The 72,089-nt window shown below is 40.5% G+C and overlaps 1 pseudogene; it reads left to right on the top strand.

Moving 5' to 3' along the window:
* The first annotated feature begins 26,382 nt into the window (after positions 1-26,382).
* Positions 26,383-27,263, top strand: LOC118906164 (annotated as a pseudogene).
* Positions 27,264-72,089: the final 44,826 nt, after the last annotated feature.

The following is a 72,089-nucleotide window of genomic DNA, read 5'->3' on the forward strand; positions in this document are numbered from 1 at the left end:
AGAAAATAAAAATTGAACATTATCCCATTACCCAGAGTCAAACACTGTTAACAGTTTTGTATATATTTTTATAATATAGATTTATCTATTTAAAGTAAATTTATATATATATAAAAAGTAATGTACATATGTGCACACACACATGTATACACATGGTGGTTTTTTAATTGTTAAACATGCTGCTGCATAATGTATTTTTCTTCATTAATAAATCATGAATATCTTCTGATGTTGATAAATATTTATCTACAATACCTTTTTAATAGCCTTGTAGCATTCCGTTTTATGTACATACATAATTGATTCAGTAAATCCCCTTTTGTTGGACTTCTAAGTTGATTCCCATTTGTATCTGTTATCAGCAATGCTGCCACCATGGTACACAGCCTCCACAATTTCCTTAGGACATATCCTGATGGTTGTAATTTACACCAGAGAGGAGCTACCAGCTCTGCTCTTTCTGGTTCTTAAAAGGGCCATTGAGGCTGCAAGATGGATGTTGGGATGGAGCACGGCAAACTCTGCTAGTCCCGTGCTAAGCGCAGAGGCAGATCTGTAACTTTTTCTCTAATTATCCACAAAACGGAACATGAGCCCTATTATCCAAGTACTCTGAGTTCTTGAAATAGATCTTTCTTAGGTATGCATCTATGAAATACTTAATACAATCTCAGCAAACTCAGTACCATCCCTATTCTGATCACTTAATACTTCTTGAATTCCCTCCCACTGGGTGTTAATGGCATTTCCACTGTATGAGTGTTTTGTGGCTCTGTCCTCAAGAAACATGTGTAATTGAAGCGGACATTTGTCATTTTCTTGGCTACATAGCATCTCAGCCCCTTTCCTATGCCCCATGAGTCCCTCATCTGGCCTCTCCAGACACTCACTATGCCAGCTCTCCAAACAGCTAAGGTGTGGCAGCACCTAGGCATGACCAGGAAGATGTGCTTGCCTGGATCCACACCTGTTGCCAGCAGAGAATTCTTGCTTGGTGGCAGCCAGCGGTGGTCTTGACAGATGATTCTGTAGCATGACTCATACAGTGATTCTGAACATAGAACCTCCTTGCTCTCCTGCTCATTTCCTGAGCCTCACGGCAACTCTGTTAGCTACAAATAGTCTTCCAATGAATTCCTTGTTGCAAGAGTCCATCTTTGCAGTTTGCAACTTAGAAGCCTGACTGAAATGCCTAAAATGATAGACAATTTGTGCCATAACTGTGCAATACGAAGGCCTCAGAGCAAGGTGGCCCATTCCCAAACTCATGCTTCCCAATATCTTGGTATTTTGTATGATTGGTGAGAGAAAACCAAGGCGACAGTTTAACCTACCAGCAACATAGTTAAAGTGTATTTTCTCTTAGTGCACTAATCATGATATTTATTAAATATAGAAGAGTTATTTCCTCTCTGTGACAAGTCTGGTCTTCAGTAGACACACTAGTAAAGGAAATCTCTGATGCTCATTGTGTGAACTGACCTACATATTATACATTAAAGAACTTGAGAGATCATCTAGTCCAGGGGTCTGCAAACGTTTTCTGTAAAGAGCCAGGTAGTAAATATTTTAGATTTTGTGGGCCACAAACTCTCTCTGTCATGTATTCTTCTTTTCTAAAAAAATATCCTTTAAAAATCACTGGAGGCCTCACATTCCTCACTTCAGAACTTATTTACAGAGCTACAGTAATCAAAAAAATATGATACTAACTGGACAGCCATATGTAAAACAATGAGATTAGAATACTTCCTCAGACCATATACAAAAATAAACTCAAAATGGACTAAAGACCTAAATGTAAGACCCAAAACCATAAAACTCCTAGAAGACAACACAGGCAGAACAGTCTTTGACATAAATCGTAGCAATATTTTTTTGGATCTGTCTCCTAAGGCAAAAAGAAAGATAAAAGTAAACAAATAGGACCTAATTAAACTTAAAAGCTTTTGCACAGCAAAGGAAACCATCAACAAAACGAAAAGACAACCTACAGAATGGGAGAAAATATCTGCAAATGAATGACCAACAAGGGGTTAATATCCAAAAATATATAAACTGTCATACAACTCAATGTCGAAAATGCAAAACTCAATCAAAAAAATGGAAAGAAGACCTAAACAGACATTTTTCCAAAGAAGACATACAGATGGCTAACAAGTACGTGAAAAGATACTCAGCATCACTAATTACAGGAGAAATGCAAATCAAAACTACAACGAGGTATCACCTCACACCTGTCAAAAGTCTACAAATAACAAATGCTGGCAAGGATGTGAAGAAAAGTGAACCCTTGTACACTGCTGGTGGGAATGTAAATTGGTGCAGCTACTAGGGAAAACAGTATGGAGGTTCCTCAGAAAACTAAAAATAGAATTACCATATGATACAGCAATTCCACTCCTGGGTATATATCCGGAAAAAATGAAAACACTAATTTGAAATGATATATGCACCCACAGCAGCACTATTTACAACAACCAAGATATGGAAACAACCCAAATGTCCATCAACAAATGAATGGATTATAAATATATTTGTGTGTGTGTGTGTGTGTGTGTATATATATATATATATATATTTACATAGACATATATACAATGGAATATTACTCATTAAAAAATGAAATTCTGCCATTTGCAGCAAAATGGATGGACCGACAGAATATTATGCTTAGTGAAATAAGTCAGACAAAGACAAATACTGTATGATATCACTTATATGTGGAATCTAAAAAATCCAAATTCATAGAAACAGAGACTAAAATGGCAGTTACCAGGTATTGGCCATTGGGGGAAATGGAGAGATACTGGTCAAAGGGTACAAACTTCCAGGTAAAAGATGAATAAGTTCTGGTGATCTAATGTACAGCATGGTGATTACAGTTAATATGTTGTATTATATACTTGAAAATTGCTAGGAGAGTAGATCTTAAATGTTCTCATCACAAAAAAGAAATGGTAATTATGTGACATGATGGAGGTGTTATCTAATGCTATGGTGATAACCATACTGCAGTATTTAAGTATATCAAATCAACATGTTGTACATCTTAAACTTACACAATATTATACATCAATTATATCTCAATAAAGTTTGAAACAATTATAAAAAAGAAAACAAGTTCTCAAAGAGATATTTGCACACCCATGTTCCTAGCAGCATTACTGACAATAGTCGAAAGGTAGAAGCAACCCAAGTTTCCACCAACAGATAAAAGGATAAACAAAATATGGTAAATATATATAATGGATTATTTTTCAGCCTTAAAAAGAAAGGAAATTCTGACACACACCGTTAAGATGAAGCTTAAAGACATCATGCTAAGTGAAATAAGCCAGTGACAAAAAGAAAAATTCTGTATGATTCCACTTATATGAGATACCCAGAAGAGTCAAATTTATAGACAAAGAAAGTAGAATGGGGGTTGCCAAGGGCTGGTCGGAGAGGGACTGGGGAGTTTCACTGAAAAGAGTTCAGGAGGTGAGTGGTGGTGATGGCTGCACAAAAATGTGGATGTACTTATGCCACTGAACCGTACACTTAAAAATGGTTAAGACAGTAAATTTTATGTTATGTGTGTTTTACCACAATGAAAAATTAGATAAATAGATACATAGATACACACATACATATATATACATATATAACTCTTGGTTCACAGACCGAACAAAAACAGTCCTCAGACCTGATTTAGCCTACGGGCTACCATTAGCTGACACCTGATCTAGTCCAATGATCTCCAAACAGTGTTCCAAGGTACCCTGGAAAGAAGCTGTACCCCTGGAGGTCTGTACGGAGGGCTCCAGGTTCCCCACCCTTGCTTCCATCAGGGCAGCTCCTCTCTTACCTGGAGTTCCACAGGCTTGACTTGAAGAAACCTCTCTACTGCTTGAAGGTTTAGAAATCCACTGCCTAATCCACCTTCCTTGTGTTACAGAAGATAAAACAAAGGACAGAGATGGTAAGTAAGGTGTCCAGCAGAGTCAGGAACAGAACCTAAGTCCTCAGACAGTGAGCTCAGTGCCCATCCATGACACCACCCACCTCCCCCTGAGGAAGGCCACTCCCCACTAACACAGTGGACTCTGGCTTCCACTCAGCTGATCCCCTCAGACAGAAACTGAGATCCCAATAAATTTAAGTGACTTATCCAGCACTTCTATGTGCCCAGAAAGCAAGAGAAAAGTCCAAGTCAGGATGCTGCTCTGGGGTAGGCAGAATAATAGCCCGCCAAGGATCTCCTACTCCTAGTCCCTGGAACCTATAAGTATGTTACATTACATGGCAAAAGACACTTTCCAGATGTTATTAATGTTAAAGACCTTGACACAGAGAGATTATCCTGGAGTTTACAGACGAGCCCAGTGTAATCAGGTGGATTCACAATCCTCAGAAACAAAGAAATATTCCCAGCTACAGTAAGTCAGAGGGCAGTGTGACTACTGAAGAGTGTCGGAGGTGGAACGCTGCTGGCTTGGAAGACGGAGGCAGGGGGCCGCAAACCAAGAGACGCGGACAGTCTCTAGAAGTCAGAACAGCAAGGAGACAGCTTCTCCCTTAGAGCCTCCAGAAAGAACCACGGCCTCACCACACCTTAATTTCAGCCCCGGGAGACCCATGTCAAACTGCTAACTTACAGCACTGTAACATAATAAATCTGTGCGGTTTTCAGCCACAAAGCGTGCGGTAGTTTCTTAGGACAGCCATAGGAAACTAATACGCACTCTCAAATACACATGGAACAGCTTACTTATCCTGCAGTCTGTGGTTGTAAGGAGCATCTGCTCACCTGGCCCTTCTCCACTAATGAGCACAGTGGCCTCCTGAATACCCAGCCCTGCACCGAAGACCTGGAAATCAAACATGAGCCAAGCTGGAGATTTCCCAGGGCAAAAAGTAGTAACAGAATTTAAAAATTCAAACTACCTCTGTAAATAACAAGTCATTGAGCTTGACGAGTATTTCAAAAGCTGAAAGAAAAAAAACCCATCAATGCAGGATTTCTGTCCCCACATTCTGGACACTTGATTGACAAGGTCAAAGTCACGGTCATAATAATGCAAAAAACATGGTCTGAAGGAGAAAGGAGAGGGGAGGGATAAATTAGGAGTTTGGGATTAACAGACACCCACTACTATATATAAAACGGACAAACCACAAGCACAGGGAACTATATTCAATATCTTGTAATACCCTATAATGGAAAAGAATCTGAAAAAGAACAGATATATAATGTATAACTGAATCACTTTGCTGTACACCTGAAACTAACGAAACATAGTAAATCAACTATACTTCAATTTTTTAAAAAAATGGTCTGGTCTATGTATGCAGAAAGTGTGTGAGTGTGTATGAGAGAGTGTGTGTGTGAGTGTGTATGACAGACAGAGTGTGTGTGTGTGTGTGTGTTAGGCAGACACGGGATAGAGGGATCAGTTCAGCCAGTTCTTTTACTACACTGACTTGGTACTTCTCTCCAGATCAGAGGTCAAAAAACTACCACCCTCAGGCCAAATTGAGCCCGCTGCCTGGTTTTGTAAATAAAGTTTTATTGGAATATGGGCCCATTCATTCATTTATGTATTATATGGCTGCTCCCCATTACAATGGCAGAGTACTTGTGACAGACATCATAAGGCCCAAAAAGCCGAAAATATTTATTATTTGGCTCTTTATAGAAAAAGCCTTCTGACCCCTGAAGATTGGCTGGATCAGCTTTAAGTAAACTAGAGAAAAAGGATCTCTGAGGAACAAGAGTTCACAAGCTCACAAGAGCCTCCATCCGCCCTGTGCCGCCATGATATGAGGGGCTGTGTTTGTCTTTCTTCCCGCAGTTGGTTTTGTGACTCACATCTGCTGACCCTGTTCAGTAAGGCTGAGAAACGCAACCACACATCCCAAGGAAATCCAGCTGTGGCAATCCAGCTACATTTTCCTTTGACTCAGCCGCCCCAGCATGCAAGCAGCCTCATTTGATCCATTTCTTCTAATCCATAAGTCCCCAACCCTTTCTACCATATTTTTTTTAATATTACACTAATGTATTTTTCATTACCCATAAATCATGTTGCCCCACAGCTCTCCACCCACAGAATCAATGGCCTTTGTTGTTTCAGGGTAAGAGGAGGCAAAACCTTGAAGCAAGAAATCCTGTTTTGTTTTGTTTTTTTGCTGTGTTTTATATAAGAATTCTCAAGCTAGAGAAAAACTACTATCTTAGAAAGCACTTCTGTTGAAAGAGAAAAACGTATTATTTGTATTCAAAAATCATCTTTGTACATATTAAGAACAAAGCTCAGGGGACTAAGCATAGAGTTTTTGCATGAGCCACAGAATAGAGAGCACATAGGGCAGGATGTAAGGCAATTCCTGCCAGACAGAAGGAGCAGGAGGTAAACTTTCCACACATCTCATCACCTACCAGGGGTTGGCCCTGGAAGACGGGGGAGAGTGAGGTGGCAAAAATCCAGATGGATAGATAAGCAAATCCAAAAATATTTAGGCCAATGATTTAATCAATCATACCTACATAATGAATCTTCCATAAGAATCCTAAATGATGGGCTTCAGAGTTTCCAGATCGATGAACACACGGAGGTGCTGGGAGGGTGGTGCACCTGGAGAGGGCATGGAAGCTCCACACCCTTTCCCACATACCTTGCCTGTGCACCTCTTCCATCTAGCTGTTCACCTGTATCCTTTACTATATCCTTTATAATAACCTGGTAAATGCAAAATAAAACTTAGGGTGGTGCTTTCATTTCTCCCTCCTTCCACTGCTCCCCCAACATGTACATGTACACACATACACACACACAAACACACACACACTTGGTCCATGCAGTTCAGAAGCAGTAGAATATCATCAGCTGAGGGAAATGCCCAAGTAGTTGGGCCGGAGTTAATATTCTCATTTCCCCACTACACCTCACATGGGGATGTCTTGAAGTTCCCCATGGGCTAGACACGGGAGAAGGTAGCTAAGAATTAAGAGAGTGTTTCCTGAAGGCTGCCTGGTGTGTGGCAAGAGAATCCTAAAGCAGAAGCTGAAAAGTAGGCCGCCTAAAGCCAGCTCTGATGGGAGTTCCTGGCTAAGCCTCGGAGGGTCTATAGCAGTGAGAGGCAAAGTGGAAGATACTAATCCTAGGGGGTACTATCATGCACTGCTTGGGCCCAGCCAGACCATCATGAGACACACCAACCAAAGACACCTACCACTGACAATCTACTACTAAGCAGAAACTAACTCCCAAGTAGAGATAAAATCAGCAACCTTGAAGGGAGGTCAACAGAAGCCAGCAAAAAACGACAACAAGTGTACAACAAACACATCCTGCCCCTACCCTCAATGTTGACAATGTTATATAAGCCTTTTCCTGTGCCCAGATGTCACTCAAGGTAAAGGAGAAGAGGGAATGAGAGAAGGAGAAAGCCTGAAAGAAAAAGCTGAAGCCCATAGACTCTGAGCTTACCCGGAAAATACTGTTCCAAAGTAGAAGAACCCAGTTTTACTCAAGTGGGCAAATTTAACTTCTTTTTGGTGAGTCTGTACAAATAGGGGCTTTGAACAAGATTATCAATTACAAACAATAGTCTCCATGGTTACAGATGTTAACTAGACTTATTATGGTGATCATTTCACAATATAAACAAATACTGAATCGCTATGTTATACACTTGAAGCTAATGTTATATGTCAATTAAATACATTGCAATAAAAAATAAACGGTCTCCATATTTTGAGCACTATTTGAGCATGGTGGGTAGGTTTCCAGATACCCCACCCTCACTTCTTACCCGATCCTCTGCCTTCACACACATGCTTCACTCCACTTTAACACCAGGAAGGAAAGACATCGCCCCACCCCGCCAGGCAGAGACGAGGAAGGGAATGCTGATGTATTAACACACAAGAGAACAGCAAGCCATCCTCACCCCAGTGCTTGGCTCTGACTGCCCTGGATGACTGCCCTGGAAGCAAGGAAGTGAGTCAAAGGCTCTGGACAACATTCCTGCCTACAGAGCCAGCAGCAAAGCAATGGTGGGGGGGCGGGGCGGGGAGGTCCTGTTTCCTCTCAATGAGGCTCACTGCTCACGTGAGTTTTCCAAGCCCAGTGGCCACTTCTATGGGTTCCATGATTCCAGATGAAATCAGCACTCCCCTTCTCCACAGGGCCCACTCTTCGGCCTTGCCATATAACCACATCATGTCAGTGCCCCCTCAGAAGCCACTGACTGCAGCATTAGGCCCCTCCCTAAGAAGATACACAAAGCAGGGTGCAGGACGGAGGTGTGTGGCTGCATAGCTACAGTACTTCCCCCAAAACTGGAATTAATTATCGCTACTTGCTCCTCTGTCCCTCTTAGATCTGCAAAGCATGGGTCACAGTGACTTTGTTTTTATTGGCCTACCACATATTGAAACCATTCCCGCATATTGATACTGAATATCTTAGCCAAAATCTTGTGAAAATCACTTACTGTGCAGCACAACAGAATGACTTTCTGAAGTTAAACGTCCTGGGACATTTTATCTTTTCAAGTACATACCAAAAGCAATTAAGTTCAAACTATGGAACACAGTCTTCGCCAGTTTCCATTCTTGACACATATGCGTCTGCGTTTCTAAGTTCAAAGACCTCTTACAGGATCAAATCTCTAGCTTTAATTTTCTCTTTGCAAGTGAAAACCAGTCCTGCATCCTTCCTTAAATCATCTGCAAGAAAGTCCATGGCATGAGGCCTCTACCCCAGACACCCCAGACGTGCCCCAAAAGGGTGGAACAGGGACCCACCGCTGTCCTCCCCTCTCCTGCAGCCCATAGCAGGTAGCACAACTGGTTGAAAAGTAAAATAATTCACTCAGAGGGCTCTAAGCAGAAAAGAGGTATAGCAGCCCTCTGCCGAAGAACAAGTCTGTCTGAGCTTTTACTGCATTGACCCAAATCACATGGTGGTTCTACCATTCACGGCAGCCTCATTCTTCCTGCTCCTTTTCCTCATGCCTGTTCTACGTCTTCATACTCAGTCACCCTGATTCCAGAGAATTCTCCCATTACTCTCATGTCCCCACTTCCTGGATTCTTGGGGCCTGACACCATGCCTTCATTTTCTCCTTACTACTCTGGGGGCCACACTTCCTCTCTTCCTCCTTCTCCCCCTCCAACCTGAAGGCACACCTTCACCAATGGGTTCAGCACAGGTAGCTGCTGAGTGATACGTCCTGAACGTTCTGAAAAACTCCAGAAAACCTGTTCCAATTCTGCACCCCACCCCTCACCCCAAGATTATCTTTCAACACTGGTTTTCAAATTATAATCAATCTTCATTAACAGATTCTATATCTGCAAACTCACTTAACTCACTAAAATTTATTTGTAACCCTCAAATCAATATTCACAGGCACCTCTGCAGTCATTCACAGACACATGCAGAACAACAAAAAATCCAACACACACATCCCAGCTGAGTTGAACAGGATGACACTTTGCCTCCTTATTTCAGCTCTCACACTGCAAACAACAGTTTTTTGTAGTTTCTTTAAGTGCCACTTTCTTATATAATTTTTTATTTTTCTTGGTGATTTTGCTGTTGAAAATGGCTGCCAAGCACAGTGCCAAAGTGCTGTCTAGCGTTCCTGAGCACCAGAAGGCTGTGATGTACACTATGGAGAAAATACGTAAGTTGAAAAGCTTCATTCGGGCATGACTTATGGTGCTGTTGGCCATGAGTCCAAAGTTAATGAAGCAACAGTATATATTAAACAAGGGGTCTTTAAACAGAAACACACATACAAGGTTAGGTCTTAATCGGTTGGGACAGAGGTTCACAGGAACCTAACCCTGTATTTCCCTTAAGAGCAACGATTCAGGATTTGCTAATGCAGTGTTCACAGTGACTTTATAAAACATAATAACCACAAATAACAAGAGTGGACTGTAGTCTAGGCGATCATTTTGTAATGTATAGAAATACTGAATCACTATGTTGTACACCAGGAACTAACATAGTGTTGTGGGTCAATGGATACTTCAAAAACAACAAACGAACAAACTCATAGAAAAAAGATCAGATTTGTGGTTCTAAGAGGCAGGGGGGAGGGGGAGGGGGGACTGGATGAAAGTGACCAAAAGGCAGAAATGTCCAGTTATAAGTAAGTACTAGGGATGTAATGTACAACATGATTAATATATTAACACTGCTATATGTTACATATGAAAGTTGTTGAGAGTAAATCCTGAGTTCTCGTCACAAGAATAAAATATTTTTTCCTTTTAAATTTTTATCTATATGAGATGATGGATGTTCACTAAGCTTACTGTGGTAATCATGATGTATGTAAGTCAAATCATTATGCTGTACACCTTAAACTTAATACAAGACGAATCACAAGTACTGAAATTGACACTGTGATTAAAAATCTTCCAAGAAACAAAAGCCCAGGACCAGATGGCTTCACAGGCGAACTCCATGAAACATTTAGAGAAGAGCTAACACCTATCCTTCTCAAACTCTTCCAAAATATACTAGAGGGAGGCACACACCCAAACTCATTCTACAGGGCCACCATCACCCTGATACCAAAACCAGACAAAGATGCCATAAAAAAAGAAAATTACAGGCCAATATCACTGATGAACATAGATGCAAAAATCCCAAACAAAATACTAGTAAACAGAAGCGAACTGCACATTAAAAGGATGATATAACATGATCAGGTGGGGCTTATCCCAGGAATGCAAGGATTCTTAAATATACGCAAATCAATCAATGTGATACACCACATTAACAATTGAAGGAGAAAAACCATATGATCATCTCAATAGATGCAGAGAAAGCTTTTGACAAAATTCAACACCCATTTATGATAAAAACCCTCCAGAAAGTAGGCATAGAGGGAACTTACCTCAACATAATAAAGACCATATATGACAAGCCCACACCCAACATCGTTCTCAATGGTGAAAAACTGAAACCATTTCCACTAAGATCAGGAACAAGACAAGGTTGCCCACTCTCACCACTATTATTCCACATAGTTTTGGAAGTTTTAGCCACAACAATCAGAGAAGAAAAAGAAATAAAAGGAATCCAAATCAGAAAAGAAGTAAAACTGTCACTGTTTGCAGATGACATGATACTATACGTAGAGAATCTTAAAGATGCTACCAGAAAAATACTAGACCTAATCAATGAATCTGGTAAAGTAGCAGGATACAAAATTAATGCACAGAAATCTCTTGCATTCCTATACATTACTGACGAAATATCTGAAATAGAAATTAAGGAAACACTCCCATTTACCACTGCAACAAAAAGAATAAAATATGTAGGAATAAACCTACCTAAGGAGACAAAAGACCTGTATGCAGAAAACTATAAGACACTGATGAAAGAAATTAAAGATGATACAAACAGATGGAGAGATATACCATGTTCTTGGATTGGAAGAATCAACATTGTGAAAATGACTATACTACCCAAAGCAATCTACAGATTCAATGCAATCCCTATCAAACTACCAATGGCATTTTTCACAGAAGTAGAACAAAAAATTTCCCAACTTGTATGGAAACACAAAAGACCCCAACTAGCCAAAGCAATCTTGAGAAAGAAAAACGGAGTTGGAGGAATCAGGCTTCCTGACTTCAGACTATACTACAAAGCTACCATAATCATGACAGTATGGTACTGGCACAAAAACAGAAATATAGATCAATGGAACAGGATACAAAGCCCAGAGATAAATCCACGCACATATGTTCATTTTATCTTTGATAAAGGAGACAAGAATATACAATGGAGAAAAGGCAGCCTCTTCCATAAGTGGTGCTGGGAAAACTGGACAGCTACATGTAAAAGAATGAAATTAGAACACTCCCTAACACTATACACAAAAATAAACTCAAAATGGATTAAAGACCTAAATGTAAGGCCAGACGCTCTAAAACTCTTAGAGAAAAACATAGGCAGAACACTCCATGACATAAATGAAAGCAAGATCCTTTTTGACCCACCTCCTAGAGAAATGGAAATAAAAACAAGAATAAACAAATGGGACCTAATGAAACTTAAAAGCTTTTGCACAGCAAAGGAAAATATAAACAAGACGAAAAGACAACCCTCAGAATGGGAGAAAATATTTGCAAACGAAGCAACTGACAAAGGATTAACCTCCAAAATCTACAAGCAGCTCATGCAGCTCAATATCAAAAAAACAAACAACCCAATCCAAAAATGGGCAGAACACCTAAACAAACATTTCTCCAAAGAAGATATACAGATTGCCAACAAACACATGAAAGAATGCTAAACATCACTAATCATTAGAGAAATGCAAATCAAAAGTACAATGAGGTATCACCTCACACTGGTCAGAATGGCCAATATCAAAAACTCTACAAACAATAAATGCTATGGAGAGGGTGTGGAGAAAAGGGAACCCTCTTGCACTGTTGGTGGGAATGTAAATTGATACAGCCACTATGGAGAACAGTATGGAGATTCCTCAAAAAACTAAAGACAGAGCTACCATACAACACAGCAATACCACTACTGGGCATATACCCTAAGAAAACCATAATTCAAAAAGAGTCATGTACCACAATGTTCACTGCAGCTCTATTTACAATAGCCAGGACATGGAAGCAACCTTAGTGTCCATCGACAGATGAATGGACAAAGAAGATGCGGCACATATAAACAATGGAATATTACTCAGCCATAAAAAGTAACAAAATTGAGTTATTTGTAGTGAGTTGGATGGACCTAGAGTCTGTCATAGAGACTGAGGTCAGAAAGAGAAAAACAAATACCATATGCTATCACATATATATGGAATCTAAAAAAAAATTTTTTAAATGGTTCTGACGAACCTAGGGGCAGGACAGGAATAAAGACGCAGACGTAGAGAATGGACTTGAGGACACAGGGAGGGGGAAGGGTAAGCTGGGACGAAGTGAGAGAGTAGCATGGACATCTATACACTACCAAATGTAAAATAGATTGCTAGTGGGAAGCAGTTGCATTGCACAGGGAGATTAGCTCGGTGCTTTGCGACCACCTAGAGGTGTGGGATAGGGAGGCTGGGAGGGAGACACAAGAGGAAGGGGATATGGGGATATATGTATACATATAGCTGATTCACTTTGTTATACAGCAGAAACGAACACAACATTGTAAAGCAATTTTATTTCAATAAAGATGTTTAAAAAAACAAGCACCTACTGTACAGCACAGGGAACTCTACTGAAATTCTGTAATAACCTATCTGGGAAAGAATCTGAAAAAAAGAAAAAATATGGGATTGTTTCCTTACTTTCTCTGATACTTCACTGTTAGTGTATAGGAATGCCAGAGATTTGTGTGCATTAATTTTGTATCCTGCAACCTTACCAAATTCATTGATTAGTTCTAGTAGTTTTCTGGTGGCATCTTTAGGGTTTTCTATGTATAGTATCATGTTAGCTGCAAACACTGACAGTTTTACTTCTTTTCCAATTTGGATTCCTTTTATTCCTCTTTCTTTTCTGATTGCCATGGCTAGGACTTCCAAAACTATGTCGAATAAGAGTGGTGATAGTGTACGTCCTTGTCTTGTTCCTGATCTTGGTGGAAATGCTTTCAGTTTTTCACCATTGAGTATGATGTTTGCTGTGGGTTTGTCATATATGGCCTTGATTATGTTGAGGTAGGTTCCCTCTATGCCCATTTTAGGGAGGGTTTTTATCATAAATGGTGTTGAATTTTGTCAAAAGCTTTTCTGGCATCTATTGAGATGATCATATGGTTTTTATTCCTTAATTTGTTAATATGGTGTATCACATTGATTGATTTGCACATACTGAAGAATCCTTGCATTCCTCAGATAAATTCCACTTGATCATGGTGTGTGATCCTTTTAAAGTGTTGTTGGATTTTGTTTGTCAGTATTTTGTTCAGGATTTTTGCATCTATGTTCATCAGTGATATTGCTCTGTAATTTTCATTTTTTGTGATATCTTTTTCTGGGTTTGATATCAGGGTGATGGTGGCTTCGTAGAAGGAATTTGGGAGTGTTCCTCCCTCTGCAATTTTTTGGAAGAGTTTGAGAAGGATAGGTGTTAGCTCTTCTCTAAATGTTTGAGAGAATTCGCCTGTGAAGCCATCTGGTCCTGGACTTTTGTTTGTTGGTAGATTTTTAATTACAATTTCAATTTCATTACTTGTGATAGGTCTGTTTATATTTTCTAATTCTTCCTGGTTTAGTCTTGGAAAATTGTACCTTTCCAAGAATTTGTCCATTTTTTCGTGGTTGTCCATTTTATTGGCATATAGTTGTTTGCAGTGGTCTCTTATAATCCTTCGTATTTCTGTGGTGTCAGTTGTGCTTTCTCCTTTTTCATTTCTAATTTTATTGATTTGTGTCCTCTCCCTTTTTTTTCTTGATGAGTCTGGCTAAAGGTTTGTCACTTTGTTTATCTTCTCAAAGAACCAACTTTTAGTTTTAGTGATCTTTGCTATTGTTTTGTTTTTATTTCATTTATTTCTGCTCTGATATTTATGATTTCTTTCCTTCTACTGACTTTGGGTTTTCTTTGTTCTTCTTTCTCTAGTTGTTTAGGGTGTAAGATTAGATTTTTTAAGTGAGATTTTTGTTTCTTGAGGTGAGACTGAATTGCTATAATCTTCCCTTTCGAATTGCTTTTGCTGTGTCCCATAGGTTTTGGGTCATCATGTATTTATTGTCATTTGTTTCTGTGTATTTTTTTATTTCTTCTTTGATTTCTTCAGTGATCTCTTGGTTATTTAGTAGTGCACTGCTTAGCCTGCATGTATTTGTGTTTTTAACAGTTTTTTTTCCTGTAATTGATTTCCAATCTCATAGCGTTGTGGTCAGAAAAGATGCTTGATACTATTTCAATTTTCTTAAATTTTCTGAGGCTTGATTTGTGACCCAAGATGTGATCTATCATGCAGAATGTTCAGTGTGCACTTGAAAAGAAAGTGTATTCTGCCACTTTTGGGTAGAATGTCCTATAAGTATCAATTAAATGCCTGGTCTATTGTGTCATTTAAACCTTGTTTTTCCTTGTTTATTTTCAGTTTGGATGACCTGTCCATTGGTGTAAGTGGTGTGTTAAAGTCCCCTACTATTATTATGTTACTGTTGATTTCCCCTTTTGTTTGTTAGCATTTGCCTTATGTATTGAGGTGTTCCTATGTTGGGTGCATAAATATTTATAATTGTTATATCTTCTTCTTCGATTGATCCCTTGATCATTACGTGTCCTTCTTTGTCTCGTCATAGTCTTTTTTTAAAGTCTATTTTATCTGATATGAGTATTGCTACTCCAGCTTTCTTTTGATTTCCATTTGCATGGAATATCTTTTTCCATCCCCTCACTTTCAGTCTGTATGTGTCCCTAGGTCTGAAGTGTGTCTCTCGCAGACAGCAAATATACGGGTCTTGTTTTTGTATCCATTCAGCCAGTCTATGTCTTTTGTTTGGGGCATTTAATCCATTTACATTCAAGGTTATTATCAATATGTATGTTCCTATTACCATTTTCTTAATTGTTTTGGTTTTGTTTTCGTGGGTCTTTTACTTCCCTTGTGTTTCCCGCCTAGAGAAGTTCCTTTAGCATTTGTCGTAAAGCTAGTTTGTTGGTGCTGAATTCTCTTAGCTTTTGCTTTTCTGAAAAGCTTTTGATTTCTCCATCAAATCTGAATGAGATGCTTGCTAGGTAGAGTAATCTTGTTTGTAGGTTTTTCTCTTTCATCACTTTAAGTATATCCTGCCACACTCCCTTCTGGCCTGCAGAGTTTCTGCTGAAAAATCAGCTGATAACCTTATGGGAATTCCTTTGTATGTTATTTTTCACTTTTCCCTTTCTGCTTTTAATATTTTTTTTAATACTTCTTCTTTGAATTTAATTTTTGTTAGTTTTATTAATATGTGTCTTGGTTGTTTATCCTAGGGTTTATCCTGTGTGGGACTCTCTGTGCTTCCTGAACTTGGGTGACTATTTCCTTTCCCATGTTTAGGGAAGTTTCCTACTATAATCTCTTCAAATATTTTCTCAAATCCTTTTTCTCTTCTTCTTCTGGGACCCCTATAATTCAAATGTTGGTGCGTTTAGTGTTGTCCCAGACGTCTCTGAGATTGTCTTCAATTCTTTTCATTCTTTTTTCTTTATGCTGCTCCTCAGCAGTTACTTCCACCATTCTGTTTTCCAGCTCACTTATTCCTTCTTCTGCCTCAGTTATTCTGTTATTGATTCCTTCTAGTGTATTTTTCATATCAGTTATTGTGTTGCTCATCTCTGTTTGTTTGTTCTTTAATTCTTCTATATCTTTGTTAAACATTTCTTGTATTTTCTCAATTCGTGCCTCCATTCTTTTTATGAGATTCTGGATCATCTTTACTATCATTACTCTGAATTCTTTTTCAGGTAGGTTGCCTATTTACTCTTCATTTATTTGGTCTTGTAGGTTTTTACCTTGCTCCTTCATCTGTGACATTTTTGCCATCTCATTTTTTTTTTTTTTCTGATGAGTGTGATTGTGTTCCTGTCTTACTGATTGTTTGGCCTGCGGCTTCCAGCACTGGAGTTTGTAGGCTGTTGGGTAGAGCTGGGTCTTGGTGCCAAGATGAGGACCTCCTGGAGACCTCACTCCAATGAACATTCCCTGGGATCTGAGGTTCTCTGTTAGTCCAGTGGTTCAGACTCAGAGCTCCCACAACAGGAGCTCTGGCCCAACCCCTGGCTCATGAACCAAGATCCCACAAGCTATGTGGGGCAGCAAAAAAAAAAAAAAAAAAAGACAAAAGACAAGGAGGAGCAGAACAGTAATGGAGTAAAACATAAAGTAAGATTAGATGGGCTTCCCTGGTGGCGCAGTGGTTGAGGGTCTGCCTGCTAATGCGGGGAACACGGGTTCGGGCCCTGGTCTGGGAAGATCCCACGTGCCGCGGACCAGCTGGGCCCGTGAGCCACAATTGCTGAGCCTGCGTGTCTGGAGCCTGTGCTCCGCAACGGGAGAGGCCGCGATGGTGAGAGGCCTGCGCACCGCGGTGAAGAGTGGCCCCCGCTTGCCGCGATTGGAGGAGGCCCTTGCGCAGAGGCGAAGACCCAACACAGCCTAAATAAATAAATAAACTTAAAAAAAAAAAAAAGATTAGAAAATTACCACATATGTTAGAAAGAATAAAACAAAAAAATATAGATGAAACAACAACCAGAAGGTAAAACAGAACCACAATAGTCCAAACAGGCTTTTAAATCTCAGCTCTTCCAGCAAACACTTGAAGAAGGATGTGCCTTAGTCCATTCAAGCCACTATAACAGAATACTACAGACTGGGTGGTTTATAAACAGAAATTTATTTCTCACATTTCTGGAGGCTGGAAGTTGAGATCAGAGTGCCAACATGGTCAGGTTCTGGTGAGAGCTTGCTTCCTGGTTCACAGACAGCTGTCTTCATTGTGTCCTCACATGGCAGAAGAAAAAAAGGCAAGAGAGCTCTCTGGGGTGTCTTTTATAAGAGCACTAATCTCATTCACGAGGGCTCCACTCTCATGACCTGATCACCTCCCAAAAGCCCCATCTCCTAATACCATCACAAATATTGAGGGGTTAGGATTTCAACATATGAACTTTGAGAGGACACAAACATTCAGTCCATAACAGTACTATAAAATCACCACTGTGTGACCCCTAGGAATTAAAGCAACCATGAATTGGGCATCATTGGCTGCTACATCACACAGAGAAAGAGAACCTCATAATGGAAGAGTACAAGACCATTTATGAAGTATTCTTACCCAAAAAAAATCACATCTGAATGGAACCAAACCTATGATTCCAACTTCTATTACAGGAAATACAGAGAAACATGTCAAACCACATCATGGAGACGCATCTAGCAAGATCCAGACTATGGGAGACTCCACAGATCAAATAACTTGATTTCTTCGAGAGTTCAATCAGAAAGAGGAAAAATGAGATGGAGGGAGAACTAAGATTTAAACAAGAATTAAAATATAACCAACTGCAATGTGTGGACCTGAATCTTTATTTGAATCTTCATTCAAATAAATTGTAAAAAAAAATTATATTTATGAGATAACTGGAAAATTAAACACTACCTGAATATTTAATGATATTAAGCAAGGATTATTAAATATTTTAGGTACAATGGCATTGTAATTAATTTTAAAAGAAAACAGAACTTACGTCGTGGAGATTCATACTGAAATATTTATGGATGAAGTGATATAAATGGTGGGGAATTCACTTCAAAATAATTGATGGAGAAAGTGGATGGGGGTGAGTGGAAAATTAGCAAGATGCTGTTGGTTGGAGCTAAGTGCAGGTACAGGGGGCATTCATTATGCCATTCTGTCTACTTTTGTGTTATGTTCAAAATTCTCCATAATGAAAAAGATAAAAATGGGCATAGATAATGCCAGCTCTGTACTTACTAGCTGTGCAATATTTTGCCTAGTTCCTGAACCTCTCTGAGCCTCAGTTTCCTCAGCAAAATGGCCTGCGTGTTACCCTGGGAATTAAGATGGGTGAAGCACAAGATATATATCAAGTTAATAAAAAATACTCCATCTTTCTTCAAGTATCTTTCAAATCTTTATCACCAGTCCTAATTGCTTATCTGCAACACGAGGCTCTTATTTCCAAAAACTAAGAGATTCTTTCCCAAAGCCGGCAATTTTAAGCAGAAGGACTGTCTGCCTACTCAAAAACCATCTGCACTTTCTTCTCTGCTGTCAGTCTCAATTTCATTTCCAATATCTCCTGGTCCCCTTTTATCTTTGCTGGTGATTGTGGTTGATTCAAGGGTTGACCTCCAACCCACTTCTGGCCACTGAGACATAAGAAGTCTGCTGAGGGTTTCTGGAATAGGATCTTTTGCCCTTTAAAAAAAGATGCACAAGGAAGAAAGAATTTTCTTCTGCCATAGTTACCTCTGCATGTGATGCCTGGAACTGCAACAGCCATCTTGTGACCATAAGTGGAGCCAGCCTGGGAGGAACTTGCTAAGGATGGCAGAGTAGAAAGACATAAAGACTCTGGGTTCTCAATGACATCATTGAGCCACTGAGTTGGCCCATCCTGAATTTCTTGTCATACATCATAAAAAGCACCATTATTGTTTAAGCCATTTTGAGTAGGGTATTCTGTTACTTGGAACTGAAGTCCCCTAAATGAAACAGGCTCAGCAGAATCACCTGCAGAAGGAGGGACAGATACACATCTCCCCCTCACCTTCCACATTCTGCTATTTCTCCACTGAGGGCACATTCCCTCTTCCACACCCCTACTCCTTTCTCATACCCTATCATCCCCACTCCCACAGGTGTATGTTACTGGGACCAAAAAATATGGTGAGAACCACTGCAAATGAGCTGAAGATGGCAACAGACATGTTCTATCTTCTTACCTTGGTTCCTGGGACAGGGCCTGGCAAAGTTAATACAGATTTGAGTGCAAGGGGGAAAAAATGAATCCATAAATTAATGCCCTGCCATCTCAAAACTTAAGTTTCAAAGTTAGACTCAACTTCCCCCCAAAACTTCACAAATATTTGTGCATCATCTCTTGCCTGAACTACAGTGGCTTCCAGTTGGCCTCCCTGTCTCCAGCCTTCCGCATTGCATGGTAAACACAGGTACCTCCTAAATCGTGGCTCATTCTCTACCTTCCTTAAATATCTCTGGGAACTCAGAATTAGCAAGAGGACCAAGTCCAAATTCCTTTCATGGAATAAGGCCCTTCTTCTTTTGACCACAACCTAACTTTGCTGCTAAATCGCCTACTTCCCTCCTCTCTCCTGCTCCTCCAACCCATTCTATGTTCCAGCCATACCAGCCCCTGGTAGAATCCTGAATCAGTCTCATTATTCTTACTTTTTTTTTTCTTTCCACCCCACCTAGCTAGCTTAACAAACTCCTGATCATCCTTCACGACCTCGCTCAGATGTCAACTTGTTTCCACTTCCAGACAGAGTTGGTCACACCTCCTCAGTTTTCTCATAGTCCTTTGACCACACCTCCACAATAACACCTGTCAGATCAAATTAGAATTTTTGTTTAAACATACATCCCTCTACTAAACTAAAAAGTATTCCAGAGACAGAGCTACATCCTTACTCCCTACAATATCTGTTACTGGATAAAAGGTTTTGAATTATGGAAAAGAAGGAAGAAAAGTACTGGCATTTTTCCAGTTGCTAAGTCTAGAAACCTGGAAGTTATGAATTCCCAGAGCAGAAAGGAATGTTACAGATCATCGTGGAAAAACCTTTACTTTAAAGATAAATAAATTGACTCTTCTTTCATCCCCTTTACACAATTTGTCACCAAATCCGTTTGTCATATTCTCCTTCAAAATATCTACCAGATTTCCCCCTGCCTCTCCATCCCTACTGACCCCCATCTAGTCCATCTCACTTACTCACTCTGGGATTGCTGAAAAGGCCCTCAAAGAGGGTCTCCTCTCCCCTCTCCTTTCTGAGCCATCATGTACACAACTGACAGAAGAAACTTTCTAAACTAGTGCTTTTAACATGCCACCCCAACCGCCCCCAAAGAAGTCTTTCCCATTTCCTAATGGCCTTATTTTTTTAAGCCAAGCTCTCACTCCACCCATACCAGCCTGGCTTTCTAGAGCTCGGTTATCTGGGCCATCCTTTTAGTCCAACTCTTCCCCACAGTCCCAGACACACATGCCATGCCCCAGGTGTCTTGCAGTGTCAGAAAATATGGCAGCGCTCACTTCTGCCTCTGGCTTTCTGCTTAGACCCAATACCCTACGTGGATGTCCTCCTGCTCACCTCTGCCCTCCTTCAAGGTCCCCCATTACACCTTCCCTCTCTCCCTGCCACAGATTAGACTAATTCTTCCCTTTCCCTGAACTCCCATGGCCATAACGTTTACTGTTCTGTCTCCCACTTAAAACATAAGTGAGTTAAGGGTGGGGACTGTGTCTTAAACAGTCTGCATGCCCCGCGAGTCTGCCTCCCCCACCTTTGCCTATCACCACCCTACACTTCCTTTAAGACTGAATACAAATACCACTTGCCGATCAACTAAAGAAACTAAAAATCCAACGCCTCTGAAATCCTACAGAACTTTGTTGGTATCTTTCTTAAGGCATTTATCACATTCTTTCTATTGATGGAACTGCTTGCTGCTGTGTTTTATTTTTCTGAATATAGGCCAAACTCCTTGAGGGCAGGAATTGCTCTCCTCGTCTCTGTATCACATCATCCCCGGTGTCCTCAGCACCCACTGTAGTGCTTTGTACAGAAGAAGTCCTTATTGTAAGATTCTTCCTTTGAGCACCTCTGTTTCTCTGTGGTTCTTAACATGAATGTTGAAGGCAGAGACCGAGAAACACAATTATTGTGTGTGTGTTTGTGTGTGTGTGAGGGCAGGGGGGAGAGGAAGAAATACAGGCATATTTTTGTGTCCAGGCACATGTGTGTACCTGTCCCCCTCGTTGATATCCATGTGAAATCTTGTTTAAATGGTTCTCAGGAGTAACCTTGAAGGGGGAAAAGGTTACAAAAAAGATAAGGCAGAGAGATGGGTCCATTCCCACAAGGTCGGTCTTGGTGACCCCCCCAGGGAGATTACTGGTTTTAGCATTGAAAGCCCTGCACCCTAGGAAACCCCTAGATCCTGGGCAAACCTGGACAGCTGATTACCCTAGACCCAGTTTTAGCACCCGAGGCCACCTCCTTGTCCCCCTTTTCCTGACTCCTTATGCCACTGTTCATTTACCAGCATAAGCATGGGGTAAACACATCAATTTATCACAGCACAGACCACACTAAACTTTGATAATTCTTTAAACTTCCCAACAATGAATTAAAAGTCCTGCTTTGCAAAGTAGATGTTTTAGAGCTCAGCAGAAATTATTTCAGCAGATTAGAAATACTTTTGATACGTGAGGTGCTTTAGCAAAACATAAAGCATGTGGGAAACACACTTGAGATTATGTCAATACCCTGAAAATGTCATTGAATGGCAACGTATTTTCTCAATTCACCCTCAAACCACAGTTGAGGTAAAGAATCTTCCAGAATAATATCAATATGCCATATTTGGCTCTGAGAGCCCCTTTTACTCATAAAATATTTAAACTCCTTCCATCTTCTTGATACTGTCTTATTTTGGTGGTTTTAGAAGCCATATTCTGAACTGTGGTATTTTCAAGCCAAATTTTTATGCATACAAAGCAATCTAAAAATGTTCAGAAACAACTGAGCTGTACATAGGGCTTCAAGCCTCCATGACGATCTCCTTGTCGTTGGCCTGCTGTTTACAGCAATCTTCAGTGTGGGAATATGTTCTCCTGCATTTCCATTAGTTCCCACAAGGGAATGACAAAGCCCTTTGAACACTTCTTAAAGCCCTCCTTTTAACCCTCTACCATGTCTAATGTCGTACAGCCAACATCTGAAATGATCATGTAGGCACTGGTGTGATACCTGAGGACCTATAAAATGTACTTAATTTGGTAAAACATTCAGTTAATATTCTGGGAGTTTCTACAAGCTTCAGCATGCAAATTGTTCTAAGTGGACTCAAGTGACTGAATTTTTTGCTGGATTAACTAGAGGTTCAGACACCTTCTAAATCCACCACTGCAAGACTCAAAATATGTGACTAACACTATCCATAACACTGATAGAATCAATTATTTTTTAACAGGAAGAAAACCTTAAATTGTCCCTTCACATTGGCTGCGCCATCAGTTGAACATGGTACATAACTTCTCAGAGAAATATGATTTAGTATGAGAACATCTGTAACCGTCTGGGAACATATTTTTCCCAGGACTATACTTCGAGCTCTCTACAGATATCAGATGTTCTCCACAGAATCTGTGACATGTCTTAGGATTCTTGAATAAACATCAGTTATGCCTCTGTCTTGAATAGTGTCAATCTGAATTGAAAATCTGCCAGCCTTCTTAACATCACCACCAGCAGACTTCTTAATGAATCTGCTGATACTGTGGAGAGATTTCTATTAAAATCAGAGTTGTATAAGCTGATCTTCCACTTATCTTAGAAACTCACTTTAGTTTCCAAAGATCCAAGATGTGTTTGAGCGAGCAACACTCTGAGAAATACACACAAGGGTCCCATCTCAGCACTTACATTTGCTAGAGTGTTATTTGTCCTGTGACAACTGACAGGGTCCTTTACCAATGGCCTTATGTCCATTAATCAGGCAAAATAAAAAATATTTTGGCACAATTTGTTCTATCTTCATGTTCTTTTGATTATCAAATGGAAGACTAGAGGTGTGATTAATAGTACTTATTAAATGAGAAGTCTTCATCTCTCATACCAGTCTCTCTGACATAAATGTTCTGTGAATTACATCTGAAGAACACACTACAAAAAAGAACTTAATTTAGTAAAATTATCTCAGATATGTACAGAGATGTACATACAAGGACATTCTTCTGAAAGTTATCTAGCGATTCAAAAAATTTGGAAAAACTTGCACTATAGGGAATAGTTAAATGATTTATAGTAAATCCCTACAACGAAATGCTATACTGTTATTAAAATTAACGTGGTGAAAGTATTTTTACTTATATGGAAAGAGACTCCACCATTATGGTTAAGTGGGGAAAAAAGAAATTTAAAAGCTAGTATCACAGTATAATAAATTTCTGCTTAAACATTTTTTCATTATATATGTCTATATTGCATGGAAGTAAGTCTGAAAAGATATACATCAAATAGTAGGAGCGGTCATCTCTGGATGGTGGAATTATGGGTAAATTTCATGTTCCAGCTCTTCTTTCTACCACCACCAAGCTGTGTCCTATCAGTGCCCAGGACAGAAAGAGAGGGAGCCTGAGCTACAAGCAAAAGACAAAGGGTGCTCACAGATTAACTGACTCCCAGAGGCAGAAGGCTCTGAAGTGGGACCTGAGAATGTGCATTGCTAACTAGTTTCCAGGGAATGCTGAGCCTGCTAGCCCAGGGACCACACTTTGAGTAGCACTGCCCTAGGGTTTTCCTTGACCCCAGCTCTCATTAACCAGTTCCTTCGTACCTACACTGTCTTCTGTTGGTAATTATTAGTGTGTGCGTGCGTGTGTGTGTGTGTGTGTGTGTGTCCCGATTCTTCCACTAGAGTTCAGGCTCAGGGAGACTAGGGCTCCTGGCCCCAAGCCTAGTGTCTTTCAAACGGCAAGTACTCAATGCATGTTTGTTGCAGAAGTTAATGGGAGACTTTCAAGCATGGTGGGAGGGTACTGAGAAAGATCTGTGACATTTACTACTCCTCATGTGGTACCATGGCATCATAAAAAGCTTCACCTACATATGGGCCAGAATCTCTGGGGGCAGGCCTAGGAATCTTCACATTACCAGCTCTCCAAGTGATCCTTCTGCTTACTAAAGCTGGAGATCCTGCCCAGGAAATCAGAGGAAAGGGAGGATTCTGTGGCTTGGTCAGGGAAGGTTTTGCATTGAGATAACGAAAGCCCCTGGAAAAACATGAGAATGTTTTCAAGGAACTTTACCACACTTTAACCCATTAACACTTGAGTATAAATTAGTGCCTCCAATTAACACAGAAAAGAGAAAATAGACACAAGGTTGGTATGATTTGATAAAAGAAACTTTTCAAAGGTCTGGTGCAGAGCTGAGAATCAACTTGAGGGCTGGATGCCCGTTTCCAAGGGAGTTGGGGAAGATGCACATCATATTCTTCCCAGAGCTCTTCTTGCCCTCAGGCAGTACAACCCCCAAATAAAGAGATTTTTAAAAGAAAGAAAGAAAAGAAGGAAAAAAATGTGTCTGTTTCTACTTCCCAACAATCTTTAAGCAAGCGCCACAGTTAGAGGCCAAGAGGGCACTGGACTTGGAACATTTGGTGGCTCGTCCCTTCCCACGTGCTACTGTTCCCAGCTGTATCTGCTGAGAATGAAAGTGTCGGGATCTTATAAAAGGCATTTTGAGAGGCCACAACACTTCCTCTTCTTACTTCAACATGAGGCCCTCAATTAAGCCGGAACTAATTCTTATGACAAGTTACAAACCACAAGCCAAAATAATGAAAACACTGACACCACTCACACTAGGGGAAGACTTCAGGGAACTCCCATGACAAAGCCCCCGTTATTCACCCAACTCTCCCGACGGCTCCCAGTGCTGGGCACAGCAGCCTCCCTAAGCCCTGGAGAATGAGGCAGAAAGCAGAATTTCCACTGCGGCACTGATTCAAGCTTCTAGCAGATGGTTCTGCTGATTTAACCAACTTTTTCATAGAATTTTTTCTCTCCATCAGGATGAGGCACAGGGAAGAACACTAGACTCAAAGTCAAAAGTCCTGGGTTCCATATCCCAGTTTATCAAAAATGGGATGGCTGGGACAGGTTAGTTGCCTTGGCAACGCTGGAAGCCACCTGTTGAGACGGCAGCCTAACCAGACAGAGGGAATGCTGCCCAGAGCCTCGCCGACCCAACACTGGACTTTATGAAAGCAAGAAATAAGCCTTTTCTGCCTTAACTCCCTGACATTTCTGGGTTTATTTATCAATGTAGTGTAACCTGGCTAGTGTATATATTTCAAGCCTGTGCCCATCACTGGTTTTGTTTCTTCTGTTTCGACCCTAAAACTCATGCCAACCTCACTTCATTATTCAGCCAAGATTAAATCTGCTAAATCTAATCCAGCAGTATGCACATGTGGCTACTTCTTAATCAGTTATTATTTTTCACATTTTTTGATGAAACTATAAATAAAACTCCTTGATCAACACTTGGAATGGCATTGTCTATGTCAGAATGGCCACAGAGTCTGAGCTATTTCCAAACACATCCTCCTACTCTAAGTGGGAATCTAACAGGATGAACTTTCCAGTAATGAGGCTTGAAAACCTTGCCACCACCAGGAGAAGCAGCAGTCAGGCCAGGAGAAAGGTTGCTAATTTCCTTGCTGAAGTGCTGATTAGCCTTCCTGCAACTAGCCTACTAGTGGAGGGATTCTTATCCGTCCTCATCTGAACATCTGATTCGTGAATGCTTCCTGGCCCTCCTTGCACCCCCGCCACACACACACACCCACACACACACAGGATATTAGCAAATTGCAACACCAACACTTCCAAAAGAAGCTGTGTTCAGTGTCAGTGCGCCTCAAGTTGTGAGAAAACAATATTCAAGAATTATTAAAGTATAAATTCAATCAGAATTAGAGAACATCTTTTGGTAAATTCCAATCTGTTTATTTCCTTGAAAGGAGATGTACACACATGTAGAATTCTAGCTTCAACTTGACGTCTACAAATTTCAGAAAAAAACACAGGAAAAAAATTGTCTTTTGCTCTCTTTCCCATCTTGCAAGATGGCGGGTGAAAAGGCTGAGAAGGATACTAAGGAGAAAAAACCTGAAGCCAAGAAGTCTGATGCTGGTGGCAAGGTTAAAAAGGTGAAGCGGATTAAGAAGGGGAAGCCCCACTGCAGCCGAAACCCTGTCCTGGTTAGAGGAACTGGCAGATATTCCCAATCGGCTATGCATTCCAGAAAGGCCTTGTACAAGAGGAAGTATTCAGCAGCTAAATCCAAGGTTGAAAAGAAAAAGAAAGTGAAGGTTCTTGCTACTGTCACAAAACCAGTTGGTGGTGACAAGAACGGTAGTACCCGGGTGGTTAATCTTCGCAAAATGCCTAGGTATTATCCTACTGAAGACGTGCCTCGAAAGCTGTTGAGTCACGGCAAGAAAACCCTTCAGTAAGCATGTGAGAAAACTGCGCGCTAGCATCACTCGTGGGACCATTCTGATTATCCTCACTGGGCGCCACAGAGACAAGAGGGTCATTTTCCTGCAGCAGCTGAGCAGTGGCTTGCTACTTGCAACTGGGCCTCTGTCCCTCAATCAAGTTCCTCTGCGGAGAACACACCAGAAATTTGTCATTGCCACTTCCACCAAAATTGATATCAGTGGTGTGAAAATCCCAGAACATCTCACTGATGCTTACTTCAAGAAGAAACTGCGTAAGCCCACGCACCAGGAAGGTGCGATCTTCGACACAGAGAGAGAGAAATATGAGATTACAGAGCAGCGCAAGGTTCATCAGAAAGCTGTGGACTCACAAATTCTGCGAAGAATCAAAGCTGTTCCTCAGCTCCAGGGCTACCTCCGCTCTGTGTCTGCTCTTACAAACGCAATTTATCCTCACAAAGTAGTGTTCTAAACTTCTTACAAAGAACCTAATTAAATAATTCGGTCCATTTAAAAAAAAAAAAAAAAAGAAAAAAATTGTCTTTTAATCTCTAGTACCAGTTGGGCAGTCAGACCCCAGACATAAGCAGACAGGGCAGTATGCTTCTCTTCATCAAGGTTACTTTGAGAAACACACAGAAAACTGGGCTTAGCAGCAGAACAAGCTCAGAGAGAACTGGGTTCAAAAACAAAATACACAAATTGTATAGTTGCCTAAAAAGCCACGAAGTTACTTAAATTTTTAAAAGACTGATATGACTTAAAATGATAATAATCCTCACTTGACTAATTTAAATATTTTTCAAAATCCTTGTATAATATTTTATTTTTCAGGGTATACAAATACAAAGGGTTCACATTATCCAAGTCAAATGCCTTGAATTCCTCCCACTTCTCCTCATCCCGTTACCTCCTACTCCTTCTCCCCTACCCATTCCCAGAATTTCCTTCTCAGACTCTGATGATACAATCTGGAGCTATAGGTACAGATTACCACATAATTACTACTGTATTATGTATCTTGTAAGAATTATTTTTTATATTTGCTTTCAGTTTGTAAACAAAAATCCAATTACAGATTTTATATGTAATCCCTAATTATTATTTATAACTATCTAGGTATATAAACAGATGTACACTGACTGGTTTAAGTGTTTGCCCCTGGCCTTTTTCATACTCTGGTTTTTTGATCACTCACTGCACCATCAACCATCTCTTGCTCACCTGGAATTTATCTTCATGCACTTTTTTCAAAAGAGACAAATAAGTAAAAACTTGCCCAAGAGAACCAATATCACAGAAAATTTCTGAAGCTTTGTCTACCAGAGAATGTAATTGTTTTTTCACACATGAACGACAACCTGGCTAGGTATAAAATTATTGAATACAGCCTTTTATGAGCAAAAATCTATAGATATTGCTTTGGTATAGCTATCACAGAATGGTACGATTCTGGAAGATTTTCTCTTTCTTCTTTTGGCATTTTGGTATCATCTATTTGCTCCTCACTGAACACGTGTTGTTGTAATAAGAAAAAATAAAAACAAATAAAATGAATAGATTTGTGATGAGTGCTGATTATTATGTTCCCACGTTCTGCTGGACATTGAAAGGCATGTCAATAATTGCTGTTGTCAAGGCAAGAACCCAGCAATAGGCCACAGATAGATACTCATGATACAAATGAATGTTACAAATTACTGCACAGTAATTTTACAATTAACAAAAATAATAACATTGGGATTTAATATCATATTCTTTAGAAGGGAAAAAGTAGTGCATCTAGAATGTATAATGAGAAGAAAACACCAGAAGTCCTCAAACCTCTCCAGATCTTCCTCAGGCAGGACTCTGAAATCTGAAGGCCACAGGGTCTTACAACAACTAAGCTCTAGTTCTAGCCTCCCTTAGGCTCCCAATATACAACCTCTTTATTCAGAAAGACAAGAACACCACCCCCCAAAAAAAGAGACATGTCAAAACTGAGTATACTTCGGAGGAGGTCAGATGGAGAAGGACCGTAGCACAGTTGTTAAAAACACACAATTCAGGTTATGATGCCCTGGGTTCGAGCCCGACCCTACCACATACCCCATATTTGTGGATGACCTTGAACAAATCAACTTCCATGTGCTCCTATTTCCTCTGCAAAATCAAGGTAAGAATAATATCTCCCTCACTGGATTGTTGTAAAAATTGAGTTAAAACACAGTACCTGGCATGCAGGAAGTATGAACCAAGTGTTTACAATGAACAAACGAGCCACACAAAATAAGAGTTATAGGTTGACCTCCGTTATTTGACATGTCCCCCAGGAACATCTATGATCATCGAAGTGAGCATAGCACGCAGTCTTACTGCCATCCCAAATCAAACCAGTTAGGCAAGCTGAGGAAAGCTGACGGGGCTGGTTCAAGTCACAGGACTTACTGGTGCCAGAACTAGAGCCAGCTCTTCCGGTGCACTGTGCTGTTCCCTACACTCAGCCTCCAAGCTTCCCTGACACCGAGTCTGTTCTTTCAGACACAGCACCACTGTGGATCTTGTTACCCAAACACCAGGTGAAGCCCCCCTTGGTTTGCAAAATAAACAGAGAAACAGTCCTTAAAACATCCCCCTACAAAATGAGGGAATCCTACTACAGTTTTGTTAGGTTGGTTTTTTTTGACTGTCAGAGGACAGGGGATGTTCTGTTCGTTCTTCTACCTAGGAATTGTAGATTTCTGAACTTCCTTTCTTTCAAGAGGAAGTTGGTCCAAACCTACAACTAGGAACCCTACTTGAAGATTCAACACTGCTATTTAAAGCAATTAGAATGAAGGCAAGAAGCAGTTTTTCATTTCACTTAGCACCCTGTTGGAGAGCTAGTCTCTCAGCCTTATGGTCTCACAATTAATTTGTTGGCACAATTAATCTAAATGAAGAGGAGGATTTTACTCTCACACCTACTAACCTGTATTAGGAAAATCTATGAGGGTCAACACCCTGGAGTATCCCCCAAAGAACCTCTAAAGGGGGAGGGGGACTATAAAAGAACACAAGCTACAGAAGCTCCTCCACCTACCATCCAGGTGAGCCTACACACGACTCAACCTCTTCAAGCATTCTCATTGCACAACAGAGAGGTAATAATACCTACCTCATAAAGTTGTTGTGAGGATTAAATGAGAAAATATATCTAATGCATTTATCACAGTGCCCTACATGTTCATTATGGCCTTCATTATCACAGCCAAACAAGAATAAAGACCCCTGTGCTCAAGTATGGGGTCTCCACAAGTGCTGCTATATCAAGCAAGTTACAAAGTAATTATGCCAGTCCTGATGGCTTACATCTGTTTACCTGAAGAACTTTCCATGTCATAATATATAATAGGCTATTTGTATGTTCCCAGAACCAGCTCCTATTTCATTGTTTTTGTATAGCCCCTAAAACTTTGACATGGCAGCCCTGAATCTTGCCCCTATGATGAAACACTTTCTTACAGGTCTGGTGTCTAGTTGACTTTTGACTTTATTAGTCATAGTCATGGAATCGAAGTTTGTTTGCTTCCATGGTTCACTGAGGATATAACCGGAGAAACAGCTGTGGTGATGGCTTGCTGACTTTTAGGCTAAATTCAGATAGAGGATACATAGAAACCTCCATTTGGCTCCAGAGACTCTAGAATCCCTCAGAATTCCAGTAACAAGAGAGACACCAGATCACCCCCCAAAGCCAACTGGAGCCTCTTCTAGCCTCTTCTAGCCTGGGGTATGGGAAGCTCCCAAGAGAGAAGGAAATATCTCACTTGGTTCAGCTGGACTGGCTAGTTTTGACCTCCAGAGGGAGGAACAGCAGGAAAAACAGGCAGGCCCACGTGCTTTGTCCCGGCTGGCTGTGAGCACAAGATCTCCAGGTGCCCTCTCTTCTGAGTGCATCTCACAACCTCTGGAATCAACCCCAGGTGCACAACAGTAGAGCTGGCAGTCAGGTGGTCCTTACCTCCTCATGCTTTTAGGGAGAGGCTAAAAAGCTGCCAGTGGGATCTGTCAGTTCTCCCATCTGACAACTCCTCCCTCTGCCCTCCCTCCAGAGTTGGGTTTATTCTCAGCAAGGAACTGATGACTGCAATGGGATTGAGTAATACCTGGAAAAGGAATGAGCTGAGAGCGCTCACAGCCAGCCAACAAACCAAGTTCAGAGGTTCACACTTAATTCCTGTTGCCCTGTGACCTTGGCAATCTGGGGAACCCTCTAGTCAGCCCAACTTCTCTCTCTTTCCTGCACCTCTGCCCATATGCTCCCTAGACCTCCACCCCCAACTCCCTGTATGCCCTTCGTTCTCTCCCTTTCTAAACAGATTCTGGAAGCATGACAATATAGAGCAAGCCAGAAAATGGAAATACAATGCTAATCACACACACACACACACACACTTCATAATCTGTAAAATAATACTTCAAATGTGATCTCCTTGGCGGCGAGACATATCCATGGTAAAGAATCTAATTCAAAGACCTAGAACAAACACATAAGATTGAAAAGTTCATACTGTTTCTTATGAAAGCAAGATTGCAAGGCCCTGAGTCATATGTTCCTGTTTGACTTGTGTCAGAAGAGCTTTCAACCTGGAAGCTGCCGCATGGTGGGATATCACATCAGGCCAGTGATAGCTTCTCTCTGTTTTGTCTCTTTTGTCAGTGAGATAAAGAGAGGCACCAGTGCCTCCCATTCAGGAGCCCATTAAGGACCCACCATAAGCAGAGAATCTTCTTTCCCACAAACTTTGTACTATCGAATCACAGAACAAAGGGCAGAGGCTCCCATCCTTTACTTTCATTCACTGGGGCAAGGATTCTGCCCACTTCTTACCCACTGTCTGATTTCTCACCAAAGGAGCATTTGCAAGTTGAAAGATTTATATTCTGTGAACTACTTCACTTGTCATCAGCCACAGGCTCCAGGCTCCGGGCTGCGCTGGTCAGTTCCGGGAAGGTGCCCTGAGCCTCCCTCATAGGCAAGGCCATACTGCTCCCAAGTGGCTCCTGTGGAGAAGCAGGAAGCCAGAAACGGCTGTGACTGGACCGCTTTTCAGACCCGCCGGGGCCTGCCTCGCTGTTATGAGCCCCCCCTCTGTCAACCCGGCCCGAGACCCTTCCGAGGGCCCATCACACTGGAGAACTCGGCGTCTCACGACTCCACGAAGGCCCTAGGTCGAGGCACCAGGGGCAGTCACTCAATATCTTTTTTTTTTTAAGTGGTCACTTTTTTTTTTTAATTAATTAATTTATTTATTTATTTTTGGCTGTGTTAGGTCTTCGTTTCTGTGCGAGGGCTTTCTCTAGTTGCGGCGAGCGGGGGCCACTCTTCATCGCGGTGCGCGGGCCTCTCACTATCGCGGCCTATCTTGTTGCGGAGTAGAGGCTCCAGACGCGCATGCTCAGTAGCTGTGGCGCACGGGCCTAGTCGCTCCGCAGCATGTGGGATCCTCCCACACCAGGGCTCGAACCCGAGTGCCCTGCATTGGCAGGCAGATTCTCAACCACTGCGCCACCAGGGAAGCCCCACTCCATATCTTTCATAAGCCTAAAAAGCTGCATGGCTGCTCTAACAAAAGAAAGTCCCGAATTCAACCTGGGCATCATCACAGAAGAGTCTGTTAAGATACAACGGGAAGGAGACCCTCCCTTCCTTAAAAAAAAAAAAAAGGCGGGGGGCGGGGAGGGAGCAAAAGGAAAGAGAAGCAAAAGTATTTGGAGACTAAGAACATTTGTTAGTACCTACTGCATAGGCTTGTTTGCACCCCAGAGGCATCTCCTTACTCCTTATGAATCTTCTTAGGGTAGTTTATGAAGGTAAATCAGTTTTAATAAGTAAAATCTCCTTCAAGCTCATCCTTTTCTCAACAATGAAAAATACAATCTATCTTTATAATTAGTGTTGCCCTAACTTTGACTGTTACTGCCCCCCCAAGGGGATGGACCCTTGTTCCTAGTCCTGTGATCAATCAGCTGTGATCAAAGTTTAGAGCAATATCATTAACTCTCAGTTGACAGGGGAAGCTTGGTAAGAGAGCAAAAATAAGATGCACCCTCCCCCACAAAACAAAATCCTTAGGGATACCAGGCAGCCCTTCCAATACCTGAATCACCTGGGGAACTCTTAATACTGCCAAAGCCCAGGCCCAGCTCCAGACCAACTCAATCGGAACCTCTGCAGGTGCACCCAGGCAGGTATGGGTGCTTTCTGCAGCTCTGCAGACAAGGCTGAGAACCTCTCTCCTAGACCCAGGGTCTCCAATCTAGCCGCACAGAAGAACCGCCTGGGGAAACTCAGACATCCTTTCCTGGACCCCACCCCAAACCAACCGAATCGCAGTCTCTGCGGATGGCGCCCGAGGGTTTTGTTCAGAAGCTCCCAAGTGATTCTGCAGTTATAGTATTTGATTAAAAGATTTCATTTTTATTACAGAAACGCATTCACAGAAAAAGTAGAGAGAATAAAGAAGTAAAAAAGAAATATACTTTACACATGCATAATCCCAAATCCTACCTTTCAGAAATAACCACAGTTAATTACTTTAGCTGAGGTGAAGATGGCGGGGAGGGGGGGTGGTACTGAGGGAATATGCAAGTAAAGGAAGGTGTACTCACAGGTTCCGAATTCAAAGTCCCCATCACCTTCCTAAACTCTCTCCAAGCAGTTCTGGAGCTAAGAGACTGCGCCCTGACATCCCGCAACACGCAGTGACGTGCACGGGCACGCAGTGACGTGCACGGGCACGCAGTGACGTACACGGGGCACGCAGTGACGTGCACGGGGCACGCAGTGACGTGCACGGGCGCACGCACCGACACGCTCGCAGGCACGGGCACAGGCACGCAGTGACGTGCACGGGCGCACGCACCGACACGCTCGCAGGCACGGGCACAGGCACGCAGTGACGTGCACAGGCGCACGCACCGACACGCTCGCAGGCACGTGCACAGTCACACAGGTGCACAGCCACACGCCGAGTCACGTGTGCGGGCACGTGCACACGAACCCTGCTTTGAAGGAGGGCTGGAGAGACTGTGCCGTCCTTCTCGTCACCAAGAAGACGTTGTATAATTTCATTTTGTGTGTGCCTAAGTTAGAAACATTTTGTTCACCAAACCAGTTTTATGAAGTGACAGTTACCTCATTTGGCCTTTTTTTAAATTAATCATAGATTTATGTAACTCCCAATCAGAGCTGCTTTCAGAACAAAGCAACCCAGGCCCAGCACCAAGTTGTTATTATTCCCTCCAAGAGGAAAAAAAAAAGAAAGAAAAAAGATGCTTATTGAGCCTATGCAATTTATCCTACGTCCTTTTTTGTTTTTTTTTAATTTAAGAAATTTGAAATAACTATAATACAGGAAACATGTCACCACCATTGAGAGCCCGGGGATATTTGAGAGGGAAAAGGAAACAAGATGAATAACAAATTTCCCTAGGGCGGTAGGTTAAAAGGGAGGGGAGAGCATAAGGGCAGGGGTTCCACTGTAATGCTACAATTGTGAGGAATTTTATTCTGCCAGTAATTATGCATGAATCCTTGGGCAAATCAAGATATCATCTATGTTCCCATTGGTAAAATGAGAGAGATCAAGTTTAAGGCAGAGTTTCTCAATGTTGACACTATTAACATCCTGGGCAGGATACTCCTCTGTTGGGGGGAAGGGGAAGCAGCATCCTGTGTGTTGTAGGATGTTTAGCAGAGTCCCTGGCCTCTATCCATCAGATGCCAATAGCACAGGCTCACTCATGCCCCAGTTGTGAGTCAAAAATGTCTCCAGAGATTGCCAGATATCCCATGAGGGACAAAATCTAACCCTGGTTTAGAGCCACTGGTCTAGGGTAATTCTGAAGGTCTCTTTATTTTAAAAAATTCATAAAGTATGCGGGAAAAGCTGGGAAGATGAATTTGACATCTCAGGGAATGTGCATATAAAAAGCCAAAGATGAGAACATGTAGAATTATCCTGTAAAGCAGAGGTGCTCAAGCTTGGCTGAACATTAGAATCACCTGAGGAGCTTTCTAAATTCCCAGTCTCGAGGTCAAACCCCTGACCAATTAAACCAGAACTCCGGGAGTTGAACAGAGTTCAGGTGTTTCCAGTGTGTAGCCGTTTGAGGATCAGCGGAGGAGAGACAGAAATAACAGTATCTGTGCATCATTTCTTATGATTCTGATAAAATTTTATTTCAATCAGCAAGGAAACCAAAAACCCAACCTAGACCGGCATTTTGCAAAGCACTGGGAAACAGGTCATCTTAAATCAGGCCAATCTCAAGCTTTCAATTTCAATGAGTATTTGAGTATCCCCCACTCCCTGGAGAAATACTTGAGCATCCAGAGACTCAAAGTCGAAAAGCCCAGTGTCTCTGAGGAAGGTGCAGCCATTCATCCCACAAATCCTCCCATCCCTGCAGTCAGGGACCTGAGAGCACACCAACCATTCTCTCCAAACCATGACTGTCAATTGCATTTATCCTGTTCGACAGAGATTACCTGTTCCAGTTTATCAAGTAAGTGACAATCACATCGAAAGAAAATGTGTGCACTCCCTGAAAGAGGAAGATACACCCTGTACTTATCTCTGTGTGAAATCAGTCTGCGTGGCAGGGCTTGGAAGAGGCCTAGAGACCCAAGCAATGAGGCAAAGCCACTACTAACCAGATTTAACATGAAAATGACATAAGCAGTTCAAAGGGGCCACTGTAAAGTGACTAAAGAATCCTCAACTATTTCCTGGGGATTCTGTGCTGATTAACTTGGTACTCTGCAAAGTGCTCACAGCTTCCTAAAAAGAAAGGAAAAGGATGCAATCCTATTTACTGTAATTTTTGTCATGCTGTTACAAAAATATAGCAGCCAAAATTTATTGAACACTTACTCTGTTGCAGGCTCTGTGCTAAGCATTTCATATACATTATTTCATTTAATCTTCACAACAATCTGATTAGATTGGTATTATTACTAATAATTATTATTACCCCTGTCTTATAATTGAGGAAACTGAGGCTTAGAGAAGTTAAGTGGCTTGCTTCCAGCAGCCACAGGAATGGAAATTAAAACTTAGGCAGTCTGACTACAGAGCCTAAGTTCTTGAGCATTGTGTAATATGGCCTCATGAGTCTTTATCCATTTGTCAGGTCATGAAACTAATGCCTTTGCATATCAGTCTTTCAACCACGGATTTCAAAACACTTTCAAAGCATACAGTATACGGGTTTATGCCTAGATACGATCCCAATGGAGAAATGGTATGCCTGTGTTCTCCAGCATGGTTTCAAACCACCTAAACAGAATCACCTGTTTAGGGGAGCTGGTTTAAATGCAGGGTACTAGGCCCCATTTCATGCCCACCATATCGGAATTTGAGGTGTGAAGAAGCCAGCGTGGGAATCTGCATTGTGAACTGGCTCCCCAGGTGATGGTTTTGCTCATCAAAGCATAAGAACCTTTCCCCTAGGATTGGCACACTTTCGCATTCAAAAAGCACAATCTTGTGCCTGTGAAACTTGAAGAAAGAATATTTATCTCTTCAGAATTATAAAACAAGAAACTGCAAAGATCAATTTTAAGAGCCAGAAGATTCCCAGTAAGGCAGTGCCCTTAAAGATCCCTGGATATATTTTAACATATTCAATTTAAGACATAAACCCACTTACCCAAATACATCATACTTTGCACTGAGAATCTGCCTTCCTCTGGAGACAAGAAATCTACTTTATTAATATCACTTAAGCTGTTACTCAAAGCCTTCAAAACACACACACACACACACACACACACACACACACACACCTACATGAATTTGAGTAAACACTGTGTAACCAGAAAATGAAATTGCTCTCAAATAACCATTATGACTTTTCTTATATGCTCACATTACAATAAAATTCAGAGTGAGAGCTATCAGTGGATATGGAAATTACAGACCATGTGTTCCTCTGCAAGATATGAGCCCTTAAGGGCTGTGATGGCGAATTATTCCTCTCTCTATCTCCAGTTTCAAGCACATAGTAGGCAATTAATCCAGTCTTGTGTTAAGAAAAAAGAAAGGAAGAAAGAAAACTTCAAAAGAATCAATGAGCAAATCAATTCCCCAATGAGAAGAAGCCTACAGGTCATCTCTCCCCCAATGCAGCTTTTGGACAGGACTGCCCTCTGAATACAAGAGAACACGGAAGGCTTTTCTTTAAGCAACTAATTTTCTCCTAGTAATGCTTCTTCAAATCTTGAAGCAGTTTACAACGAAAAATAATCACCCCAACTTCTTTAGCATTCACGTACAACCCAAAGTAAACCTCCAAATGAAAAATGAAAACCAGAAAAAAACAGATTGAAGAAGGAAGAGAGAAAGAAGACAGATTATCATTTAAAAAAAAAAACAATAACAGAATACAACACACCAGGGATTGGGAAAATATCAAATTTTCATTTTACAGCAAAGATTGTGTTGAGCGTTGCTTCATTCTGCTATTCATGAGTTTCATATTCTTCCTCGCATTAAAATATATTTATGCTGCTTCTTCATTCCCTCCAGCCCCTGTGCAACATGAATATTCATAGAGCCCCTATAGGCTGCACATGTGTACGCACACACACACACACACACACACACGCACACACACGCCTATATCACACCCAAATGTTGGCCTCTTGATCCCTGGGAACTCACATGATTAGAGAATTTCCAAACGGCTGCAAAACAAATGCTAGGGATAATACTACTCAAACAGCATCAGGAGAATCTACGTGTGGGGTTGGTTTCCAGCCACTGGAATAATTCTGAGTTAATGTATTCAGAACATCTTACTCAGACTTCCACATTGTCACATCAAATCATGAACATTCAGACCTTAAAGAGACCCTGGAATCATCTGCTTCCAAATCCCTCATTTTACACACAAGGAAATCAAGCTCAAAGTGAAACTGATTGCCCATAATCAGATTATAAGTTGGTGCCTGAACATCCAATCCAGTTGTCTCTCTACTATGCCATATTGGGACCAATATTTTGCACTTAATAGATAGCTAGCTGGCAGTTCAACAAGAAAATTCATCCAGAGTCCTCTTGGTAATGACTGCAAGATCTAAATTCAATTTCTATAAATAATTGCCAATTTTTGTTACAGTTCCTGAAGAATGCTAGACTCCAATAATCAATATTATAATAAATGAGTTCTAGCTCTTCTTTTTCGTTAATCTCTTTTTTAAGTGCTCGTGACTAATGGGAGTAAAATATAAAAAAGAAAAGAGACCGTAAGGTTCAGAAAATCGACAAACTAGATATTCCCATTCACCATATGCTTTCACTTCATAACTCCAACCCTGCCTATATTTGAAGAGGTGATCCTCTCTAACACAATGCTGCTCAAACTTACATGTCGCATGAATCAGACAAAGTGCAGATTATGATTCATTAGGTCATGGGGACTTGAGATTCTGCATTTCCAACAAGCTCCCACGTGACTCTGATGCTCGTGGTCACAGGACCACACTCTGTTGTAACATTCACAGTGATCCAGCTATGGACACCATGCAAAGCAAACCAGATGGCAAAGAGTAAAAGACCAGCGAGCAGGCCCTGAAAGCAATGCTTATAATGACAGTAGCAGAGCAGGACAACTGGCCAACAAAAGTCAATTATCAACTAATAAAATAATGTCCTCTGGACCTTAAGTCTACCTTATCTAGATGTCAATGTCAGAAAAGGCCCCCATGTCATCATTCGATGGTGGGTAAGTTGTACTTATGCAGGAGACTCATCTCTGAGAGATTAATCTGGAAGCATAAAAGGCAGCATAGGTTCTAATTCTCTGCATTAATACTCAGGAGCAAGGAATAAATGAAACCAGAGCACTTTCAGTTGCTTATAAATAACCTCCCTGCCCAATACATGGAAACGGAAAGGTCTTCAATCAGGAGAGTGCATCGCTGAGTCCAGCCCTATCCTTAGTTTACTGAAACAAACCAAACCATCGTGTCTAACAACTTTGCTTGGTAAATAGATTTTGTACCAGATGGACATTATTTCAAAAAATCAAATGGGCAACTTAATTTCAACCTTTCGGATTAAGTAGATCCTAGCCGTTCTATGAACATGCTTCCAATCTTTCCCCCAAGGAATTGAGTCGTAACATGGGGAGCATGACCATTTATTTGGCTTAAGGAACACATTAATTTATCTGGTTTATAGAATTTAAACATCTGACGAATGACAGTGGGGTTGATTTTATTCATCAGCTAATTGCTTTGCCACCTGGAGCTGAAGCTTTATATATGCAGCTTATAAAAGATCTGAAAAGGATCTCAATTATTCTTTAATTTGTTCCTTGAATATAAAGTAGGAAAATCTGGCTTAATCAAACATTGTCTCAATTCTACTGGGATATGTCTAGTTACCTTATAACAAGGTAAGCTTTCATTTAATCATATGATATGATAATTCCCCACTTTCAAGCCAAGTAGCCTCTTAGTTACAATCAATTTTCCACTGAAAAAATAAACACTGTCTCTTTACTGAAATCCCAGTAGAGAAAAAGAGCCCTTTTCAATGAAACTTGCTGCTAATACAACCACACTAGGAATTTCTGTGTAGGAATCCATTAAACCTCCTAATTTGACATTGCTGGTAAATTGCAGAATAAAGCGAGTTCCATGAACAGCTCTCTATATGCACATGGCCATTATTGGCACACATGGAAGAAATGGATAATGAGTGCATGCACACGCGCCCACACACACGAACACACACACAGCATTACTGGAATCTATTAAATCTCACTTAATAAATGTTTTAATCAAGTTGAGCTCTACAATTTATCTGAGGGAGAAAAAAAGAAGAGAAACTAGCAGTCATGCAATTTCTTTAATTGCACTGAGTGAATCTGAAATGCCAGCGTGTGATAGAAGGCTGCTAGAAATCCCAAGCCATAAAAGCAGTAACTGGCAGGCAACTGAGACTCCTCTTGAAATGTAGCCTTGCAACAAGCTGGAAGTTAAAACCGTAATGCCATTATTTTAATGACCCAGGGTACTGTGGGTTTAAAGCCAAGTATTTTGTCCCTATTGTACCAAGTTTACCTTCATCATCTCTTAAATGCCACACAGCTGCCAATATGAGCTAAGTCAGGGAGAACAGGGGGCCAGGCATTGCACAGGCTTCCTGGAGGAAAGCAGATCATCAACTAGCACCCTGTCTGAGAAGACAGGGGGAGTCTGGGGCCTAAGGCAGGTGAATGGCAGAGGTATAGGCAGACAGGTGGCAATGGACACACTGTCACTGGGAGCCGGGACTTGAGTTCAAAGGCAGGGCAGATTCCTTGTTTCCTGCAAGCAAGGGAGGACTCAAACCCCTCAGGAACTGTTCTGTGTGATGAGACAAGGAACCAAACAAAACTGAGGCAAGGGAGAATGCCACAAGCACCCTAAAACAGACCAGGATATAAACAAGGGATCTGGCCATAAACAATAACGCAAGAAAACAAGGGCTGGCACAGAGAAAAAAGTTTAGAGTAAAACCAGCCCCCTTTCATCATTTTCCAAAGCACCTAAAACTGGGCCTTCCTTAGAAGTAGTTTAAAATGTATGGATACCAACGAGGAAAGGGAGGGGGGGTAGGATGAACTGGGAGATTGGGATTGACATACATACACTATTGATACTATGTAGAAAATAGAGAACCTAATGAGAACCTACTGTATAGCACAGGGAACTCTACTCAATGCTCTGTGGTGACCTAAATGGGAAGGAAACCCAAAAAAGAGGGGATCTATGTATACGTATAGCTGATTCACTTTGCTGTACAGCAGAAACTAACACAACACTGTAAAGCAACTATACTCCAATAAAAATCAATTTAAAAAAGCAATGTGTAGTCCACTACAATCTTAAATGTTAGGTCTGGAAAAGATCCTAAACAATATCTAATCCATTGTACACATGGATGACATGAGTACCTCTGATGTCTAGAGCTAGGATAGCTTAGGAGATAAGAGCTTGGACTCTAAAATCAAAACCCTAACCCTATAACTCACTAGGTGTCTTGCTCTGGGCAGCTTTTGTGCCTCTGTAAAAGGAGATAATAATAATAGTACCTGTTCCATAGGTTGTTGTGAAAATGAAATGAGATAATCCATAGACAGCAATTATAATACTGTCTGGGATATGTAACAACTCAATAAATGTTGCCCTCTATTTTATTATTATCATCATCATCATCATCACTGTTATGAACTGAATGTTTCCCCCCCAAAATTTACATGTTGAAGCCCTAACCCCCAATGTGACTGTAATTGGAGATAGAGCTTTTAAAGAGGTAATTAAGGTTAAATGATGAGAACAGTATGGAGGTTCTCATCAAAAAATTAAAATTAGAGCTACCATATGATCCAGCAATCCCTCTTCTGTGTATATATCTGAAGGAAATGAAGTCACTATCTTTTTTTTTTTTTTTTTTTTTTGAAGTCACTATCTTGAAGAGGTATATCCTCTCTCATGTTCGTGGCAGCACTACTCACAATAGCCAAGACATGGAAACAACCTTTGTGTCCATCAATGAATGAATGAGTAAAGAAAATGTGGTATTATAGACAATGGAATATTATTCAGCCATTAAAAAGAAGGAAATCCTGCCTTTTGTGGAAACATGAAAGGCCCTGGAGGGCATTATACTAAGTGAAATAAGTTAGACAGAGAAAGACAAATAGTGTATATTCTCACTCACATGCGGAATCTAAAAAACCAAACTCAAAGAAATGGAGAGTAGAATGGTGGTTGCTAGGTGCTGGGGAGGAGGCAGGTAGAAATAGGAAGATGTTGGTCAAAGGTTACAAATTTCCAGCTATAAGATAAATAAGTTCTGCGGATCTAATGTACAGCTTGGTGACTATAACTAACAATACTGCATTATGTACTTGAAAGTCGTTAAGAAAACAGCTCATAAAAGTTATCGCCACACACACACACAAAATGGTAATTATGTGAGGGGACAGAGGTGTTAACTAACCTTTTGTGGTAATCCTTTCACAATTTATACATGTATAAAATCATCACATTGTACACCTTAAACTTACACATGTTATATATCAATAGTATCTCAAAATAACTGGAAAAATATTTTTTAAATACTTACAGATAAAACTATGTGCCCTCTGGAATCTGCTGCAGGTTAATTGCATGGGAATGAAATCAGATTTTGATGAGTTGATACTTTTTGAGGCAAGGTGATAGATACCTAGGAGATGGTTTTTCTAGTCTTTCTGCTTTTGTAGGTTTTTTTAAATTCAGAGCAAAATTATAATAAAAATAATATATTCACACTTTGCTGTACACCTGAAACTAATACAACATTGTAAATCAACTATACTCTAATAAAAAAAAATTTTTTTAATTTGGCTTTAAATTAAAGATTTGGCTTTAATAAACACCAAAAAAAAAAAAAATAGTATCCTCAGTTCATTGTTCGCATCACAATGCTTAAAAAATAAAACAGTACAAATTTTTTTAAAGGTTAAATGAGGTCATATGGGTGTACTGTAATCCAATATGACTGGTATCCTTATAGGAAGAGGAGAAGACACCAGGGAGCACACACACAGAGAAAAGACCATGTGAGGACACAGCATAAGGTGGCCATCTGTAAGCCAAGGAGAGAGGCCTCAGGAGAAACCATCACTGCCAACACCTTGATCTTACACTTCCAGCCTCCAGAACTGTGAGAAAATAAATTCCTGTTATTTAAGCCACCCAGTCTGTGATATTCTGATATGGCAGCCCTAGAAAACTAATACAGTCCCTATCATTATTATCTGGTGCAAGTCACACTGCCAACTAAGGCAGTGGCAGGATGAGGACCCAGCCTCAATGCTTTTTCCATCAGCTCCCCCTCCCACGTTATTTCCCCAAATTCCCTATTGGGTATCTTATCCTAAAACATTAGTTTCCTATCTGGTTTTAAGAGGCTAAGATATTATTCAAGAAAACATAGAAAGTGTAAGAAACATAAAACTCTGGAAGAAAATCAAATGTCTCGGTCTCAAGGAAAGAAACCAGTCCTGAAATGCATGCCCTCTGCCTCCCCTCCCACCACCCAGTAAGCTCCGACAGGTCTAAAGCAGCTGTATTGAGGAAGCCTGAAGCCGAGGGCCCCCAGGTCACAGGCTAGATCCAATGCACAGGTGGTATCTCCTCACCAGAGCAGGAGCATTCCAAGGAGCCTGACTGGACCTTGATCCATAACCAGACTTCAAGTCACCTCAGTGGCTGCCACAATAGTCTTGCCTTTCTGCCCCACCTGAAGCACCATGCAGGTTAAAAGACTCCAAATATAGACAGGGCATGTTTGTTCCACAAGCAGTTTTGCCTCTTTTATAAAATGAATGGACTCAGTCATCAAGGTTTCCAATACCATGGATTGAAAAATAGGATGTACAACCCATTAAAAGTTCACCAGAATATACAGAATGGATAGACAACAAGGTCCTACTGTATAGCACAGGGAACTATATTCAATATCCTGTAATAAACCATAATGGAAAAGAATGTGAAAAAGAATGTATATATGTATAACTGAATCACTTTGCCGTACAGCAGAAATTAACACAACATTGTAAAGCAACTATACGTCAGTAAAATAAATTTTTTTAAAAATCCACCAGGAACCAACAAATGGTGCTGGTACAACTACATAGCCATGCGCAAAAGAATGAAGCTGGACCCTTCCCTCACACTGTACACAAAAACTGACTCTAAATGAATCAAAGACCAAAATGTAAGTTCTAAAACTATGAAAGTCTAAGAAGAAAACACAGGGATAAATCTTCACAACCTCAGATTTGCCAGTAAATTCTTAGATGTGACATCAAAGCCATGAGCAACAAAAGGAAAAATAGATAAATTAGACTTAAAAATTAAAAGCTTTGTGCATCAAAGGGTACTATCAAGAAAGTGAAAAGACAATTCACAGAATGGAAGAAAACATTTGCAAATCATATATCTGATAGAGGATTAAATCTAGAATATATAAAGAACACTTACAATTCAATAACAAAAAAGACAACCCAATTTAAAAACTGGGAAAAGATCTGAATAGACATTTTGCCAAAGAAGCTATACAAACGACCAATGAGCACATGAAAAGATGATCAGCATCATTAATCAGCAAGAAAATGCAAATCAATATCACAATGAGATACCACTTCACACCTACTAATATTGTGATAATAAAAAGTATGGACAGTAATAAGTATTGGCAAGGATGTCAAAAATTCTGAAAACTCATACACTGCTGGAGAGAGTATACAATAGTGCACTTTCTAAAACAGTCTGTCAGTTCCTCAAATGATCAAGCATATAGTTACCATATGACTCAGCAATTCCACTCCTAGGTATCTACCCAAGAAAAATAAAATATATGTCCACACAGAAAGTTGTACATGAATGTTTATAGCAGTATTATTCATAATAGCCAAAAGGTGGAAACAACCCAAATATCCATTAACTGATGAATGGCTAAACACAACGTAGGATACCCATACAGTGGAATATTAAATTAAATATTAAATGAAATATAAAAAGGAGTGGAGTACTGATACATGCTACAAGATGAATGAGCCTTGAAAACATTGTGTAAGTTAAAGAAGCTGATGGCAAAAGACCAGATATTATACGATTCCATCTGTATGAAATGACCAGGATAAGTAAATCTATAGGGACAAAAAATTGATTAGTGGTTGCCTAGGGCTGGGGGGGGATGAGGAGTAGGGTATGGGGTCTCTTTTGGGGGTGGTGAAAATGTTCTAAAATTGACTGTGATGATGGTTGCATAACTGTGAATAAAGCGGACTGTACACTATAAATGGGAGAATTGCATGGTATGTGAATTTTATCTCAAGCTGTTCCAAAAAATCCCATCAGTCCTCTCAGTGTTTAGATCTCTTTTCACAGTCTTAAACATTCCATTCTTTGTACTTATTGCCCCAGGAGGTCCATTTGTGATGCACAAGTGTGCCTCTATATGGCCTTCCAGGTCAAGCTGACATTTGCAGTCTTGTGCCTTTGGTCCTTGAAATTCCCTGTATATCCACAGTTCTCCCCAACATTCCTCACTAAAGGATATTTTCTTGTCCAGAATTCAATCATCTTTTCCAAGATAACTCTTTGATATTTTAATCATAGATAACAAGTCTGTTTCTAATAAAGCCAGGATGAAAGGTTAAAGAGATCAAACTTCTATCCTCAAATCTTTTGCTCCAAGTTGACCTGCACCCAACTGCAGGTGAAAAGTATGTTGCACGAAGAACATACAATATTTTCTGTTTCCCTATATTCAGTTACTAACAGTTCAGATATCCAGTAATAGATTCACTTTATGAAAATTAAAAAGTAAATTGCTGGAGTGGAAGATATCTAAATAGCCAGTAAGAAAACAGAAAATTAACCTCCCAGCCTATGCTTATAATGAACAATTTCCACACTCTCCAGTGGTTAACCGTTTCTAAATACTATGCCTGTTCAAAATTATCTGTCTTTACTGAGCTTCCAAACTCAGTTATTGACTGAATTTTGTGCCAGGGGCATCTGCTCTTTAGCAGTAAACCAGATCATTGTGGTGCCATAAAATATCCCCTTGAATACTTAATGCAGTTAAAGGAATTCATCCTCCCTTTGTCAGGCAGAAAAAGGGGATCGAACTAAAGAAAAAAAAACCCAAAAAACTAAGAAGATAGAATAGGGATCTTGGCTTTTGTTATCTCTTTCTTTCCTCTCATTTCTCTCAAACATCTCCTTGCTTCATCCCCAAAATATAACTTCCCTGGAAAAATAATAGAGTGATTTTTCTTTAAAATGAAAAAAAAAGAAGACTAGAAACAAATATACCATCTGTTAACAATGGATAATTCTGGATACTGAGAATACGCATAGACTTTAATTTTCTTCTTCTTACTTTTCTGTATTTGAATTGTTAAAAAAATAACTTTTTCAATAAATAAAAATTTTAAACATATCCCATGTCTTTCAAAGCTTTGTTCCCACACCCCAACCCAGAAACTATGTCAATATAATGTCCTGGTAGGCTCTGGCCCCCCAAATAAACAGGAAATATTGTAATTTTTCTTTGGAAATCTTTTGCCCATTTTCAATATTCTCTCCCCCACCTACCATCACAGCTCTGCCCTCCAATGAAGAATCTACACTCTTCCATCTGAGACAGAAGTCACCCCTTTGGGAATTATTGGCATTTTTTTAACTTTTTACTTTGAGATAATTATAGATTCAAAGGAAGTCACAAAGGAATATACAGGCAGGTCCTGTGCACCCTTCACCCAGCCTTCCCATATGTTAACATCTTACAAAACTATTGTTCTATAGTGCAATATCAAAACCAGGAGACTGATAATACAAACCATAGAGCTTATTCAGATTTCACCAGTTATACATTTGTGTGTGTGTATGGTGCTCTATGCAATTTCATCACGTGTAGCTTCATGTAACCACCACCACAGTCAAGATACAGAACTGTTCCATCACCACAAGACTCCCTTGTGTTACCCCTTTTAGCCACATTCAGCCCCCTTCCCCCCACATCAACACCACCAACCTCTGGCAACCACTCCATTTCTATAATTATTATTTGACAAGTGTTTTATAAATGGAATAATATAGTATGTATCTTTTTGGAATTGGCTTTTTTTTTAATTCAGCATAATTTCCTTGAGGTTTATCCAAGTTGTATATATCAGTAGTTCATTCCTTTTCATTGCTGAGTACTATTCCACCGTATAGATGTTACCACAGTTTGTTTAACCATTCACCCATTGAAGGACATTTCTGTAGTTTCCAGTTTGGGGCTATTAATAAATCTTCAATGGACATTCCTGTCCAAGTTTCTGAGTGAACATAGTTTTCATTTCTCTGAGATAAATGCCCAAGAGCACAATTAGTATGTTGTATGGTAATTGCATGTTTTATTTTTAAGAAACTGCCAAACTATTCTCAAGAGTGGTTGTATAATTTTAATTCCCACCAGCAATGCATGAGTGATCCAGTTTTTCCACAATCTTGCCAGCATTTGGTGTTATCACTATTTTTTATTTTAGCCATTCTGAGAGGTATAGAGTGATATATCATGTTCTTAATTTACATCTCTAATGCCTGATGATGTTGAACATCTTTCATGTGCTTAACATCTGTATATCCTTTTCAGAAATGTCCATTCATGTTGTTTTCCCATTTTCTAATTGGATTCTTTGGTTTTTTAATGTTGAGTTTTGAGTTCTTTCTTTGTTCTAGATACAAGTTGTTTGTCAGATATGTGACCGTCTCAGCCTGGAGATTTCTTTTTCAGTAGCTATTTAATTACAAATTCAATTTTTAAATTAATTATAGGACTATTTAGGTTATCCATTTAATCTTGGCTGAGTTTTGGTAACTTGTGTTTTTTGAGAAATCGGTCGATTTCTTCTATGTTTGGAATGTCTGAGCATAAACTTGTTTTTAATATTGCCCTATTATCCTTCTAATAACTACAGGATCTGTTGTGATATCCTCTGTTTCACTCTTGTTATTGGGGATTTTTGTATTTTTTTTCATCTTTGTCAACCTTGTTAGAGATTTATCAATTTTATTAATTTCTTTTCAATAACTAACTTCTGTTTCATTCATTTTTCTGTTTTTAATTTCATTTATTTATGCTCTTTATTATTTTATTCTATTTGCTTTGCATTTGTTTTGATCTTCTTTTTCTAGTTTCTTGAAGTAGAAACTTTGATTATTGATTTGAGATCTTTCCTCTTTTCTAACATAAGCATCTAGTGGTATAAATTTCCCTCTTAGCACTGCATCCCACAAATGTTGATATGTTGTTTTCATTTTTATTCAATTCTATGTGTTTTTAAAATTTCTTTTGAGGTTTCCTCTTTGACCTATGGGTTGTTTAGAACTGTGTTGTTTAATTTCCAATATTTGGAGATTTTTCTGTTGTCTTTTTATTGTTTCAAGCTTGATTCCGTTATGGTTCAAGAAAATAATATAATTTCAATTATTTTAAATTTTATGGTTTGATTTGTGATTTAAGATATGGTCTATCTGTCACATATGTAGAGAACAAACATGGTTACCAAGGGGAGAAGGGGGGATGGGACGAATTGGGAGATTGGGATTGACATATAGACACTACTATGTATAAAATAGATAACTAATGAGAACCCACTGTTTAGCACAGGGAACACTACTCAGTGATCTGTGGTGACCTAAATGGGAAGGAAATCTAAAACAGAGTGGATATATGTATACATATAGCTGATTCACTTTACTGTACAGCAGAAATTAACACAACATTGTAAAGCAACTATACTCCAGTAAAAATATTTTTAAATAAAATAAAATGAGAAAAAAAAATATGGTCTATCTTCCCACAGATATAGAGAACAAAATAGAGGTTACCAGTGGGGAGATGGGGAGAGGCAACATGGGGTAAGGGAGTGGGTGGTACAAACCACTGAGTATAAAATAGGCTCAAGGATGTATTGTACAACACGGGGAATATAGCCAATAGTTTGTAATAACTGTAAATGGAAGGCAACCTTTAAAAATTGTATAAAAATTTTCTTTAATTCTTTTAAAAGAAAGGGGGGAAAAAGATATTGTTTATCTTGGTGAATGTTCCATGAGTGCTTGAAAAAAATGTATATTCCACTATTGTTGGGTGAAGTGTTCTATAAATGTCAATTGGATCCTACTGTTTGATGGTTTGTTCAGGTCTTCTGTAGCCTTGCTGATCTCTGTCTACTAGTTCTATCAATTGCTGAGAGTGAGGTGCCAAAATCTTCCATTATTGAATATTTCTCTCCATCCTAGTCCCACCATCCAACCAAGGATCCAATACTTGTCTTTCTGGAACTTCATCCTTGAGTGGTTCAAGGAGGAGTAGTCACTCCTTAAAAGATTATTGGCATTTTAAACTAAGCCCCTGAACATTGGTGAAACATGGTAAAACTCAAACTTGGGACTTGCTAGAGGTAGATGCCAGAAGAGATGCAGCTACATATCAAAGCTGGGCCAGGAGGCAGCAGATGATTCAGTTAGGCAAAGCAAAGTTAGATCCAACCAGTAAGCTGAGAGTTGTGACCAGCCAAATCAAGTAGCCAACAGCCAGGTCTTAACCAATAACCATAGTCAGGAACCAGCCAAGAAGCTCAAGAAGTATCAGGACTCAGGACCTAAGGAGGACTTTTGGGGTCCCATTTAATTTCATCTGAGCCTTGATGGCCTAGGACTACTTTGAAAGAGTCAAGGAGCCCCTTCCTGGACATGCTTCTGTTTTTTTAGAGTTATCCATAGCTTCTAAAGTAACCCAAAGGAATGAATTACTAGTCGAACCCTTTCCAGCATCAGCAACAGAATGATGGGGAAGATATTTTGAGGTGTATTTCCTGGATGTCCTAAAATCATGAGTCTCCATGAGTCTCATCTTATTGGATCTGTACATCTCATTACATCATTCTGGTCAGGGACCAGAAATAGAACAGAAATGCCTATTGAAAAAACATTAGGCAAGCTAACATCAAGGCAAGAGTCAGAAAAAAGAGTGTCTCTGAGAAAAAGGATAAAACCTTCTACAATTTCTGCTGATGAACAGAATATCTAATAACTCACAAACTACTTATCTCAGACTTCAAAGAGGCAGAAGACTGGCATTTTCTAAAATTTGCCATCTTAACCATTTTTAAGTGTACAGTTCAGTGGCATAAGCACATCCATGTTGTTGTGCAGCCATCACCACTCTCCATCTCCAGAACTTTTTCATCTTCCCAAATTGAAACTCTGTACCCATTAAACAATAATTCCCCACTTCCCGCTGCCCCAAGCCCCTGGCAACCACCATCCTACTTTCTTAGAAGACTCCCGTTTTGATGGACCTTCACGCTTAACCTACCAATATTATTTATTCAATTGGAGGTAACTAATAATGCTGACAATATTCTTAACCACATTGGCAAACTGCTAGTGACTCTTATCCTTTGACACCAATATTCCAACCTACATGACAAGAAACCCAGTTCAAGACCCTGCCCTTTTCCTGCAAGTCTGAGGAAGTGTTTGTCCTCGGATGCACAAAGGCACTCTGCCTGGGATCTGGCCTGGAGCAGGGCTCTCAAAGCGATGTAACAGCATCCTGGAGAGACCTAGAGGCAGAGGCCCTTGGCAGCTGCTAACAGCTCTGCTTCCTTGCTCAGAAATGGGAACCAACAGCTTGCCACACCTTGAAGTCAGCTATGCCAGGCCTTCCCACTGCACCACCCATGGCTCCATCCCAGGCAAAGACAGAGCTGCTGGCCTCACCACATTTTCCTCTACGAGGGCTCAGAATTCCCCCTTATAAGGCTTACAGATGTGCTGCCATAAAGAAGATCCAGGGCACCTTCACCACCCTTCACATACCACGCGTGTCCAAACAAAGATGAAACAGAAAGCCCCTGCATGAGATTACTGATTTACTCTATCACATATTTTTAAACGAGGCACAAAACCGACATTAAAATAGAGTGGAACCAGGGCATTCGCATAAAGCACCAATCCCACCATCAATGAAAGTCTAAGTACAGGGGGTGGGATCGCTGTACCTCATCACACCAAGACACTACGTAGCGATAATGTGCTCCTACAGTTCAGTACTGGGCCTCCACAATAAAGCCAGGACTGTAATGATTATAATGACCTCCCACTGCTATTGTGTCTTTAATTAAGTCTTTATCAGTAGGCATTTGCCACTTAAACCTAACTCACTGTAACTACGGCAGCGTATCATCTACATTTTCACAAAGAATTACTGAGGCCTATTTCTGTCACAAAGATGAAAGGGAATATTTCCATTCTAGTGCCATTTGCAGACAAGCTGCATAAAGAAAAATCAAGCTGTCCTTTAGCAGCACTTTCTGACAAGTGAAACTCAACGGGAGAGATGCCGAGGGATTTTGTGTATGTGTGTTTTAGCTTCGCTGGGTTTCTTTCTAGCACAACTCCACTTCCTGTCTACATAAACTATGGGAAAAGAATGACACCAAATTAATAACACACTTGCTTACATAAACTGTCTTGAAGTGGAAAGGGCTGAGACGCTCATGTGAGGCCCAGAGATGCTAAGTGAGTTGTCTCAAGTCACACAGTGGGTGATTGACCGAGGCTGGACCACGACACACACCTCCCAGCTAGACGCTCTTCCCAGTTGCAGTGAGGCTGCCCACGGAGCTGGAAAAGCCCATTTTACCCAGCAAGAAGCACCAGAAGTACCCTGGGCCTGAGGAGACCACATTCCAGATTCAGGTTTCCAGTCATAATCACTTCCTTACATCAGCACTAAAGCGAGGGCTCAGATGGCTTTTTGGCAGAGCTCAGCCCAGTGGGCCAGACAACCCTGTCAGAAAAAGCCGCGCCGATTCAAGGCCTCACCATGGGTTTCAGCCGAGGCCTCACCCTGCAGAGCTTGCCTCTTGGTGACGGAAACCTGAGCAGACACATTGGTCCTCACCCCTCTGAGGGCACTTGATTCACTCAGGACCCAGGGAGAGCCCCCCTCACCTCACCCCAGTACTGGCCAAAAATCTGACCGCACAGGCCTCTACCAAGGGGCCAGGCCACGGTGGTGTCGCTATTGGTGCTTTTGCCCATCACAGAAAAACCTTTTGGCTTTAAAACCTGCTCCTCCAAAGGACATAAATCTTTCCAGAATTGGGGAAGGGCATTCACAGCATGGGGGTAGGTGCTGACAGGACAGAAGAACCCCAACCCCAAGAAAGAGGAAGGGGAGGAGGAGTCCAGGGGAGGGAGGCTGGAAGGTCCCTGGGGTCTGAGTGGCACCGCTGTAGCAAGAGCTCACGGGCACGCAGTAGTCCCGCAGTGCCGCTCTGCTTCAGCAGATCTGTGGGTACCAGAGATGTCGGTGACCTTCGGCTTATTTATTTGAGGGATTCTCACCAGCTGGGGAAACGTAAAGCTGCCGCCAACTGCCACCTTTTTCAGTGTCATCTTTGGCCACAAAGGCTCCCCCTTCTCCTTTTGGTTCTAATTTCATTTTTAACAACAGAAAGGTTTTAGCTGGACACAGAAGAACTGAAAATGAGAACAAAACAGAGAGCGAGGGAGGAAGCATGCGCACTGGAGGAAGTGGCCGGGGGGTGATGGATTCTATTCAATTTTCTTCCACATATTTGCACCCGCTGGGGAGTGTTCCACATTTTCTCACCTTGGCAGGGAAGCCTGCTGCAAAGGGGCAACCCAGCCTAGGGGTGACCACTGCTGCCGGCTTGCTTCTACTACCGCATTGCCCCCATGGAGGCAGCCAGGCCCACACAATCAGCAGAGTTCACCTTCAGGTAAGAAATCCGCTTGTCCAAATTGTCACCAGGGGCCTGCAGGCACCTCTTTGCTTCGCTTGTCCGTCCCGGGCTCACCACTGACCGGCGACCACTGCTGTTGGAAGACTGGCCCCAGTGTCTGCACACAGCCAGGATGGATCTCGGCTGGTGCCACAAGGGCTCTGACCACAGTGGGTCTGCGTGGATGAGGACCACTGCCGCTGTCTTCAGCCCACGCCCAGCCCTCCTCACCCCAGTCTGCTGCTCTTACAGGAAGCTTAGGCTGATGACTGTTTCCACTAATGCTCTCAGCGGCTACTTTTTATCTGACAAGGGACTCAGCCAAGTGATGAAAGGCGTAAGCCAAAATCCACTCCATGCCTCATCCTACAAATACTTGGCTTTCCCGGGGCCAAGACGCCTTCTAGTGACTGACACGTTTCTAAGTTCTTTACCATTCCCTCCTGTGGACATGTTAGAATGTTTCTCTGGGTAAATGCCAAGATCCTCCCTGGAGGGCGAAAGAAATGTCAGAAGCACAACTCCTATCAGACAACCTGAAATTATCATACGCCTAAAATAACATATTCACTAGGAAGAATCTCTCTTAGACATTATTTTCACCAAACGTGGAGGTAATTCCCATTCCCAAAACATGGAACTGAACCCAAAGCACTTCATAAATATTTGCTGAATATAAATGAATGATGCATGCATAAATGAATAAATGAATTTTTCTCTAGAGAGAGACCCAATTTTCTTCTCTATTCCTCTGCCTCTTTTTTGCCAAGCATCATGTTTTTGGTGACTCATAAGAAGTTATGTATTACTTTCCACATGGAAGGTGAAGATACAAATGGAGAGGATAAGAGAAATAATACTTATTACCATGGAGGAAAAAATAAGGATAGGAAAAATGAGATAAAGCTAGGGATAAGGTTAGTTTAGAATTCCTGTTCTCAACCTTGTCTGTGCATTAGAATACCCTGAGGAGCTTTAAAAAGTACTGATGCCAGGGTCCCATGCCCAGAAATCCTGATTTAATTGGTATAAAATGTTACCTGGCCATCAGGATTTTCTTTTAAATGCCCCAGGTGATTCTACTGTACAGCTAAGTTTGAGAAACACTGGTTTACAAGACAGCTGCCCTAATGGTCTGCATACTAGCTAGAGGAGACTAGCAAATCTGGCTCTGAGCCTCCTAGCAGCCAAGGTGAAAAGAGGGAAACACCATCCATTGCATTTTCCAGTGTCCATAGAAGAAAATCAAACTGCTTGTTTAGAAGTACAGCTAATCTTGAGACCAGAAAGAGATTTGTCTTCATGAAAAGACATGGAATGAAGCAAGTAATAGCAACTCAATGGTGTCCCTACCGTACTCAATAAATAAGTATTTATTGAGCACCTTACTAAGAGACAAATTCTGTTCCAGGCCCTGGAGACAAGAGGATTGACAGACTTGAAATTTTCTGTTTAATGACAATTAACAGCTATTATTATTGAGTGCTGTTCTGTGCTAAGCACTTTACAACCATTGCCTCATTTAATCCTCACAACCACCTGAGGAGGTGAGCATTTCACACTCGGTGGAAACAGAGGATCAGAGCAGGCAACCAACTGGCCTAACATGGCCTGTCCAGTAAGTGGTTCAAGCACTACTGAAATTACAGATGCGTTTATCTTTTGCCCCAATAAAGGTAATCCTGAAGGCATACCAGCATACACAGGACGTATATACCAGGTTGTTCCTCGCGGCATTATTTCTAATAGCAAAAGTCTAGAAACAATGCAATAATGTGCCAGTTGAATAAAGGATGGTACATCCATGCAATGGAATACTGACAGCTGTAAAAAATGAGGAAGACCTTTATGTTCTGATGTTAAAAATGCAAAACACAAGGTTCAAGGCAGTGTATATAGTATGATGCTTTGGGAGCAAGAAAGGAAGGAAAATAATAGAATACATTCATATTTGCTTATATTTTCATTAAAAACCACCAGAAGGAACAATAAGAATCAAATAACAAAGGTTGTCTATAGGGGTCAGGGAAAAGGCAAGCAAAATGAGTAGGGACAGAAGAGAACAAGACACTAAGCACATATATTTTTATATTTTTTAAATGTTCAAACTTGTAAAAATATTACCCATTCAAGAAGAGAAAATAATGAAAAAGAGAACTGTGTGAGGGCTGAAGTCCCTCAACTAGTAAGTGGTAGAGCTGGAATTTGAACCCAAGTCTACCAGCTCCCAAGCCCATACTCGACACCATGACGTTCTGCTTTCCCCAAGACTCAGGGAAGCAACTTGCCTGCTGTGGGCAGCCGGCAAGGCTGACCTGGTGCAGAGGGCCCTGCTCCCACTCTCAGATCTCTCTCCCTTATAGTGGTTCAGCATCTGGGGCTTCCAGAGCACCAGTTTGTTCAGGCCTTTCTTTTAACCTCCATCAAAGAATCAGGTAGAGTAGGAGTTAGAGTGGGAAGCCATTTTCAAAAAGAGGTAAGCCCCAGCAAAGATAAGTTGAGTGGGTTTAAATTTATGGCCCTTTGTAATCCAAACTTTTAGATTTCATTTGTTTAGGTAAGTCGTGTGCTCTAAACCCTCCTGGTAACAAATAACAATACATTCCAAACACATTATTCCTGTTGGCCTGCTTTATGGCCATACTTTGGCCTAGATTAAGGGAAGGACTGCTTCTGCCAAACCAGAGCAAGAATGCTGTTCTACCCGGAAGAGAAATTTCAAACAAAATCTAGAAATTTGCAGCCTATCTTCACTGATTTGGAATGGAATGTCTTTTAAAAAAAAAAAGAAGGAGAAGGAGGAGGAGGAGAGGAGGGGGAGGAAGAGGAAAAGGAAGGAGAAGTAGAGGAAGCAGAAGGGGAAGAGGAGGAGGGGGAGAGAAGAAGAAGGAGGAGGGGGAGGGGGAGGGGAAGGGGGAGGAGGAGGAAGGGGAGGTAATTTTCTATCCTCAATTTATTTTTTCAAGTTTGAAATCATCCCAAAGCTGCCTGAGAAGGTATTTAGAAGAATCATTTTCAACATCTCAGGTTCAGATGGTAGAGCTGTCCCAGATTATACAGCAGATCTGAAAATGCGTAAAATTCCCTGATTGCCCACCACGTTGTAGATGTTAAGGAAATGATGGGTGGCCTTGACAGAGCAGATTCTCTTCCCAAGGTAATGCTCCCTGCCTTACAGTGGATCTTGCCTAAGCTTAACTGGTCTCTTTTTTTCTTGGAGGGTAGGAAAAATGGATCAGACAATGGCCCCTCTTTCTCCTGAACCCAGGCCAGCCACAGTTACTTTGCTTCCAAGAAGGTAAAGCACACTACCTGAGATTTATGGGCTTTCCAGGTCTGGATGGAGAAAAAGAATTATTCCAGGTAGAATTCATGTTGTAAAAGGAGAGCAGATTGACAGTACATTGGACTTTAAATTCAAGTATATAGAGCCAAGGTCTGTTTGATACAAGATTATGGAATGAGAGACTATTGTCAGCATTCTCTGAGTGCCCCCTTTCTGGACCCATTCCCCCTCTTTTTGTTAATCTGATAATACCTACTTCTGTTCATTTACGACGTGGGTACCTACTATGTGGTGCTTCCATGGTGTTAGAAATATTTGGGGGGCTGGAGTAAGAGAGCAAACTCCTCAAGAGATCATTCCAACAAAGTACGGTGAGTTCTACACTAGAGGTGTTCAGAATGTATGAGGAGAGCTCAGGTGAGGGGCTCTGGGGGAGGCAGTGGTCAGAGAAGGCTTTCCTAGAGGAGGTGATATTGGAGCCTATGTTTGAAGGTTCCGTTGGAGTTAGCAAAGCACTAGGTTTGAGTTCAAGCCTCTGCACTTCAAAATGCCACCAGTACCAGGTAGCTTTAGACCATTCCCAGTCCTCATCAATTTACCTGTTCTGTAAGTTTACCTGCCATTTTCTCAGAACCCAGATCTCTGCTAGGATACATGTGTTCAAATGACTTAAGGTGAAGTATTCCCAACTATTGGAAGCTACTATTCCACCACTCCCAAATAGCACTTATATTTTTTAAAAGCCCTTAATTCCCTATCCTCCCCAGGCTGGAGGTACTTTTGCCTAGGGGAACTTACTAGCACACGTCCATTCCCACCCTATAGATTGTGGCCTGTATAGTAAATACTATGGGGGAATACGTTTAAATAGACTGAAACCATTAACTATCACTTTTAAAATGGAACTCTATGGAAGTAAATCCCCTGATGTTTGCTCCTTCCCTCACCCACCACCCACAGTTCCAAAGCTTCCCTCACACACAAATCTCCCTTTTTGACCTCAAAAGGATCTGTGCCTGGACCAGGATCAAAGCACCATGCAGGTGGGGCAGAGCCTAATCTGGGAAATTCTCCTGCTCCACAGCCCTCTGGTGACAACCCTACAGTAGCTCCCAGCAGCGTGTAGTAACAAAAGCTGGTGTTTCCTGACCGCCCGGATCGCATTGGGTGCTATGTGAAACACCTCACCTGCGTCAGACCATTTCACTCTCACAATAGGCTATGGAGGCAGGTACTGCCATTAGCCTTCTCTGAGGAACAGAGCGGTATGGTCATTTGTTCAAGGGCACAACTAGCAGCAAGTGGGTATGAGAATCAAACCCAGGGAGTCTGACTCTCTAGCCCATACATCAGCTATATCTCAACCACCACAGTGATGAAAAGTGGAGGCTTCAGGGCCCCAGACCTGGGTTTGAATCTTAGCTTCGCCACTTACTTAGTTGGTTAACAGTAGGCAAGTTAGTCTCTCCAAGCCTCAGTTTTCTCATCTGCAAAATGGGGCCAGTAACAGAACCTACTTCATAGGGCTGTAGGGAATAAATGATGCTGTCCTGGATATAGAACATTTTGCACGGGGCCTGGCGTTTTGCAGATGTTCAGGAATGTTAGCTATTGCTATAATAACATATTTACAAGCCTGTGTATCCCCTCCCCCAATGTCACTGAGGGCAAAGATAGAGATTTTTGGTATCTTTCTCCCCAGGTGCCTGATAAAGTGTCTACCATGTAGCAGGCACTTGGAAAATGTTTGTTGACTGGATAGTTCAACAACACTATTTTTCTCTGCTATTTCAAATGATCGAGTAAGGGCCTCTTCTATTTTGACACACAATAGCCTCTTCTTGCTGAATTCTATTCCTTAACATTCAGAAATAAATTATCAAGTGTCTAAAGAGATCATCCTAAAATTCTTAAATTAGCAGAGTTGTATTATTGTTTTTCCCTATAGAAAATGAAAGTCGGCCTCCCTTCACTCTCCCAAACCTCCTTGGGCTCTTGCTTGCATTTCAGGGAGTCCTCACTTTCACAAGTGTAAGGATGGAAACTTACAAAATAACGATCCCCAGGTTGAGGAGCGGAGTGGATTTTCCACTTTGTAAAAAACATTTCTAGTTTCTTGAAATGCCAGTGATCCCTTCAAACTTCGCTTCCTCCTAGAGAAATTCAAGAAATATTTAGCTCACATGGCATGTTTTTTTGGTATTTTGGGGTTCTTTTTTTTTTTTTTTTAATAGCAGTTACCAAATTTTTTAAAAATTAATTAATTAATTAATTTATGGCTGTGTTGGGTCTTCGTTTCTGTGCGAGGGCTTTCTTCTAGTTGTGGCAAGTGGGGCCACTCTTCATCGCGGTGCGCGGGCCTCTCACTATCGCGGCCTCTCTTGTTGTGGAGCACAGGCTCCAGACGCGCAGGCTCAGTAATTGTGGCTCACGGGCCCAGCCGCTCCGCGGCATGTGGGATCTTCCCAGACCAGGGCTCGAACCCGTGTCCCCTGCATTGGCAGGCAGATTCTCAACCACTGCGCCACCAGGGAAGCCCCTTGGGGTTCTTTTTTAATTTATTTTTAAAATTTATTTTTGGTTGCATTGGGTCTTCATTGCTGGACGAGGGCTTTCTCTAGTTGCGGCGAGCAGGGGCTACTCTTCATTGTGGTGCACGGGCTTCTCATCATGGTAGCTTCTCTTGCTGCGGAGCACGGGTTCTAGGTGCGTGGGCTTCAGTAGCTGTAACACGCAGGCCCAGTAGTTGTGGCTTGCGGGCTCTAGAGCGTAGGCTCAGTAGTTGTGGTGCACAGGCTTAGTTGCTCTGCAGCATGTGGGATCTTCCTGGACCAGGGCTTGAACTCGTGTCCCCTGCATTGACAGGCAGATTCTTAACCACTGCGCCACCAGGGGAGCCCTCACATGGCATGTTTTAAGAGCACTTTCCTTTTGTAAAGTGAAGCCTACCCTCCTTGAACTCAGGCAGTTACTCACTCAGCATCACTCGTCCTTCCACACAACCTACACGCACCCTTCCTCCAGCTGAAGAGCACACACTTCATGCCCTACACTCAAGGCTCTGCTCTAAGCCAACATCACTTACCTGACACCAAAATCTCCCTGCAACCCCTCCCTATTGCTGGACCCACTGGGCTAATCCTGAACATTCAGCAGGCATCCTGCTTAGTCAGTGTATCTGTTTCCTGGGACTGCTATAACAAGGTACCACAGACTGGGTGCCTTAAAACAACAGAAATTTATCCTCTCAAAATACTGGAGGCTAGAATTCTGAAGTCAGATGTTGTCAGGGCCATATTCCTTCTGAAGACTGTAAGGAAGAGTCTTTCCTTGCCTCTTCCATCTTCTGATGGTTGCCAGCAATCCCTGTTACTCCTTGACTTCTAGACGCATCATTCTAAGCTTCACCTCTGTCTTCACATAGCCTGATCCCCTGTATGTCTATATCTCTGTGTCCAAATTTCCCTCCTCCTATTAAGACCCCAGGCATATTGGATTTCGGGTTTGCCCTAATCCAATATGACCTCATCTTAACTTGAAGATATCTGCCATGACCCTATTTCCAAATAAGGTCACATTCACAGGTTCTATCTAGGTAGACATGAATTTGGGGGCACACTATTCAACCCAGCACAGGAAGAGATCAGTATGCGTAGAGAGATTCAGCAGTTACCAGTGGAGTATGATTTGAAAAGTCTCAAGATGAAAAGCCTTCTTCCCATCCATAAAAAATGTACTACAGTTCCTATATTCCACCATTAGAAAGTTTCCTTTTGTTCTCAATGCTTTTCTAGTGCCAAATAAAATAAAAGCAAAACCTGCAATGTTGCAAACGTTGTCTGGAGGGATGGCATTCATAAATCATTATCATCACACACCTGAGTGGTCATCAGCTGCTTTTTAAGCATAATAGCCGGCAGAAGCAAGGTTCTGTCAGAATGGAGCCTGGATCTGTGACTGGCACGGAGCAGGCGGCACAGGAAACCTAGGAAACAAGGCACCAAGGACAGACATGGCTTTAGTGCCCACTTGGGAAAAACTGCCATGTCTCAGGGAGCCCAGAGCACCAGAGTCCAGCCACCGTGAGGGGGCAAGAAGCAAGTGGAGGTCATATTCATGCCAGTTCACATTCATTGAGCATCTATGCCATGTACCATGCTCAGCGCTTCTGCACACATCTCATTCAGACCTGGGCGGGGAAGAACCTTCCATCTCCCAATTCTCCCAGATGAGAAAACCACAACTCCAGAGAGTTAGGTAGCTTGAAAAAGGTTGGGAAATAGTGACCAAGTTCAAACCCAGGTGCTGACATCTTCTGCCACTTTGCAGAGGAGAGAAGAGGTAACAATGCACGATTTCAGGGCTCACATCTGCTGGGAGCTGGTCCAGCTTGGAGCTCACTTGGGTTTGTTCTTCTTCACTTCTGCTTTTAAATTGTTAGCCGTTTTCTACTGCATTTCCAATTTGCCTCTGTGTGTATCTTGGAGACAGGGAGAAAGAGAATATATGGGTCAATATAAGCAGACTCTTAAAAGCTTATACTTTATCATTGTAATAATCATAATATATTTTATTTTATAGCCACTCATAACTGAAGCCTTGGGCACCCTAACAAAAATAGCTAAAAGAAAAAAGGAAATTATATTAAACAAAGGTAATACGACTATAAAACCCCGATAGCCAGGGAACTAAATGAACAACATAAAACCTCCAAACAACAAAACTACAATGAAACCAAGGGGGGATAGAAACCTTTTCACGAGATTTACCCTGAAGGATCATGCTGTGAGATCACATCTGTTTAAAGCACCATAATTTATCGATATGACATCAAACCAGGAACCAGCCATTGTAAACCTTTCCCGCAGAAACTCTCAGAAAACTAACCAGGTGGTCGATAGGGCAGGGGCGGGGGTGGGGGGTCTGTAGCACGAAGCTGGGGCAACAATGGCTTTAAAATTTTATGTTCAAATACATCTATGTGAAGTTCCAAATCTTGGTACTGAGATGCAAAAATTAGTTCATTCCATAGGTAAGCAGAATTTACAAATGAGACTTTTTTTTAAACAATTATTTTTTCTGAGATAGGTCCTCCATTAGTACTCACTGATGGCTTCTCAAACTGCTGCATTAAATGGACCGTTTTCAAGAATGGATCCTGTTTAGAATGAGCCTCTGAGTCGCAAGTTATGAAAGTCTTTGGAGCTGGATAAAGTCCCTTTCATTTGTAAAGCAACTGAGTTACTAAGCCTATCTCCCATTCTGATGTTACAGCCACTTCAAAAACAGAAACTCCTGCTGACCCATGATACCGCCATAAACATTTAAGAACCACTGCGATCGCCATATTCGTGAGGGCAGTATTTCCCCAAGCAATGGCTTCCCACATCCTTCCTACACATTTTCCTATTAAACATGGGAAGTAGAACCCGCTGAGGGAAAGTGTTTAGAAGATTTGTAGGAACTCTACTCAATACTCTGTAATGACCTATATGGGGAAAGAATCTAAAAAAAGAGTGGATATACGTATATGTATAACTGATACACTTTGCTGTACAGCAGAAACTAACACAACATTGTAAATCAACTATATCCAATAAAAATTAAAAAAAAAAAAATTTGTAGGATTAGAATACCCTAAGTGTTGACAAAACTCCTTGGTTGACAAAAACAAATAAAATATTAAAATGGTGAAAGCCACTTGGTGCCTATGAAAAAAATGTTTTTCAAAATATTTGTTCATCCTCCCGAGTACTTTCTAGATTGGAGTAGATCTGGCCGCAGGAATTAGGACATTCATAGCAGAAACATGACTCTAGAGCCCAGTGAAGCTTCAAGAGTAAAGCAAGTGAGAGAGGAGTGCACAGAGGGTAGCAGAGGTGGCATCACCAGGGGAATGTGATGATGCAGAAGGATTCACACATGTTGGAGAATCAGCTCAGCCTGGGTTCTCACCCATGCCCTAGTGCTTTGTAGCTGGGTGACCTTGGATAAGTCACTTAACTTCTCTGGGCCTTCTTTTTCTCATCTACAAAATGAAGAGAAATTGCTAAACAAACTCTGTTCTTTTTTTTTTTTTTTTTAATTTGCTGTTTATGTTTTTTATTTATTTATTTTTACATTTATTTTTGGCTGTGTTGGGTCTTCGCCTCTGTGCGAGGGCTTTCTCCAGTTGCGGCAAGCGGGGGCCACTCTTCATCGCGGTGCACGGGCCTCTCACTATCGCAGCCTCTCTTGTTGCAGAGCACAGGCTCCAGACGCACAGGCTCAGTTGTTGTGGCTCACGGGCCCAGTTGCTCTGCGGCATGTGGGATCTTCCCAGACCAGGGCTCAAACCCGTGTTCCCTGCGTTGGCAGGCAGATTCTCAACCACTGCGCCACCAGGGAAGCCCTGCTCTTTTTATTTTATGGAAGCCCTTGAAGTTCTTCAAAGGAATAACCCAGGTCTCCTGGCTAGCTCTCAGCCACATTATTCAGTTCAAAGAGCAAGCTGTGGAACGCTCCACATAGAATGATACTATTTGCGTTTGGAAAAAGAAGCCACTGAAAGAACACTGGGTGATTTCTACAGGCCCATGGACATATATGTGAGAATACAGTAGAGTAGAGACTAAAGCACATGGGCCAAAGCACCAGGTGGTCTCCAACGGGATCAGCCCTGGATTGAGACCGGGGGAGTGAATGGGGGCCTTACTATTTACATATTCAGAAGAGACTATATTTATATATTGCTTATACATGAGAAAAGAAAACTTCTACGTGGCCAATAAAAACTAACTCTAGGTTTTTTCAGGGAATATAGTAATTCTAGAAGAATCTCTGCCAATCAGTAAATGAGAGCAGGTATTAAGATGAGGCCAAAACGTGGAGGACCCAGAGTTCTATGCAGAAAGATGTTAAGTAGGATTTCCCTTACTGAGTTGAAAATTGAAAAAATTGGCTCCAAACCTATTTGGAAATGAACCCCGTAAGGCATTGATATGTAAAGTGGATTTGCAGCTGGGACTGAGGAAGTTCTGTGATGGGTTGAAAACCTAGATGGGGTTCCCTATGTCCAACATGTCAACCAGGGGGCCACCAACCTTGCCTTCCACCATGAAACGGCCAGGCATAGGACATGCACCACATGGTTGATGCCTGACCCTCTGCCCCCGCCACCACCGATATTAATCAGAACCCAGAGTCTTTGGTACTTTCTCACTTGGAAATGCAGAGTCTAAGTGAGACTGATGTTAATCTGGGAGAGTTCAGAGTCTTGCTCTTCGGCATTGCTCAGTTTAAGCATAAAGAGCCTCTGTGGACATTCCTGGAAAGACATTTTCTCCTGTGCATGCCAGAGGTGAAGGTATCACTAGCACACAAAGAGAAAAGAAAATGAAGCAACCTCTCACAGCTTGAGATTGCCTGGTGACCGATAAGTACTTTTTAACTTTAGATGTAGAGTAGGAATCAAAGCAAAATTTTATTTCAAAGTAGGTTACCCATGGCTTCAACGGACTCTTATTTAGGTTGGCCAATCAAAGCAAGAAGACTATAGGTAGATGACTTGGAGAGATCATTTGGAATTTGCACCAAATTGATTGTGATGTTTTCTTTCACGAACAACTTTAAGAAATACATTCAACCACGTAAATAAAATAGGATATAATACAGGATCATTGCTCCATGTTTAGCAAAAGGAAGGAGAAAGGCTAACAGGCTCTAAAAATACAAGAATATCAGGAGGAAGGGAAGATTTTCCTTCTTTGTTCAGCCCATTTTGTATAAGTCAGATCCCAGATAAAGCCTCCTTCTGGGAGGAGGTGTTAATGGGCGGATGGACGGCCTGGCGGCCTGTGTGGCTGTCAGTTCACTTGCTCCAGGAATTGCAATGCACACACAAAGCTTATTTTAGAAGAAGAAAAAAAGTAGGAATTTGAACTAAATTAAATATCAACTCGCTTCGGAGAAAATTTTATGTTGCCTCTTTTTTGAACTGTATAATTTGAAAAAATGGAGTCAGTTCCTATTCAACGGGTAGGCATCACTCAGAGAAAGTTGGAGTTCAATTTATGGGTATGTGTGTCTGTGGTTTAAATCAACATTTGGGTTTAGCAAATTAGTGCAGGTTTGCCTGTTTTCTGGTATATGGATCAGTTCCAGATCTGTTTCTAAGCACCAAGCGATTGAAGGATTATTATTTTTAGAATTCGTATTCCTTTTTAATCCCCTAATCCGTTCAGGGGAAATGTCCAGATTGTCAACCCAACACAAGAGAAAACCTCAATGAAGCAGCAAGGAAAAAATACAAAACAATAGACAAATAACCAGGGGATATATTGTTCAGCTTTTGTTAAGCTTGAAATGTGCCAAGTTGGAAATAGGGGAAGAGGTCTGTGATATTCCAGTGGAACATATTGTCACTGTTATAACCAGCCCACATTCACCGGAGCTGCCAATTATTCCCCAGTCACCATTTTTTTCCTTTAGATTGATCTCCTGCTTGAGGCTGTTTCACACCCATGACTCTGAAGCTTCCCTAGTGGCATGTTGGCTAATTAAGAGCAAAATCCATCTCTTGATGAAATAATGCTGCCACTGAAAAGGAATTCTACATTTTTTTAAATTCTTAATCAGGCTGGAAGGAGCAGTATTCTAACACACTTGTATTAAGCATAGGAAAAAGGTCTATAGCTAGCAATTAGCAATGATGAAAAGGACAGCGATTTAAAGCATGTTGCGGTGACATTTTTATCAAATTAAATGAGTTTGCTAGGCCCACCAGCTGCATATGCTTATTGTCATTTACTGTTTGGACAGTAACACATCAGCTACGGAGTATCAGGAGGTGCTGAATTTAATAAGTCATTTTGACACTGGTGTGAAACGAGCAGATCAGCATTCTGAAGAATGTGTTCACACTCTGAATAGACAGGCAGACATTCTAAGCATGCGAGGTGACACCAATCAACAGGAAGAAATGATGAAAGCCAGGCTAGGAAGCAGGCAGCAGCCACAGAGACACACCACTGTGAGGAAAGAAAAAGATATGCACACGCACAGGCACACGCCAAACCTACTACTTCTTGGTTTAGCTAGACAGAGCATCTAAAGAAGCAAAGATTTTTCAGAAACACTGGAATGTGTACCCATTCTAGACTGTAAATTTTTGTTCATAATTTAAAACCTACACGGTTCCCCTATAGCAACCACTAGAAGAAGCTGACAGATCTTCAGATATTTTTTTGTCCCTCTCATGTTTGAAACACGGCATCCTATTCAGAAGAAACAAACAAGAAAATTTTTCTCTGTGTGCTGGGAAAATAAAAGTTTTGGCTTTTCCTTTCCACCTAATACGTTTGCTGTAAACTGATTGCCTAGCCCAGATAGGACGAGGCAGTGTTACTTGGTTTTGATTTATGGTGTGGTGAAGGTATATGTTGCGTTCAAAACTCTTGCTTGGAACACGAGATGTGGAATGACATTCTGATAATCGCAGGAGCTATTTATGTCGAGGGAGAGATCTGATACCAATGTCTTAACCATGTACCAGGCATGAGAGCTAAAACACACCAGAAGGTCGTCTGCCAATTACCTCTTAAACATGCAGGTGTAATTTACAGCCTAACAAAGGTGACTAGTAATTAGTTCATGGCTTCAGAAGTTTCTAATGCCATCTAGTGGAAATGCTAAAGTGTAAATTTGATCACTTACACATCAAAGGGAGCCTAAAATCCCAGATAATACATCATTATGCTGCTGCATATTCAGAAAAACACAATGCCAGAGTCCAATCTAAAATATATCTCAAAAAAATTTGCTACAGTGATTTCACATGACTAGAACTTGCCTTGAAAAATAAGACTTGCCCAGAATACCTTTGGATGCCTGTCCACCACCAGTGAAATAATTATTAGCACTACCCCACACCACTACCATGCATGTAAAATCATTTTGCTCAACACTATTCTTTCTCTTTCTCTTATCTTCTAAACTCTAGAACATAGAGCTGGACTTTTTGACAGATTTTTTATTATCATTTTGCAAGCACAGTTGGTTCAACAAAATCTGAGCTACCTTTTGCAGTAAATGTTCCACCGATTTTAATCTAAAAAAAAATAGTACAAGAGAAACTAAATATGTTTTGCTAGTTTAATCCTAGAAGCTGTTCAGTTTTCAGTGAACTTTTTTTTTAATGTTTATTTTTTATTTATTTTTTTTTTCTTATTAGTCATCCATTTTATACACATCAGTGTATACATGTCAATCCCAATCTCCCAGTTCATCACCCCACCACTCCTACCCTCTGCAGCTTTCCCCCCTTGGTGTCTATACGTTTTTTCTCTACCTCTGTGTCTCAATTTCTGCTCTGCAAACCGGTTCATCTGTACCATCTTCTAGGTTCCACATACATGCGTTAATATACGATATTTGTTTTTCTCTCTCTGACTTATTTCACTATGACAGTCTCTAGATGAATCCATGCCTCTACAAATGACCCAAGTTCGTTCCTTTTTATGGCTGAGTAATATTCCATTGTATATATGTACCACATCTTCTTTATCCATTCATCTGTCGATGGGCATTTACGTTGCCTCCATCACCTGGCTATTGTAAATAGTGCTGCAATGAACATTGGGGTGCATGTGTCTTTCTGAATTATGGTTTTCTCTGGGTATATGCCCAGTAGTGGGATTGCTGGGTCATATGGTAATTCTATTTTTAGTTCTTGAAGGAACCTCCATACTGTTCTCCATAGTGGCTGTATCAATTTACATTCCCACCAACAGTGCAAGAGGGTTCCCTTTTCTCCACACCCTCTCCAGCATTTGTTGTTTGTAGATTTTTTGATGATGGCCATTCTAACTGGTGTGAGGTGATACCTCATTGTACTTTTGATTTGCATTTCTCTACTAATTAGTGATGTTGAGCAGCTTTTCATGTGCTTCTTGGCCATCTGTATGTCTTCTTTGGAGAAATGTCTATTTAGGTCTTCTGCCCATTTTTGGATTGGGTTGTTTGTTTTTTTAATATTGAGCTGCATGAGCTGTTTATATATTTTGGAGATTAATCCTCTGTCCAATGATTCATTTGCAAATATTTTCTCCCATTCTGAGGGTTGTCTTTTCGTCTTGTTTATGGTTTCCTTTGCTGTGCAAAAGCTTTGAAGTTTCATTAGGTCCCATTTGTTTATTTTTGTTTTTATTTCCATTACTCTAGGAGGTGGATCAAAAAAGATCTTGCTGTGATTTATGTCAAAGAGTGTTCTTCCTATATTTTCCTCTAAGAGTTTTATAGTGTCCAGTCTTACATTTAGGTCTCTAATCCATTTTGAGTTTATTTTTGTGTATGGTGTTAGGGAGTGTTCTAATTTCATTCTTTTACATGTAGCTGTCCAGTTTTCCCAGCACCACTTATTGAAGGGACTGTCTTTTCTCCATTGTATATCCTGGCCTCCTTTGTCATAGATTAGTTGACCATAGGTGTGTGGGTTTATCTCTGGGCTTTCTATCCTGTTCCATTGATGTATATTTCTGTTTTTGTGCCAGTGCCATATTGTCTTGATTACTGTAGCTTTGTAGTATAGTCTGAAGTCAGGGAGTCTGATTCCTCCAGCTCCGTTGTTTTCCCTCAAGACTGCTTTGGCTATTCAGGGTCTTTTGTGTCTCCATACACATTGTAAGATTTTCTGTTCTAGTTCTGTAAAAAATGCCATTGGTAATTTGATAGGGATTGCACTGAATCTGTAGATTGCTCTGGGTAGTATAGTCATTTCCACAATATTGATTCTTCTAATCCAAGAACATGGTATATCTCTCCATCTGCTTGTATCATCTTTAATTTCTTTCATCAGTGTCTTATAGTTTTCTGCATACAGGTCTTTTGTCTCCCTAGGTAGGTTTATTCCTAGGTATTTTATTCTTCTTGTTGCAGTGGTAAATGGGAGTGTTTGCTTAATTTCTCTTTCAGATTTTTCATCATTAGTGTATAGGAATGCAAGAGATTTCTGTGTATTACTTTTGTATCCTGCTACTTTACCAAATTCATTGATTAGCTCTAGTAGTTTTCTGGTGGCATCTTTAGGATTCTCTATGTATAGTATCATGTCATCTGCAAACAGTCAGTTTTACTTCTTCTTTTCCAATTTGTATTCCTTTTACTTCTTTTTCTTCTCTGATTGCCGTGGCTAGGACTTCCAGAACTATGTTGAATAATAGTGGTGAGAGTGGACATCCTTGTCTTGTTCCTGATCTTAAAGGAAATGCTTTCAGTTTTTCACCATTGAGAATGATGTTTGCTGTGGGTTTGTCATATATGGCCTTTATTATGGTGAAGTAGGTTCCCTCTATGCCCACCTTCTGGAGAGTTTTTATCATAAATGGGTGTTGAATTTTGTCAAAAGCTTTTCCTGAATCTATTAAGATGATCATATGGTTTTTATTCTTCAGTTTGTTAATACGGTGTATCACATTGATTGATTTGCATATATTGAAGAGTCCTTGCATCTCTGGGATAAATCCCACTTGATCATGGTGTATGATCCTTTTAATGTGTTGTTGGGTTCTGTTTGCTAGTATTTTGTTGAGGATTTTTGCATCTATATTCATCAGTGATATTGGTGTGTAATTTTCTTTTTTTGTAGTATCTTTGTCTGGCTTTGGTATCAGGGTGATGGTGGCCTCATAGAATGAGTTTGGGAGTTTTCCTTCCTCTGCAATTTTTTGGAAGAGTTTGAGAAGGACGGGTGTTAGCTCTTCTCTAAATGTTTGATAGAATTCACCTGTGAAGCCCTCTGGTCCTGGACTTTTGTTTGTTGGAAGATTTTTAATCACAGTTTCAATTTCATTACTTGTGATTGGTCTGTGCATATTTTCTATTTCTTCCTGGTTCAGTCTTGGAAGGTTATACCTTTCTAAGAATTTGTCCATTTCTTCCAGGTTGTCCATTTTATTGGCATAGAGTTGCTTGTAGTAGTCTCTTAGGATGCTTTGTATTTCTGCAGTGTCTGTTGTAACTTCTCCTTTTTCATTGTTAATTTTATTGATTTGAGTCCTCTCCCTCTTTTTCTTGATGAGCCTGGCTAATGGTTTATCAATTTTGTTTATTTATCTTTTCAAAGAAGCAGCTTTTAGTTTTATTGATCTTTGCTATTTTTTTCTTTGTTTCTAGTTCATTTATTTCTGCTCTGATCTTTATGTTTTCATTCCTTCTGCTAACCTTGGTTTTGTTCTTCTTTCTCTAGTTCCTTTAGGTGTAACATGAGATTGTTTATTTGAGATTTTTCTTGTTTCTTGAGGTAGGCTTGTACAGCTATAAACTTCCCTCTTAGAACTACTTTTGCTGCATCCCACAGGTTTTGGATCATCCTGTTTTCATTGTCATTTGTCTCTAGGTATTTTTTGATTTCCTCTTTGATTTCTTCACTGATCTCTTGGATTTTTAGTAACGTGTTGTTTAGCCTCCATGTGTTTATGTTTTTTACGGTTTCTTCCCCTGTAATTGATTTCTAACCTCATAGCGTTGTGGTCAGAAAAGATGCTTGATATGATTTCAATTTTCTTAAATTTACTGAGGCTTGATTTGTGACCCAAGATGTGATCTATCCTGGAGAATGTTCCGTGTGCACTTGAGAAGAACGTGTAATCTGCTGTTTTTGGATGGAATGTCCTATAAATATCAATTAAATCTACCTGGTCTATTGTGTCATTTAAAGCTTGTGTTTCCTTAGTAATTTTCTGTTTGGATGATCTGTCCATTGGTGTAAGTGAGGTGTTAAAGTCCCCCACTATTACTGTGTTACTGTTGATTTCCTCTTTTAGAGCTGTTAGCAGTTGCCTTATGTATTGAGGTGCTCCTATGTTGGGTGCATATATATTTATAATTGTTATATATTCTTCTTGGATTGATCCCTTGATCATTATGTAGTGTCCTCCCTTGTCTCTTGTAACATTCTTTATTTTAAAGTCTATTTTAGCTTATATGAGTATCGCTACTCCAGCTTTCTTTTGATTTCCATTTGCATGGAATATCTTTTTCCATCCCCTTACTTTCAGTCTGTATGTGTCCCTAGGTCTGAAGTGGGTCTTTTGTAGACAACATATATATGGATCTTGTTTTTGTATCCATTCAGCAAGCCTGTGTCTTTTGGTTGGAGAATTTAATCCATTCACATTTAAGATAATTATCGATATGTATGTTCCTATGACCATTTTCTTAATTGTTTTGGGTTTGTTTTTGTAGGTCATTTTCTTCTCTTGTGTTTCCCACTTAGAGAATTTCCTTTAGCATTTGTTGTAGAGCTGGTTTGGTGGTGCTGAATTCTCTTAGCTTTTGCTTGTCTCTAAAGATTTTGATTTCTCCGTCAAAACTGAATGAGATCCTTGCCGGGTAGAGTAATCTTGGTTGTAGGTTCTTCCCTTTCATCACTTTAAGTATATCATGCCACTCCCTTCTGGCTTGTAGAGTTTCTGCTGAGAAATCAGCTGTTAACGTTATGGGAGTTCCCTTGTATGGTATTTGTCATTTTTCCCTTGCTGTTTCAATAAATTTTCTTTGTCTTTAATTTTTGCCAATTTGATTACTAAGTGTCTTGGCGTGTTTCTCCTTGGGTTTATCCCGTATGGGACTCTCTGCGCTTCCTGGATTTGGGTGGCTATTTCCTTTCCCATGCTAGGGAAGTTTTCGACTATAATCTCTTCAAATATTTTCTTGGGTCCTTTCTCTCTCTCTTCTCCTTCTCGGACCCCTATAATGCGAATGTTGTTGTGTTTAATGTTGTCCCAGAGGTCTCTTAGGCCGTCTTCATTTCTTTTCATTCTTTTTTCTTTATTCTATTCTGCAGCAGTGAATTCCACCATTCTGTCTTCCAGGTCACTTATCCGTTCTTCTGCCTCAGTTATTCTGCTATTGATGCCTTCTAGTGTATTTTCCATTTCAGTTATTGTATTGTTCATCTCTGTTTGTTTGTTCTTTAATTATTCTAGATCTTTGTTAAACATTTCTTGCATCTTCCCGATCTTTGCCTCCATTCTTTTTCTGAGGTCGTGGATCATCTTCACTACCATTATTCTGAATTCTTTTTCTGGAAGGTTGCCTATCTGCCTTTCATTTAGTTGTTTTTCTGGGGTTTTATCTTATTGCTTCATCTGTTACATAGCCCTCTGCCTTTTCATCTTGTCTATCTTTCTGTGAATGTGGTCTGTGTTCCACAGGCTGCAGGATTGTAGTTCTTCTTGCTTCTGCTGTCTGCCCTCTGGTCTCAGTGAACTCTTCACAGATTTCTTTCCAGTCAAATTCCACATTGAAATTCTGAGCAGGAAGAATGCCATTTCGGATTTCGTGCTTCCTTCCAAGATGGTCACCAAGCAGCTTTGGCCATGGGGCTGTGATGCAGGAGTCAAAATGTGCCTCCCATAATTAAAAAAAAGAAGAAAAAAAAGAAAAAGAAAGAAGGAGAAGAAAGAAATAGGCCATATTTCATTTTGCATATGAAGATGCCCAGCTAAATAGTCTACATTTGTCACTTTCCTCTGTATCACATCTCAAAAACAGTCCTCTCCAGGAACATCTTATAATAAGAGTAATCAATGGAACCCTGAATTCTAGTGCAAATTAATATGAAACTCAGAGCTACTCAGTTTTCTTCTCTATGCCTCATTTTCCTCATCTATTAAATGAGGAAATTGGACTTGAAATCAACTCAAAAGCCCTTTCTTCTTTAAAACTATGGTTTAGAATTTCAAGTCCAAAACTCAGGTCTTCTGTTTCACTGTAATAATTTTATTTAAAGGTATTAATTTCATTATAGCTATTTTACTTTAAAGAAACCTTTTTTATTAAAATTATTTTATTAGTTTGAATCTTACAGTGAATTTCAGTGTTTGGACCACCATCAATTTTAAAAGCAATTTATCTGTAAGAAGAGATAGCTACAGTTTAAATAAATACTATGTTTAAAGAATTAAAAATAGAAAAGTATATCTTTTCTATATATACCCATTTTAGCATTAAAAATATATTAAAATTTAAAATATATATTTTCAGTAGGAAGGAAATATATAGCCATCTCACAGGTAAAACCTTAAAAAAGAAAAAGAAAAGGAAAAGAAAAAAATAATTTGTAGTTCTAACATCCAAAGATAGCAAACTGTCCATTTAACACCATGGAAGACCCCTTTCAATCTTTTTTTTGTGCATGATATTTACATAATTTGTATCAGATGGTATATATAAAACATATATACATTGATTTTCATAATAGCACCTATTTTTCTGACTATAAAAATATAATTTATTATTGTAGGAAATTGTTTAAATATACCAATACATAAAGAAAATTAAAATCCCCCAGAATCTCACCACCCAGATATATCCTCATTTATTATTTTATTTCTTTAAGGTCTTTTTCTATGCATAATTTAACACAGTTAAGATTATATTACATATTATGATTTTAAGTACAATTAACTTAAGAAGATTCATTCACAAGTCCTAGCTGGAAAATGTTACAAAGAGGGTTTTAATCACAGATTATATCTGCCACTCGTAGTTTATTCATTTTTCATAATTACCAAAAAAACAAAAACAAAACAAAAAAACCCTATACACTCAGGTCATTCTAAATGAATTCTAAGCAGCAGAAAATTATTCCTCAAGTTACTTGTCAATG

The sequence above is a fragment of the Balaenoptera musculus genome, chromosome 13 (genome assembly GCF_009873245.2).
Source record: "Balaenoptera musculus isolate JJ_BM4_2016_0621 chromosome 13, mBalMus1.pri.v3, whole genome shotgun sequence".
In the NCBI taxonomy this organism is placed as follows: domain Eukaryota; kingdom Metazoa; phylum Chordata; class Mammalia; order Artiodactyla; family Balaenopteridae; genus Balaenoptera; species Balaenoptera musculus.